This window comes from Primulina eburnea, chromosome 17 (genome assembly GCF_022965805.1).
Source record: "Primulina eburnea isolate SZY01 chromosome 17, ASM2296580v1, whole genome shotgun sequence".
Classification (NCBI taxonomy): domain Eukaryota; kingdom Viridiplantae; phylum Streptophyta; class Magnoliopsida; order Lamiales; family Gesneriaceae; genus Primulina; species Primulina eburnea.
In genome coordinates, this window is record NC_133117.1 from 26,753,560 (window position 1) to 26,825,648 (window position 72,089).

The 72,089-nt window shown below is 37.1% G+C and overlaps 2 protein-coding genes and 1 long non-coding RNA gene across 3 annotated transcripts; 2 read left to right on the forward strand and 1 right to left on the reverse strand.

Moving 5' to 3' along the window:
• The first annotated feature begins 10,180 nt into the window (after positions 1-10,180).
• Positions 10,181-39,868, forward strand: LOC140818821 (uncharacterized). The gene is made up of 2 exons (XR_012115068.1): positions 10,181-10,777; positions 39,592-39,868. It is a non-coding gene; the product is annotated as an uncharacterized lncRNA (long non-coding RNA).
• A 1,626-nt stretch (positions 39,869-41,494) lies between these two features.
• Positions 41,495-42,208, reverse strand: LOC140817999 (secreted RxLR effector protein 161-like). Its single transcript, XM_073177795.1, has one exon. It carries the CDS (start codon positions 42,206-42,208, stop codon positions 41,495-41,497), a length of 714 nt encoding a protein of 237 aa, XP_073033896.1.
• A 15,129-nt stretch (positions 42,209-57,337) lies between these two features.
• On the forward strand, positions 57,338-59,037 carry LOC140818000 (uncharacterized). Its single transcript, XM_073177797.1, has 3 exons — positions 57,338-58,246; positions 58,336-58,482; positions 58,608-59,037. The coding sequence occupies exons 1-3, from the start codon at positions 57,338-57,340 to the stop codon at positions 58,911-58,913; spliced, it is 1,362 nt and encodes a 453-aa protein (XP_073033898.1). The 3' UTR covers positions 58,914-59,037.
• The last annotated feature ends 13,052 nt before the right edge of the window (positions 59,038-72,089 follow it).

Here is a 72,089-nt window from a genome sequence, read left to right on the forward strand (position 1 = left end):
ATGGTTGAACTAGCTGGACTGATGGTGCAAATAACCCGATGACCTTTGCTAGTTTTTCCGCATTAGTATGATTTTAAAGCTTTTATGACTTTTATGCTTATGAGTGGTTTTGAGAGGATTTAAGAACTTATGCTTTATTTTGAAAAATGTTAGTTTAGATTTGATTTGACGGTTTACGACTTTACGATTTGCAATGTGTTATGTTGTATTTTCAAATAATAGGTTGGTTGGTTTATTTCAAATGACAAAATTATATATAGGTATATGTATGTATATTTCGGCCGAGTGGTATAAAATAAATCTAGTATATATTTTAAAAAAAGAATAGTAAACTTTTCATGCCTGACTAAAACTCTTAGTAAAACTCTGATTTAAAAAAATTTGAGAAGTAAGAATTCTTAACTTCAATTACAAAATTGCACTGAAAATTTCTAAGCACAAATATAATCTTTAAACTGATATGATAATGATTTATAGAAGTGTGTTGATTCTTCAGTTGGGTTTGGAAATCTTTATAGTGAAACTATCAATTTTCTTGTACGATTGAAGAGATGATGTATTTGCATACCCTTTAGATTTAAATCAAAGATCTATTTATATATTCAATTTGCAACAATAACTTGTTCCAAATATATCAGTTCAGTCCTTGTTGCCAAGTCATTGTCATTTCATATATATGCATAACTCTGTCAATCTGTTTAAGGTTCAGAGAATGTAACTTTGATCCTTAATCATTGATCGGTAAGTACGAAAAGCTTTATCAGTTGACTCTGATCTTTAATCACTGATTAGACTGATTCATGAGAAAGTGTGAAGAATTTACTCTTATTGATAGACTATCGGTGGAGCTCAATCAGTCGACCTAGAATCACTGTGGATAATAGGACCCTTCACACTTGATTTATTCATCAATTAGATTTTTAGCCGGTTAGGTTCCTGAGTTCAGTTTACCTCTTGAATTCAGTTTGGTAAGGTTCTTTTTCCAATCAGCAAAAAATTAATGTTCCAACATATTTTAAAAACGTTTTAAATCTTTTACAAGGGAAAATATTTAAAGTACATGTTTGGCCAATACTTTTGTGAAAATTTTATGAAAATGGTTTTCAAAGAATACTTTAGAGATATTTTTAACTCGAACAACGTTTGTATGAAATAATTGTCCAAATACATATTTAATGTTGAAACAAATTTTAAATTCTTTTATAAAACTTATGTGAAAACGTTTTATTAGCACTTATTTAAAAAAATTGATTTTTCTTTCTTTCTTTCACAAAATCTAAGCAATAAAATTATACAAGGACGGGATCACGGGAGACAAAATATAAAATCCTCTTCACATGGTGAATAATAAAAAAATAGGGTATTAATTAATAATTCTAATATTTTTATCCAAAGAGTATGATTAATATTCATTAGAATATAAATTTAATATTTTTTAAAATCTTAATCAATAAAATAATCTTTAAAATAAAATGTCATGACATAACATATGGGATTCATGTTATACATCAGGTTTATAACATGACATAACAGATGGGATTCATGTTATATTTATGTATTGATTGGTAAATCATGCAGATGTTATTTTTTAGAGTATTCTTGTTTATTGTTACGCGTGAATGGAGCTAAATACATACAGCAACAAATTGTTATTAAAATATTATATAAACTTCTGATTAATTATTTCCAGATTTAATGTAAATAACTTTTATAATTTTTCTCAGAAAAAAAAAACTTCAGATAATATGAAAATAAATCTACCTAATTTTCAAATTAAATGAATGCTTATCATCACATTTACTTCCGACAAAAACTTGTGTGAGACGGTCTTACGGGTCATATTTGTGAGACAGATCTCTTATTTGGGTCATCCATGAAAAAGTATTATTTTTTATGCTAAGAGCATTACTTTTTATTGTGAATATGGATAGGGTTGACCCGTCTCACAGATTAAGAATCGTAAAACTGTACGATCTCACATGAAACACACTATTTACTTCCCTACTCGCCACTTGGCTCGTGAGTATATATATATATGGGACATGAGCCCACTATTTTTCGTTGAGGGAGTCTACAAAAAAACACACAACTAAAAACATTTTGCAGGCATCTCTCACCTTTTAACTCAATTCAATGGTAGTAAATCCGTCTCTCTCTCTCTCTCTCTCTCTGTATATATATGTATCTCAACTCAATAGTAGTATATTATAGATATTGCCTGCAAGATCAGTCCACTAGTTAGCTTTAAATTTTCTTAATTATTATGTAGTGATAAAGATTATATTTAAGTATATATGGTGTTGCAGGGGGGCAAAGACCGTATAAAAAGCTCAATTCACGGTGGCTGGATCAATAAGATAATGTCTTTAGAAGCTGAAAACGCAAAACTGGAAAATATAATCGAAAAGAAAGAGCAGGAACTCGCCATTCTCGTGGAGAAGCAGGCACAAAAGGGGTTGATCGAAGTCACCCAAATGGATGAGGTGAAATCTGTGGGCATCTTCTTGGGTAGGGTTGACTCGTCTCACATATTCGGATCCGTGAGACGGTCTCACATGAGACATACTCTAAAATAATCGCACGTACAAAACTTCTATCAAACTCGAATCAAAGACCAAAAAAAAAAATCCCAAACCTCGTCTCCCCAAATTAAAGATGAAATTACCCTACCTTTTTATCTTTGAAATTTAAATACTAGGAGTTTTTTTTTCTTTATAAACTTTTCCTTTAAACATCAGAACCATCATATTTATAAAATATTTTAACATCCAAAAAATCTGGAATGCATAAAAACTCCATGAATCGTTAATTGTAAAAATATATGATAGTTCGAAAAGGATCCAACGTCAAAACATCAAAACAAGCATAAAATCGTTATAAAATAATTCTCAAACTTTTTCTTAAAAATTTAAATATAAATCTAGTAGTGCGGAAAGTAAAAGTCCCTCAGGAGTTACTGTCGGGCCTGATCCACTCAAACATCAACATCTCCCTCAATAACATCATCACCTACAACCATTCAAATATAGTGAATCTAACGACTCAATATGCTCAAACCTAATATAGCAAGTACGTAAATATACAATCACATGTATAAAAATCACGTTTACTAAAAATATATTTTTCAAGCCAACATGAAACCTTCAAAATATGCAACTTTTGAAATCATGCTTAAATTTGAACTTTTCCATAAAAATATCATTTTAAGTGAGGTCTGATCCTCGATGGTGACAACATTCAGTCGAATGATCAATCTATAAACCATAGTACTAGTCCGCTGAGTTCAACGTCCACTTCTTCGATGATCCCTCTGACTATCATAAAATAACTTCACTATTCACTTCTTGAACGGATCAATTATTATTGAGATTCCCGCCCCCGTTTTCGACGGTTCACCCCCATTTCATTGCAAGTTCATCGTTCCCGTTTACATCGTATCCCTTACTACATTTACGTCACAATCACATTTCTCAAAAATATTTTTCCTTTACTTAATCATTTCATAAAAACATAAATAACTTTCCATATTCTTTAAAACTTCCAAAAATGACTTATATCATTCGTATACATCGAGGCTGTTAAAAATATAAACTATCATATATATCCTTTAAAACTTTTAAAAATAACATTTAACATGATATGGAATTGTTTTAGGAAATTGCAAAGCTCCCTCGATTTTCCTCAAAACGACCGTCCACGTTTCAACTCTATACTTACCCGGACAACCCTAGACTTTGAATTAATGGTAACGATTCGATTCCACAATTATAAAAAAACCGATAAATATCCACTAGCTTGCTGAGAATTCCATCTTAGGACCTAAGTTTCAAAAACGACTCTATTCGCTCACTGAACGACTCTTTTACCCCTGTTTTCACCTTTTCATGCAAACAAATGACCAAACTACCCTTCCGACTCGAACCAACCCAAGACCAGACCTATATTAACATCATAAGGCCCAATTTATATTACTTGAAGTTCCCAAACACAAGCCAAAACCGAAAGTTGAATCAAAATTTTAACATAGGCCAATTTCGTCTCTATTTTGGCACGTTCGGGCAAATTAGGACCCCGAACTGCCTACGACTCGAAACGAACCCAAACCAGGCCCTAAACCTCCTCCTTAGATCCTAAATAAGACCACGATAATGCCCTTTTGAACATATACCAGATGCCCTAAGCCCTAGACTTTACGCAACAGCAAGGCACCGTGCGCACCTCTTGCGTAGCAGCAGCCACCTCGGGTTCCTATGGCCTCTGTAGCCCTTGGATCGGCCCATGAATCACACAAGCCCCTCATCAGGACTCTAAGTCATGTCCCTAGCCCCTGGTCCTGCCCTTTCCACCATCCCCTAGCCCCTAGGACCACATACAACCAAAACCAGCCCACGGCGGCAGCTTGTAGACTCACAGCCGCAAGGATGCTCCCTGCCCGTCCAAGCCTTGATTGACCCCAAACAAGACCTTTATAGGACCATAAACCAACCCTCCAGACCATGGCTAAGACCCCATGCAGCCTCCTTAGCTATAGGGACGCAAGGCCACCCGATTTCCCCTTCTCGACCTCCACGCATGGTGCGTGCAGGCTGGTCCAGCCACTCTAGCCTTCCTTTTAGCTTTTGTTCCTTCAAAACCTACTCTTAAACATCTAGAACGTCGCTGAAATCCCTTGGTTTTCTTCCCTCCTTCAAAAATTCTCAAAAACGTCAAGAATACTTTATGAAAACATGAGATTCACATGTTATAACCATCATCCTCATGAAATTTCACTCAAAATCGAACAAGTGTAGTAATATGGATTGAATGGTGCACAAATAAAGGTTTAAAAACATGTCTTTGTGTTTAAAACGCTCGAAATACGAATAACGAAGCAGTGGAACGTCGATGAAGAACAAAGAACGATTTCTACCATTTTTTTTACCTTTTTTTCTCATAAAAAACCTACCAAAAACCTACCTTATGATGCAAGGGAGTTGGGTGATCGTCGTTGAGAGGAAGAACGAGAAAGAAAATCGAAGAACGAAGGAGAAAAAAATCAAAATCTTCCCTTGCCAAAGCACCCTTGTTTCGGCCGTATTTTGCAACATTTTCACATAAAAAAATTTGTGTGTTTTGGGTATGTGTAGGTGTGTGTGTGTGTTTAGGGTTTAAGATTAATTATATTAAAAAAACAAAAACAAAAAGGTTTTTTAAATCACTTAATTGATGGGCTTAATTAACCCTAGTATTAAACTAATAAAATAGGCTCATTAAGATTAATAAAATCATTAGGTCTCAAATTAAAAGATTTAAAAATACATATTTCCAAAAATCTCTTATAAAATTACACAAAATTCCTTGCTCTTATTAAAATTAATTTAAAGTTGACCTTAAATGCTAAAATTCTTAAAATATTTAAAATAAAAATTTTCTTAACTAAAATTAAAATTTTAGCTTTTAAATCATTAATACCTTAATCGTCTCCAGTCCCCCGTCCTTGACCAACCACTGATACTCTTCCGAAAATCTTTAAATTATGAAATCAAGCAAAATTATGCAATAAATCATTTAGTCAATCAAACTATATCATTCATGCATCTAAAATCATTTAATTAAGATATTTTATCAATTTAATAATTTTCATGCATGGACTGATTTTCGGGTGTTACAAATATGCATGGGATACATCACAATCATTATGAGAAGATCAATCAACTCATCATCATGGATATGTGCTCCGAAGCTAGCTTGTTGTTTACAATATCTAACTGTTAAACGACGTCGGTGTCGATACGTATCGGTCAAGAGGCACTGACACTTTTTGCCATAGGCAACTGCACCTTGAACTTTGGGCGTCTAGCCTTTAAGACTGTTATGCAGTATGTAGATGGAGGGTTGAAGTCATCCAAGCTCCGATTTCCCTCTCTCATTTACTGTATTTTGGAGTCACAGGGGTTTATTAAGGACACCACAAAACATTCCACTGATGCCTGTGAACTGTTGAAGATCGTTCCTGCCCTTTTGAAAGGCACAAGGAAGATCGATCTTCCTTGGTGTGCTTCTTCTCCCGCCCCTGCTCAGGATAACGCTTATAAAAACAAGACCGACACCCCCATGTCCTCTGGTTTTATACTACTCACCACTGCTGAGGTCCAAGCTCAACTCCAGCATGCTCTGACAAAAGATAGAGCAAGCCAAGGCCGATTTAGTGTATTATGAAGAGTTGGATGCGAACTATCGACTACTCTTGGTGGTAGGAGTCCATTCAGGACAAAAAGAGGGAGATGATGATCAAACCATTGGGACTAATGAGGCCGGTCCATCTGGGACTAAAGAATCTGATGAAGAAGAAGCTGAAGATACAGATGAGGGGGATGGAAATTAAAACCTTTTTTTTGGCTCTGTTTGGTTTTGTTGTTGTTGTTATGTTTTTTTGTAGCTATCGTTGTTTAGTTTAGGTCTGTCTATTTTTGTTTTGCTATGATGTAGTTTCTCCAATTGTTCTGGTAATAATATAGTGCAAGTGTTACCTCAAGTGCTGCCAAAAAATCTAACAACACCCGTGCTAACTTTGTTCTATTCAGGGGGAGAAAAATTCTCTAACTCAGGGAGAGTTAACTGGAATATAAAGAATTGAGTTTGATCTCATTTTGTCCAGAAAGGTAAAAAAGGAGAGATTGAAGGGAAATAATATTTTCATAGTTTAAATGATTTCCCTAATATTATCTTTTCCTTGTTGATTTGTTTGAGTACAATATTTAATATGATTTTGCCTTTCCTAGATAATGAGATAATGATGCAAATATATTTTAGATATGATATTTATGATTATGATTTAATAAGATATGGTATTAATGTTTAAAATGATTTTTCTATTCTAATTAAGTTCTTACTTTCCTTATGAAATATGTTTCCTTGTGGAGATAAAGTCCATATCCTTAAATAAGAGATCAAGGACATGTGTGCGATCTCTTATCTCTGAAACATACATACTTACACGCACTTGTGCACGCCGTGGAAAGTCAGAGAAATAATACTTCAAGAGACGTGCTCTTGTGAAGAGTGCAAATACCGCTTGTTCTTTGAATGTTGGAAACATCTACAGACAACATCCGTGACAATGTTGGCTGGAGATCGTTTTGTTGCTTTAGTTTTTGGCTCACGATTTTGTTGCTTTCTTGAATAAATTTTATTTTGGTTATCTGTTATAGAAAGCGTTTATTTTCCCAACTTGTTGAGGAAATTGATTTTTGTGAAAATCAATAGTGATTGGTTTTTGTGTAAACGTGTTGGTTTTCTAGTGATTAATTTTTGCCCTGAGGAACCTTGTGCAAATTTAATCTTGGCTGTCTGTTTATGTTTAGTGAATTTGTGTTACAAACTTTAATATTCCGCTGCATGTTATCTTAAATGTTGTAACATTTGACACAACACTTAATTCTGATAAAACACAAATTTACAATTTTGCATTACTGTTATAATATTAACTTTCATCTATCGAACAATACTCCTTACAATAAGTATCATATGTCTACAAAGAATCCAGTTTAATATTCTCATACAAAGCATATTTATATTCAACATCATTTTACAAAAACACGATAACTACAATATTATAGATTCATATGCATTTTATTAACTAAATATCGTGGCTCAACATTAATGAAATATTTATAATAGTCTAAATGTTTGGTTATATGAATGTGATCTAGGGTATCTCATTTCCAAGTCTGTCTGATTCGAATCCAGCGAACAGGGTTCGGAAATTACGATCGTACCTTAAATTTTATACCCCCTTCGAATTTAAAATCTCAATATCTTTTCTTTGGAACTCAGTTTGGAACTTCTGAAGTCTTTTAGGAGCATCCGAGAGAAATTTGATGATCTTAACTGCCCTATTAAATACTTGCCTAGTTTTGGGTCATTCCGTCAGAGATCGGATCCTCCAAACTTGTTCAGAAATTTGATCATGCCCATTCACTTCCAGTTCTAAAAACCTACCTGTTTGTTCATGTTCGAATTATCCTGATGCAAACTTGTATGGGAATCATGTGCCCAATTTTGGAATGGATCTAAAGAAACTTTGTTCTCGAAATGGTACAAGCTTGATTGTAATTGGGAAAGAACTATCGAGCATATTCAAGAAATTAAAGAAGTCAAAGGAAGCACTGCATGGAATCATAGCCAAATACCAAGAAGTGCCTACAAGTGTTACATCAAGATTGGAAAAGTTCATGATGTATGGAAATACCATTGGAGATCTCAACATAATCCAAGTGCAATGTGGAAGTGAAATAGGCGCTCTAGCATTGAGCTTGCAGTGCCTCAGCTCCGATTTAATGCAAAAACAAGAGCCAAAGACGTAGAACCGACGCCTCAACTCCTGTTCAGCAACGCTCAAGCGCCAGCATCAGCAACCCAGCGCCGAAGAAAATGGTTTGGGTCTAATGCCATTATCATTTTGTTTATGCACCTAATTCACCACAAGGTGTTAACAAAGACATGTATAAAAATGCAAGTTCTAGAAAAATCAACCCATATACAACCTTTTTTGATTGTGCATTTTAATCAATTCATTCAAGGGAATGATGTGATATATTTGCAAGATTATGGTAAAAAATTTCAGTGTGTTGATAAGAGAGCTCTTTGATACATACCCTAGATACTTATGAGTGTAATGAGTGAAACACGTGAGTAATTGTTAGAATCCATGCATTTTAATTTCTATACATTTTGATGAAAGTGATTTTCATGATGTTGGTATGTGAGAAGCACAACATTCAACTTATTTTCCACTATAGTAGGTCGCACTCTTGTGGCAGAAGATGATCGCCCAGTTCTTAAGGAACTTGAGCCTGAATTTCAGATAAATAAATAAATAAAAATGATCACTTCCTCTATTGTTCCTTGCAGTGGTGACCTCTCCAATTGCAAATACTTGGATTTATATGTCCTTTTTCATGTTGTCTTTGTGCGTCTTTTCAATATCCCTAGGTTTATTGTGCAAGTCATGCATAACTCTGCCAAGATCTAGACTTCAAAGCGAGCGAGTCTTCCTTTAAAACTTTAATCAATACAAGTAGTTTGACGGTAAGAAAACTTGCTCATACATTACTAATGTTTGAATAGAGTTTTATGCAGAGTGAAAAAAATTTGGTCAATTGCGGTTGGATATACCAAATTCATTTCAGTAGTCCAAACCATCTCAACATAGATTAGTGAAGATCTAGTTTGAATGCAGCGAAGTCATGCCAGAAGAACATGTTCAGATGCTCTGAAAGGTGTTTGGATGATCCGATCTTGAGAATATTAGTTCAAAGATTTCTTAAAATTCTAATTTTCAAGGCGGGAACGGCTCTGAAGATCCAAATCCAATCTGGATGTTCCGATCACAAATAATTTGGAAATGACTTTTGATTGAAGATCCGGATACTGGCCGGAAAACAAAGTTTGAATTAAGTTCGGTCCGAAGCCATCTGGAATCAACTCAATTTCGGAGCACTTACCATTTCAGTTGAGGCTCTCAACCTTGTAGAAAGGACGTGCATCTGTAATTTGAATACACACCAACAAGCATTCAAGGCTCTCTTATCTCGTTTCTTTTGTCTACAATTGAGTCTTTTGTATTTTTTCATTAAGTGGTGTTCTTGTAATCCTTACTTTGAAGTTGTACTGAGTTTTTGTTGTGATTTCGATTATATTAAAAACACAAATCAGTTGAAAAAAAATGTTATAATTGAATTTTGAATTCGAGACTATAAAACACAAATCATATGTGATTTGGCTATCCTTGGAACCCTCAAGCCAAAAAGATGTGGAGAGCGTGATTGTAAAGAGACTAAATTTGAGTCATCAAGTCCGAGAAGATATAGTGTGTACCTTGATTACAACGATAAATGACTATTATGACACTTTTTTGTAGACACTTTTAATTAAATGTTTTTACAAATACTTAATAATAACACTTGTAAAAAATTAATAATGTGTAAAATAAAAAAACATATTAGATTAGTTATCTTGAAATTTTTAATTGATGTCATTTTTAGATGGAGGGAGTTTCCCTCTTCCAATATTTATCCGACCCAAATATTCTCATATCTATTTTATCTATTTTAGACACATTGTAAAAAATCATTAAAAACCTAAAAAAAACTTAATTAAAAGGGACAAAAAAAGAAAATCAGCAAATTCATCCCCCCCAATTCATTCCCGCCCGTCACGTGAAAGAAAGAAGAAACCCAACCCTACTCTCGTTGCTTTCTCCCTCACCACGACGTTTTCCAACGAGCACCGCCAAAGCACTGGACAAGAAGCGTAGAGCTGAGGAAGTTCTTCCCCAAGCCCCTGCACCTCTTTTCTGTACTGAATCGAGAAGAAATTGAAGTTGTCTGTGCGAGATTAATTTGTCGATTCAGGTGAGATTTGTATTCGATTCTTGGTTGTTTGTGTTGTATTGAGTAAGGGGATTTGAAGCCTATGTATTTAACCTATTTTCCAGCCACTTTAGTTCGCTTCGCATGCGATTCTTGGTGAAGATTGACGAAAGAAAATCTATTTTCCATCTCAATTATAATAAAAAAAATTGTGGCTATTAAATACACACAATAATAAAGGAAGAAAATCTATTTCCCATCTCAAATCAATTCCCATAAGAAAGAAAGCCCCAATCCCAAACCCACATCCCCGTGGCCATTCTCTCCCTCTCTCCAAATTGCGACAGATTGCAGCACCAGAAATGGGTCGGTCGAGCACCCTACACCTAGCCCAGGACCAACGCCGGCTCCCAGTTCAAATGATGGTATGTTTGATGTTCCCATTTGTCTTACAAATTTAATTTATTTGGGATTTTTCGAAAACTTTATAAAATCATTGGTTTTTTGCTCTTATTTTTTGGTGGGTTTTGATTGATTTGGTTGTTCGTGGTTTCTTCTGTAGGGGTGTCAACTGATCAAGGAGTGGCTTATGTGTTGATGCTGGTTGCTTTGGCTATAACCTACTGTTAGGGTAGATGCTCTGCAAGTCAACTGTTGACTAGGGATTTTATTGAATCAGTTAAAAAGAACAATATTTATTTTAATATAATTCATTATTTCATGGTTTGTTATTTCTTTATCTGTATACTCATGTTATCAAACATAGATAAAGACATTGATTATAATTTAATACAACTGAATTGTAATTCGATGTTGAAACTCCTTTGTAAACACTGTATGATTTAAATTCATTCCTAGTTGATTTAGCCGCCTAAAACATGGATAAACGTCGCTTGAGCTCGAGATTAGCATCTGTGATGTTGTGTACTGCGTTTCTTGGTAAGGATATAGAGATGTCTAAACATGCAGATGGGTAGTCATATGATGATTATACCGGACAACCCTCCCTCGTACTTTCCAAGTGGTTATCATTCATTGAGAGGAATAAGTCCGTGGTTATGATTGTACACCATTAGTCCTTACGACCCGGGACAACACTGAGGCTCTATATGCTAGGGCTGTGCTTTGATTCGTTTACCGGCTCCAGGAGAGTCATCAGGTGGCGAGGTTGGGTATAGTACGACACATATAGGAGCCAGTGCATTGTAGTCGGGGATTCACCGCTCACCTGCGGGTGTGGATATCATATGTGATCTTATGAAATAATAGTGCATAGAATCTCTGCCAGAGTATTTGATGTACGTTAGAGAAAGAGTTATCCAATAGTACACGCGATGCCACTATTATAGTTATCACATTATGATCGAATTAATATGCAACCCTCGATGAACCAATGGTTGCAGATTCGATCGGGATATATGAGATGAAGGGATCGTATTGTACGTTAATCATAATCGACTGGTTCTTGCAGGCACTATCAATCATACCTAGGAGATCATGGGGTGATGCTACTAGACGCTCTTACAATGATCCGATGGTGCAATTAGAAATGAGTTCTGACATTCTTGATCAAGGTGTTGATGAAAAGAATGGGGCTAACTAGCGTAAGCCCGAATAAAGGATTATGTCCTGAATCACAAAGAGTTGTGAACCCACAGCTAGCTGTATCCCTGAACCATTGAGGGTCACACAAGCACTGGATCGTTTGTTCCTGTTGAGAGAATAAATTCAAGAAGTTGAATTTATATTATATAGTAAATTCAAGGAGTTGAATTTATGATAATTAAATTTTGAGAGAAAATAAATTCAAGGAGTTGAATTTATAAAATTTGATAATTTAATATATTAAACTCAAATTTTGGGTTTATTAAATATTAAATTTTGGAGGTGATGAAAATTCAAGTAGTTGAATTTATAATTATTTAATTTATTAAACTCAAAAGTAGAGCTTATTGATTAATAAATTAAATATGATGTATAATATGTTTAATGGCTTGTAAGAGTACAAGTCCAACATATTAAATAATTAAAGTATTAATGGACCTTGATTAATTGAATAAATTAGTTGGACTAATCCAATTAATTAATAAAAACCCATTAATGTTAATTAAAGGGCCTAATTATTATACTATGATAATTAGGTCAAGGGTTAATTATACAAGGGATTGAGAAGTCAAAACCCTAAACTTCAAGATCACAAATTTTCGAGAACCTCTCCTCCAAAGAAGAAAAAAATCGGCCACCTCCTTTTGAGAAATGTTTTGAGCTGTCTCTCAAATAATTTTCTCCTACGTTAAATATCTTCCAATATTTCTAGTACAATTTGTAAGATGATCAAACAATCCAGTCGTGGACCTAATTAGAAGAAAAGAAAAGAATCTCTTGAAGAAAGTTCGTAGGAATTCACCAAGAGTTAATCTGTTTATACCGGATTAGTTGGAGCCACGTGATTAATTCACAAAGGTATAATTTTCTGACATCCTATGAATGTTTTTGTAAAATCATACGAGCGCTCAAAGAAAAACATATTTTGATTGTCAAAATAAATAAAATTTTAAAACTTCCGTTGTGTTTAAGCGTGTAGAAAACCAAGATCCAACTGTGGTATCAGAGCCAGGCTTTTTCTGAGTCGTATGATTTTAAATTATATTGAATAATTTTTTTCTAACCACACAAGAAAATTTTCAGAAATTTATAGCACCATAAAAATTATTTTTTCCAGAAAACAAAAAAAAATATTTTTCGGATTTGCCCGGAACTTTTCCAGGCAGACCGCGCGCAGAGCGGCGCAGTGTGCAGAACGTCCGCGCGCTGTGTGCCGCCCTGCGCGGCACAGCATGCGGAGCGTCCGCACGCGCGCGCACCTGTGCGCAGATTGCGCACACAGGAAGCCTGCCACTGCCCGAAACGTTCGGACAACGGGCGGGCAGCGAGGGCGGCTGCCCGGGATCGTCTCGAGAATCGTGCTGATTGGTGGGCTTGAATTGTTTGGGTCCATGGTACAACTTTCTGATTTTTCAAAATTTTGGATAAAATTGATATTTTTGAAATTGATTCAATTTTTATTTTGGAAAATTAATAATTTTCTTGTAAAATAAAGAATTAGAATATGATTTTAATTATTTATGGTAAAAATGAGTTTTATAATAAATCAATTATTACTGATTTAATTGAAAATTAAATAAAGGAGTTTATTTAATTTATTAAATTCTTTAATAATTGTGGTGGTTAATGATAAAAGTATTAGATATATGATTTATCAATTAATTAAATTGTTTAATTAAATTGATGTTAATATTCGATATTAATTGTATGAAGGATGATCGAGAGCCTTGACAATGTGTTAGGTGTATGTTAGGATATTTTACTGTTTATTCGTTTTTAATATTTGATATTATTAAAGTGAGCCTGGTTTATGGCATGTTCCCACCCCATGAGATGTATCCCTTATGTGCCATGGCTATTTAAATGTAATTATTAGAAATAGTGGGAGATCAAGACTTGAAGATGGTGGGCCCGATGAACGAGATGAAGACATGTAAAATATTGGAAGCTCTTGTAATAGTTGCATTTGCATCCCTGCATTCACCTAACTTTGGGACCTAGATCCATGTATGGCTCACATGGATCTAATAGTGTTCGCGATCGATCATCCTTATTTATTGTTGAATGTCATATTATGATATATATGATATATCGTGGTATGCATGTATGTATATTATATAATATAGTTGCATACGCCGGAAAGCTGTGACTTCCACCAGACATATGATGTGAATTGAGTGGAATTTCCATGACTTCGTGTAGTGCCCAAATTCAGTACACGTATAACCCATGCATTCATTTAATTATTAAATCATTTAATTAGTTTAAATGAGTTTTATCCATGCATAATTTATGAAAGCTCATTATTTTAAATTATTCATGTCTATGTTGATGCACGTTAAAATGTTTTTCGAGTTTATGTTTCAGGCGATTATTCGAGGCGGGATTGAGGAAAAGACCCGGTGACGATTTTCAGCAATTTAAAAATGTGGTATTTTATTTTAAGTTATGGATGGGGGTATTTTTTTTTACTAATTATTATGTTTTTAGAATTTTAAAGTCCAAATTTAATTATTAGGTGAATTTTGGGGAATGGAAAACTTTTAAAGTCTAGACCATGTGTCTTTTTAAATTTTATTAGAGGTGGTATTAGAGTAAGAGAGTGTTAGTATTTTTTTTAATTAGTGCTAATTATCAATTAAGCTAAATTATCTCCTAATTAAACACAAAACACACGCACACACACACTCCACACACACTAGAAACGTGAAAGCACATACACACACATTTTTATTTCAAATTTTTTTGAAGAAAAACCTAGGGTTCTCCATTAGAAAGCAGCCGCCCCCTTCCATCGATTTTTCCAGTCATTTTCGGTGGGTTTTATTGCAAGAAAGTCGAGCCGCAAGTCATCCCGGGTCAACCTCGCTTCTTTCCCGCGTCGGTGTCGTCGTTACGGTACTTTTAAACGTCAAAAGGCACGTATATTCTGTTCTTGCTGTGTCGATCAAGTCATATTATGCGTTGCGTTGATTTTTTTTTTATGCGTAAAAGTTATGTATCGTGATAGTAGATTGAGCGGATCATGAATCGGATCAATTGCGAAGGAAAATTTTTAGATCTAAAACTCGTTTTTACTGTTCATGTCAAAACTGCAATTTTTCTGTTCATATTTTGGGAAAACTTTCAACGGCAAAAACGTGTAACTTTTCGATACCTTCGATTTGATATATGATTCGAAATTTTTGGATGAAAAATGAGTGAGTTATGATATTTTCCGTGCGACTGCGCAAACTGAAATTTTCAGAAAATTATGTTATTGATACGTTTCTTGAAGTTTCATGTTGCAGGCTTCGTTGGGGGCTCGACCGGTGATTGTTGCTGCGTGTAGGTACTTGCTTATGTTGTTGGGGCGATCACTAATGGTTCGCTTCGGATCATTGGGCATCTAGTTGAATCAAATGTCGTAGGAATCAAGTTGATGTCAAAGACCGCATTTTGGTTCGTATGAGTTGTAGGGTGAACGTCGTCACGTTGGGGCAATTACACGAGTTTAGTTCACTGCTATGGTGTCCTAGGATAGTCTCGAGTTGTGGAATCTTGTGCCATTATGTGTTAATTAGGAGACTAAGTATTGTGTAAGTTTTTCCTCGCAGGTTCAGAAATACGTAGGCACACGGACCCTTACCCGGACCCCCGCACGGGGTCCGTGCCTTTGTTCCCTCAGCAATGTCTAGGACCCGAGTGTACACGGACCCTCACACGGACCCAAGCACGGGGTCCGTGCCTCTCCCCTTTCCGAGTACTCCTTTTACAGTATCTACACGGACCCTGATCCGGACCTTTAGACGGGGTCCGTGCCCTTGCTTTTCTACACACACCCCATACAGTGTCTACACGGACCCAAGCCAGGACCCAGACATGGGGTCCGTGTCCTCCTATTTTTGGGATACATTCTTTCATTCACTTAGGAATTGGGTTGAGGTTTTAAGTTAAGGTTTAATATGATGTTTTCATGATCGAGTCATGGGAAATTTTAGAACGTCCTAAGAAATGATCGAACTCGAGAGTAAGTATGATTTCTACGTTAAGTTATGTGAGTTGAGCATACAAGTTTATGTTAGTATGTTGCAGCAACGGCCCCGATCGAAGTCCAACGAATCCCTCAACGCCAAGTAAGTATGTAGGACGTGCAATAAAATATTTTAAGTTTTCGAGGTATGCTAAATGTCTTGTGACCAAATTATGTTAGGATTGGAAAGCGTTAAATTATGAACGGGGACCAATCCGCCCGTTAAATTATGAACGGGTTAGATCGTGGTTGTGAAGCGTTAAATTATGAACGTGGATCAACTGGCCTGTTAAATTATGAACAGGGATCTTATGTATGCGGCAGTGGATACGTCCCTGTCAGCCCAGTACTGTGGTACAGTCTGATCAGGCTCATTTATGTTACGGGTCACTTGCTTTGAAATATCCTCTACGCAAAATGATGAATTTATGTATGTTTACGTATGCAGTATGTTTATGAAAGTTTAAGTTATGGCACGTCGAAGTATGTATGTACGTATTTCCAAGTTTTAATGCGTAAGTTCAAGTTTCAAATTATGTATGTCTTATTTTAAAGTTGCATGCGATCTTATTATGTAGTACTCGTTATTCCAGTTTATACGTGTTGAGTCTTTAGACTCACTAGACTTGATCGATGCAGGTGACTATGTTGAGGAGGCAGGAGGTGATGACCAAGGGGCAGGCTTGGGCTGAGTGGCAGGCTAAACCCGAGGACCGCAAGTTTATGTTTAAGCAAATTTTTAAAATACTCTGATGTTTTGATTTGAACGTGAGACGTTTTGAGACAGTTTCTTTTAGCAAAATTTTATTGGTGACGGTTGATTGTGAGATTTATTTTTATGAATGTTGAGTGACGACCGTATGAATGTTTTTATTTAAGAAAATTTTTAATTTTTCCGCAAATTTTAAATAGTGTAGAATACGGTTCGTTACAGTTGGTATCAGAGCGGTGTTCTTGTAAAAGGGTTACGCCTACTGCCAGTCGCAATAAGCTCTCGAAGTCACACCTCAAGTCTGTAAGTTTTAAAGTTTTGAGTTACGCTATGTACTATGCATTAGATCATGATTTCAGCATGTTTATGTTTTAAAGTTCAAATTTTGTGCATCTTATGATATTGGTATTATATTCATGCATGTTGGGTTTACGTGTTGGGTAATTGTTGGAACAGTATGCCTCCTAGACGTATGTTTAACCAGGAAGATAGGACTGAGGACAGGGAGCACCGAGAGGAGGAAAGAGCCAATCCTCCACCTCCACCACCACCTCCAGATATGCAGGCGCAGATGCTTGCAGGCATGACGCAGTTCTTCGCGCAGTTTGCGAGGAACCAGACTGCTGTAGGCCCCGAGGAGAGGCCTAGACCTGAGGCGGTATATGAGAGATTCCGGAGGATGAGTCCGAAGGAGTTTTCGGGTACCACTGACCTGATGGTAGCTGAGGGATGGATCAAGTCCATCGAAGTAATTTTCGACTTTATGGAGCTGGCAGATGCTGATAGGGTTCGTTGTGCCATCTTCTTATTGACTGGAGATGCCAGGTTATGGTGGGAGAGCGCGTCCGTGGCGGTTAATCTGCAAGTACTGCCATGGAAGGGTTTCAAGGAAGTCTTCTACTCCAAGTACTTCACTGAGGAAGTACGAACCCGACTCACCAACGAGTTCATGAAGCTGCGGCAAGGAGATAGTAGCGTAGCAGAGTTTGTGAGAAGGTTTGAGAGGGGGTGTCACTTCGTGCCCCTCATTGCGAACGATGCCCAAGCAAAGTTGAGGCATTTTCTGAATGGACTGCGGCCGATCCTGCGCCGCGATGTGAGAGTAGCTGGTCCCACTTCTTATGCAGTCGCCGTATCTAGGGCCTTGGCGGCAGAGCAGGACCAACGAGATATTGAGGCTGACAGGCAGGGCAAGAGGCCCTATCAAGCACCACCGTAGCACCAACAGCAGCAGAATCAACGAACCCAGTTTAAGAAACCGTATCAGGGGCCGCCAGCGAAGAAGCCTTATCAGGGACCACCAAAGGGCAAGGGTCCAGTTCAGCAGCAAGGGGCGCCTCAGAAGCCCGTTGCCTTTCCCGTGTGTCCTAAATGCAATCGTCAACACCCGGGACAGTGCTTGTATGGATCAGGCAGGTGCTTCAAGTGTGGAGCTACAGATCATATGCTGAAGGAGTGCCCGCAGTGGAAGCAGCCAACCCAGGGCAGGGTATTCGCCATGCATGCACAGGAGGCGGACCCAGACACTACTTTACTTACCGGTAAACTTTTCTACCTAAGTTCAGTACTATTTGATTTGCATGTGGAATTTTACTTGGGATAAGTAGGATGCTAGTATTGTTTGAGTATATTTGGGTTACTACCTTGTTAGTGTCTTGGGGATATAAGTTGTGTTGTGCTAACGCATCTCAGGGAATATTTTCATAAAGAGATTAGCTACAACTGCACTGCTAGATTCAGGAGCCACCCACTCCTTTATATCAGAGACGTTTGCCAATCATTTAGACCTCAAGTCCATCGGTCTGGACTTGAACTTCTCAGTGACAGTCCCATCAGGGGAAGAGTTGTTAGCTACCAGTGTGATCAGGGACATCGATCTAGAACTGCAGGGCCACCTAGTATATGCAGATTTGATCGTATTGCCGATGCCAGAGTTCGATATTATATTGGGAATTGACTGGCTGACTAAGAACAGAGTTCTGATTGACTTTCAGAAAAGGTCAGTATTAGTCAGGCCGCTGGGCATGGAGCAGTTTCTATTCGAGCCAGCTAGATGGAGGAGTTTTCCTCGCATGATTTCATGCATGCAGGCGAGGGGTTTGATCTCCAAGGGATGTCAGGCCTTTTTAGCTAGTATTATTTCAGCGCCTGACGTGTCCACTCCATCCTTATCAGAGGTGCCAGTAGTCAAAGAATTTCCAGACGTCTTTCCTGATGACGTCACCGGTCTTCCACCAGAGAGAGAGGTTGAGTTTGCAATCGATCTCGTGCCAGGCACAGCGCCAATCTCCAAGGCGCCATACAGATTAGCTCCAGCTGAGATGTTAGAGCTCAAACAGCAGATTCAGGAGCTCCTCGACAAAGGATTTATTCGCCCTAGTTTCTCACCGTGGGGCGCACCAGTGCTCTTTGTAAAGAAGAAGGATGGGAGCATGAGGCTGTGCATCGATTACCGTGAGCTGAACAAGGTAACGATCAAGAATAAATACCCGTTGCCTAGAATCGAAGACTTGTTCGATCAGTTGCAGGGAGCTACCGTGTTCTCTAAGATAGATCTTCGATCAGGGTATCATCAGCTGAAAGTGAAGGATGCAGATGTTCATAAGACAGCTTTCAGGACCAGATACGGGCATTACGAGTTCTTAGTAATGCCGTTTGGATTGACCAATGCTCCAGCTATTTTCATGGACCTCATGAACCGAGTATTCCAGCCGTTCCTCGATCAATTCGTCATAGTATTCATTGACGATATTCTTATATACTCGAAGAGCCATGAGGAGCACAGCCAGCATTTGAGTACAGTTCTACAGACCTTGCAGAGCCGTAAATTGTTTGCGAAGTTTAGTAAGTGTGAATTTTGGCTAGAGAAGGTAGCGTTTTTGGGGCATATTGTATCTAGCAGTGGTATTGAAGTGGATCCGTCTAAGGTAGCAGCGGTTAGAGATTGGGTGGAACCCAAGAACGCATCAGAAATCCGCAGCTTTCTGGGTTTAGCCGGTTACTACCGTAAGTTCATTCGAGGATTTTCATCTATAGCAGTACCACTCACTTCACTCACCAAGAAGAATGCCAAGTTTGTGTGGAGTGAAGAATGCCAGAAGAGCTTCGACACGTTGAAGCAAGCTCTTATTTCGGCGCCAGTGCTAGCCATGCCAACAGGACAAGGTGAGTTTGTGCTTTATACCGATGCATCTAAGCTCGGATTAGGCGCAGTGTTGATGCAGCAGGGTCGAGTCATAGCATATGCTTCCAGGCAATTGAAGGTGCACGAGAAGAATTATCCGACTCACGACCTTGAGTTAGCCGCCGTGGTCTTTGCATTGAAAATTTGGAGACACTATCTATACGGCGAGAAATGTCAGATTTTCACCGATCACAAGAGTCTCAAATACTTCTTCACGCAGAGAGAGCTGAATATGAGGCAGAGACGGTGGTTGGAACTTGTGAAAGATTATGATTGCGAGATTAGCTATCATCCGGGAAAAGCTAATGTTGTCGCAGACGCCTTGAGCAGAAAAGTGGCAGTCATAGCACATTTGTCAGTTCAGAGACCGCTTCAGTCTGAGATTCAGAGGTTTGGTCTAGAGATTTATCGTAAGGGCAGAGCTCCTAGACTGTCTAATCTGACAGTCAAATCCGATTTACTAGACCGAATCCGAGCAGGTCAGTCTTCAGATGAGCAGTTACAGAAATGGAGACTGAAGGATGAAGCTAAAGGCAGTGTTTTGTACACAGTGTCTGACGGCATTGTGCGATACAGAGGTAGAATGTGGGTGCCTAGCGTTGGTTCGACCAGACAGGATATTCTGACAGAGGCACACACATCTCCGTATTCCATTCACCCAGGAGGCACCAAGATGTACAAAGACCTTCAGTTATTGTATTGGTGGCCAGGGATGAAGCGAGACATCCGTAGGTTCGTATCAGAATGTCTCACTTGTCAGCAAGTAAAAGCTGAACATCAGAGACCAGCAGGATTGGTTAAGCCACTACCCATTCCCGAGTGGAAGTGGGAGAACATTACTATGGATTTTGTGGTTGGATTACCGAGATCAGTCAGAGGATCGAACTCCATTTGGGTTATAGTGGACCGACTCACTAAGTCAGCGCATTTTCTGCCAGTGAAGACGACTTTCTCCATGACGCAGTATGCGGATCTTTATATCCAGGAGATCGTCCGGTTGCATGGTTTCCCAGTCTCTATTGTGTCCGACAGGGACCCGAGGTTTACATCGTCCTTCTGGAAGAGCTTGCATGCAGCTATGGGGACGAAGTTGCTTTTTAGTACAGCTTTTCACCCGCAGACAGATGGCCAGTCTGAGCGAGTGATTCAGATTTTAGAGGATTTGCTAAGGGCGTGCATGATTGATTTTCAAGGAGCTTGGGAGTCGAGACTACCTCTAGTGGAGTTCACATACAACAACAGCTTCCAAGCATCTATTGGTATGGCTCCCTATGAGGCGTTGTACGGGAGGAAGTGCAGATCACCAGTTCATTGGGATGAAGTTGGTGAGAGGACAGAACTTGGCCCAGAAATAGTTCAGCAGACTGCAGACGTGGTGGTCAAGATTCGTGACAGAATGAAGACCGCCCAGAGCCGTCAGAAGAGCTATGCAGATAAAAGGAGGAGAGATCTCGAGTTTGCCGTAGGAGATCACGTTTTTATCAAGATAGCACCTATGAAGGGTGTTATGAGATTTGGAAAGAGAGGCAAGTTGAGTCCGAGGTTTATTGGACCGTTTGAGATCTTGGACAGAGTTGGGACGCTAGCGTATCGTGTAGCCCTTCCGCCGAATCTGGCCGGGGTGCACAATGTGTTCCATGTCTCGATGCTGAGAAAATATTTGGCTAATCCTTCTTATGTTCTAAGTTTTGAGCCGCTGCAGTTGACTCCAGACCTGTCTTACGAGGAGAAACCAGTCCAAATCCTAGACAGACAGGAGCGCAAACTTCGGAACAAGACGACTAAGTTGGTCAAAGTTCAATGGCTGAATCAATCGGTGGAAGAAGCCACTTGGGAATCAGAGGCCGACATGAGACTTCGCTACCCGGAGTTGTTCGGTAAGACTTAATTTCGAGGACGAAGTTTTTTTTTAGTGGGGGAGGAACTGTAGTGCCCAAATTCAGTACACGTATAACCCATGCATTCATTTAATTATTAAATCATTTAATTAGTTTAAATGAGTTTTATCCATTCATAATTTATGAAAGCTCATTATTTTAAATTATTCATGTCTATGTTGATGCACGTTAAAATGTTTTTCGAGTTTATGTTTCAGGCGATTATTCGAGGCGGGATTGAGGAAAAGACCCGGTGACGATTTTCGGCAATTTAAAAATGTGGTATTTTATTTTAAGTTATGGATGGGGGTATTTTTTTTTACTAATTATTATGTTTTTAGAATTTTAAAGTCCAAATTTAATTATTAGGTGAATTTTGGGGAATGGAAAACTTTTAAAGTCTAGACCATGTGCCTTTTTAAATTTTATTAGAGGTGGTATTAGAGTAAGAGAGTGTTAGTATTTTTTTTAATTAGTGCTAATTATCAATTAAGCTAAATTATCTCCTAATTAAACACAAAACACACGCACACACACACTCCACACACACTAGAAACGTGAAAGCACATACACACACATTTTTATTTCAAATCTTTTTGAAGAAAAACCTAGGGTTCTCCATTAGAAAGCAGCCGCCCCCTTCCATCGATTTTTCCAGTCATTTTCGGTGGGTTTTATTGCAAGAAAGTCGAGCCGCAAGTCATCCCGGGTCAACCTCGCTTCTTTCCCGCGTCGGTGTCGTCGTTACGGTACTTTTAAACGTCAAAAGGCACGTATATTCTGTTCTTGCTGTGTCGATCAAGTCATATTATGCGTTGCGTTGATTTTTTTTTATGCGTAAAAGTTATGTATCGTGATAGTAGATTGAGCGGATCATGAATCGGATCAATTGCGAAGGAAAATTTTTAGATCTAAAACTCGTTTTTACTGTTCATGTCAAAACTGCAATTTTTCTGTTCATATTTTGGGAAAACTTTCAACAGCAAAAACGTGTAACTTTTCGATACCTTCGATTTGATATATGATTCGAAATTTTTGGATGAAAAATGAGTGAGTTATGATATTTTCCGTGCGACTGCGCAAACTGAAATTTTCAGAAAATTATGTTATTGATACGTTTCTTGAAGTTTCATGTTGCAGGCTTCGTTGGGGGCTCGACCGGTGATTGTTGCTGCGTGTAGGTACTTGCTTATGTTGTTGGGGCGATCACTAATGGTTCGCTTCGGATCATTGGGCATCTAGTTGAATCAAATGTCGTAGGAATCAAGTTGATGTCAAAGACCGCATTTTGGTTCGTATGAGTTGTAGGGTGAACGTCGTCACGTTGGGGCAATTACACGAGTTTAGTTCACTGCTATGGTGTCCTAGGATAGTCTCGAGTTGTGGAATCTTGTGCCATTATGTGTTAATTAGGAGACTAAGTATTGTGTAAGTTTTTCCTCGCAGGTTCAGAAATACGTAGGCACACGGACCCTTACCCGGACCCCCGCACGGGGTCCGTGCCTTTGTTCCCTCAGCAATGTCTAGGACCCGAGTGTACACGGACCCTCACACGGACCCAAGCACGGGGTCCGTGCCTCTCCCCTTTCCGAGTACTCCTTTTACAGTATCTACACGGACCCTGATCCGGACCTTTAGACGGGGTCCGTGCCCTTGCTTTTCTACACACACCCCATACAGTGTCTACACGGACCCAAGCCAGGACCCAGACATGGGGTCCGTGTCCTCCTATTTTTGGGATACATTCTTTCATTCACTTAGGAATTGGGTTGAGGTTTTAAGTTAAGGTTTAATATGATGTTTTCATGATCGAGTCATGGGAAATTTTAGAACGTCCTAAGAAATGATCGAACTCGAGAGTAAGTATGATTTCTACGTTAAGTTATGTGAGTTGAGCATACAAGTTTATGTTAGTATGTTGCAGCAACGGCCCCGATCGAAGTCCAACGAATCCCTCAACGCCAAGTAAGTATGTAGGACGTGCAATAAAATATTTTAAGTTTTCGAGGTATGCTAAATGTCTTGTGACCAAATTATGTTAGGATTGGAAAGCGTTAAATTATGAACGGGGACCAATCCGCCCGTTAAATTATGAACGGGTTAGATCGTGGTTGTGAAGCGTTAAATTATGAACGTGGATCAACTGGCCTGTTAAATTATGAACAGGGATCTTATGTATGCGGCAGTGGATACGTCCCTGTCAGCCCAGTACTGTGGTACAGTCTGATCAGGCTCATTTATGTTACGGGTCACTTGCTTTGAAACATCATCTACGCAAAATGATGAATTTATGTATGTTTACGTATGCAGTATGTTTATGAAAGTTTAAGTTATGGCACGTCGAAGTATGTATGTACGTATTTCCAAGTTTTAATGCGTAAGTTCAAGTTTCAAATTATGTATGTCTTATTTTAAAGTTGCATGCGATCTTATTATGTAGTACTCGTTATTCCAGTTTATACGTGTTGAGTCTTTAGACTTACTAGACTTGATCGATGCAGGTGACTATGTTGAGGAGGCAGGAGGTGATGACCAAGGGGCAGGCTTGGGCTGAGTGGCAGGCTAAACCCGAGGACCGCAAGTTTATGTTTAAGCAAATTTTTAAAATACTCTGATGTTTTGATTTGAACGTGAGACGTTTTGAGACAGTTTCTTTTAGCAAAATTTTATTGGTGACGGTTGATTGTGAGATTTATTTTTATGAATGTTGAGTGACGACCGTATGAATGTTTTTATTTAAGAAAATTTTTAATTTTTCCGCAAATTTTAAATAGTGTAGAATACGGTTCGTTACACTTCGGCTCATATTATTTGGGGAACTCATGACGACCGTCTACTACAATTCAATATTGATGGGTTGGTTTGACACGTCGTAATGCCTGAAGTAAATATCACAAGTTATGGATTTAGTAATGTGAGATTACTAAATAATTAATGATTTTTAACGATAGAAATATGCGATATCTTGACCATATGAAGTCCAAATGATTTAAAATTTGGATATGACGTAGAAAACTCAAAGATATAGAAGTTTCATGTTTTGAGTTTTGACAAATTTGATTGTTTGACTGGTCCAAAGGTATATACCGATATTAAAAATGTTAAATATATTACATTATATTTATTAATATAATATAATATAATAATAAAAAAATTATAAAAAAAATGAGATAAATTTGAAACTCACGTTCACGTGAGTTTCATTCACTTTGCACTGAAGAGTTAACAGAGAGGAAACGGAGAGGTGAGAGAAAGAGTTTGCAGATTTTATTTTTGATCGTGCGACTTATTGGTTTATCCAATCGACGAACCGACTTCATTTCTGAAATCGTTGACACGAGGTCTTCGATTTGAGGTATAAATTTTATAGTTTGGTGATGTTTGAAATTTGTCGATTTCTGAAATAAATCCGATAAATTGTTAAATCATACAGAAATTGAAGATTGTTGAATAGTGTATGATTTTAACGAAGTAGAGAAGATTATAGTGATGTTATTTTGAATTATTCCTAATTTATTATAATTAGGGATTTTTAATCGTTGGATTGAGATTGGAGAGTTGTTTGTCAGTTGCTATTAATTCTGATTATATATTTGGAGCCTATGAAGTATAGGCTACACGTTGATATAAAGTTTTCTTAATTTGACGGATGTTGTAAAATAGCCTATTATTTGAAGTTAATTTATTAGGGTGTATTTGATGTTAGTATTGTGAATTAAATACACCAGAATATTAAATTGTTGAACGATAAGAATTTATAATCGAGTTTTATAGTTTGTTGAATTAATTGTTGTTTGGCTATTTGATGTTTTATATTGAGGCTATTATGATTGTGTTGATACGATGACAACGATCTGATAATTATTGTTGAATTATTTAGATACATCACAAGCCTCGGGATCAAAGAAATAGCCAAATTATATATATACTCGATTATCAGGTACGTGTTGACGTACGAGCATATGTTGTTATTGTTTAGTATTGATGAATACTATTGCGTTGAACGATGATAAATCGCCGGATTTGGGTGATTTGATATTATATTTGTTGTTGTTTATTATTGTTGATATTGTTGACTATCGTTGTTGGGAGACGTCTCGTTGATGTTGTCACGTTGATGTTGTTCGTTCAACGATATTGCTGTCGCCGGTGTTGGGGTGCGACGTATCGTTGATGTTGTTATTCGTTCGACGATAATGCTGTCGTCGGTGTTGGGGTGCGACGTATCGTCTATGTTGTTGTTCGTTCGACTATATTGTTGTCGTCGGTGTTGGGGTGCGACGTATCGTCGATGTTGTTGCATTGTGATGTTGTTGATGTTTTTGTTGGCTGATTGTCCAGAAACGGCAAAGGAGGTATTTCTATTATGATTTCAGTTATATTTTATGTTGTTAATATAACTGTTATGTATTACGATGATGATTGTTGTATATGCTCACTCTTTGAGGGTTGTTTCTGTTGGGCAGATTACAGGACTATGCGTGAGACAGGATAGTGGTGAAGGACTAGATGTGTCTAGTCAAACAGTCCTGTAGTTGATAGTAGATAGAGACAGTATAGTTTATTGTCTTACTTGAGTTGTATGTGTGTATTTATTATACTGTTTCTGCTGCATTGACGTAGATAGTGTGGTGATTGCACTATTTTGTCGTATATGAATTATATTATTACGTCGTCGAAAAGAATTTTTTTTTTATGCATATGACATCACATGTTGTATGATTACGTGGCGAGGTTTGGGGCGCCACATTTGGTGGTATCAGAGCATATGTTAGATATCTGGGATGGTTAGGAGTTGGGTTTGTGATGAGGGAGTTGGATGACGATATTATTTGCGTGTGTCTGTGCATTTGAGTTGGTCTTGATATGATTGATTGTTCTTTAGTTGCGTGTGCTTTCGTGCGAAAAGTGTGATGATGATTACTGGATTGTAATTGTTAAATGTTATTATTAACAATTTGATTTCCAGTGATGGCAGCTAGAGAACAGGTACATCCACACGAGGAAACGGAAGAGGTTGACAGTGGGTTTGGTCAGATGAATCCATTGCCACCTCCTCCTATGGGACATGCACCTGCAGATCAGCCTTTATTACCTGGTGAGTTGACTTTGGCACAGTTCAGCAGTTATTTTCCGCCGAGAGTTGATAGTTCTGAGACTGGTGAGCGAGCAGAGGAGTGGATTGAGAGGATAGAGCAGATATTTGTGACCGCTCCGTGTGCTAGGTCTGCTTGGTTACGATTTGCTACATTTCAGCTTTCGAGGAATGTACTGTTGTGGTGGCAGACGACTGATGCCGGATTGAGAGCTCAGGGCCGTACTGTTGATTGGGATGTGTTTCGATCTCGTTTTCTTGATAAATATTTTTCTATAGCAGCCAAACAGAAGAAAGAGAAAGAATTCGAGGATTTGAGACAGGGTAGTATGTCTGTTGCTGAGTATGAGTCTCGGTATTCTGCATTGCTGAAATATGTACCACATATTGCTACAAATGTTCATGCTAAGATGAGGCACTTCTTGAAAGGGTTGAAGTTAGAGTTATTTGATCGTGTGCAATCAAATAACCCGATATCATTTGAGGATGCAGTGACGAGGGCTGAGATGGCTGAGTTGGTGATGCAGGAGTATGGGGCTCAGGGACGATTATCAGAGCCGACTAGGGAGTCATTGCGACCACAAGGACAGTCTTTTAAATATCAGAAGGGTTCATCTTCTTCATCCTCATCTAGGAAGCGCCGATTTGATTCACGACGTGTTGAGAGTCGTGGGGGCAGTTCTCAGTCTGTTCAGGGGCCAAGAGGGGAGTCCAGAGCAGTGAGATGTTTTCGTTGTGGGGGACCTCATCTGATCAGAGAGTGTACGCAGACCGAGATCACCTGTTTTGAGTGTGGCGGTGTTGGTCATTTGGCGAGACAATGTCCTAGTCGTGAGGGACAGCGAGAGCCTAGGAGTGCTAGAGGTAGATCCTCAGAGAGAGGAGGACGACAGCCTCAGCAGTTTATACCACGACCTTTTGGAGGACAGCCACGTATGCAGGGAGCTGGTCCGTCTCAGGCACATGTGTATTCTTTGACACGAGAGCAGGCAGAGGAGGCACGAGAGGAGATGATAGTGGGTAAGTGTTATTTATGTTCTTATCCTGCTTATATTCTTATTGATACTGGTGCCTCGCATACATTTATATCGAAGAGGTTTGTGGTTGAGCATCATATGCTCTCGTCTCCATTGTCTATGCATATTTCTGTTTCGACACCTTCTGGAGTTGATATATCAGTTGTATCGATGATATCAGATGGTATTATTTCTTATGAGGGCTATGAGCTGAGATCTGATATGATTATTCTAGATATGACTGATTTTGATTGTATTGTGGGAATTAATGTGCTGAGGAGATATTGTGCGACTGTTGATTGTTATCAGCGGGTAGTATATTTTATACAGATGAGAAAGAGCGTTGGATATTTTATGGGAAGGGTTCTTGTCCCCGTGTTCCGTTGGTATCTGCCATCCGGATGTCTCGGTTATTGGAGCATGGGCATGAGGGTTATCTTATTTATACTATAGATGTGACAGAGAAGAAGAAGGAGGTGGGAATAGAGGGCATACCTATAGTTGCTGAGTTTGCCGATGTATTTCCTGATGAGATTCCAGGCTTCTCACCAGCTCGTGAGGTGGAGTTTGGGATTGAGTTGATGCCAGGTACTTCCCTTATTTCTCGTGCTCCTTACAGAATGGCATCAGCAGAGTTGAGAGAGTTGAAAGCCCAGTTGCAGGACTTGCTGGACAAGGGATACATTCGCCTTAGTGTATCACCTTAGGGTGCACCAGTCTTATTTGTGAAAAATAAAGATGGAACGATGCGACTTTGTATTGACTATCGACAGCTGAATAAGGTAACGATTAAGAATAAATATCCCCTCCCTCGTATTGATGATTTGTTTGATCAGTTACAGGGAATCTCAGTATATTCGAAGATTGATTTGAGGTCAGGATATCATCAGATACGAGTTAGAGAGGAGGATATTCAGAAGACAGCATTCAGGACCAGATATGGGCATTATGAGTTTTAAGTTATGCCGTTTGGGTCGACGAATGCTCCAGCTATGTTCATGAGTTTGATGAATAGGGTATTTCAGCCTTATCTCGACCGGTTTGTTATTGTGTTCATTGATGATATATTGATATATTCCAGGAGTGAGGCTGAGCATGCAGAGCACTTGCGTTCAGTGTTACAGGTGTTGAGAGATAGACAGTTGTATGCCAAACTCAGTAAGTGTGAGTTTTGGTTGGATCGAGTGGTCTTCTTGGGTCATGTTATATCGAGAGATGAGATTTCTGTTGATCCAAAGAAGGTCGAAGCAGTGTTACAGTGGTCTGCACCTACATCTGTACCAGAGATCCGTAGTTTCTTGGGTTTAGCAGGTTATTATCGTCGATTTATCGAGGGATTTTCAAAGATTGCCAGACCTTTGACACAGTTGACTCAGAAAGGTGTGCGATTTCAGTGGTCTGAAGCATGTGAGAGGAGTTTTCAGGAATTGAAGCACCGACTGACGACTACACCGGTGTTATCAATCCCTACAGAAAACGAGAGGTTTGTTGTTTATACTGATGCATCATTACATGGTTTGGGATGTGTTTTGATGCAGGATCGACATGTTGTGGCATATGCCTCGAGACAGCTGAAACCACACGAAACAAGGTACCCCGTGCATGACTTGGAGTTGGCAGCCATTATCTTTGCCTGGAAGATATGGCGACACTATTTATATGGTACCTCGTTTACGATTTATACTGATAATAAGAGCTTGAGATTTCTATTTACATAGACAGAGTTAAATATGAGACAGAGACGATGGCTAGATTTGCTGAAGGATTATGATTAGAAGATTGAATATCATCCTGGTCGAGCCAATCTTACAGCTGATACATTGAGCCGTAAAGTGAGTTGTACTGCAGAGGATGTGAGTCGTTTATCAGCTATGATGATTTCTTGTTGTTCATTGGGATATGATTTTGATATCTCGACGACTCCTATCCAGGTATCTACCTTATTAGCTGAACCTAATATATATGGTTGTATTCGTGATGCACAGATGACAGACGAGAGAGTTCAGCAATGGAAGGAGTTAGTTTCTCAGAAACAAGATACTCGTTTTAGAGTCGCTGATGATGGCAGTTTGAGGATGAATGATAGATGGGTAGTTCCTGATATATCTGAGTTGCGCCCGGGCCTGTTGCGGCGTGCACATTGTAGTCGATATTCTATCCACCCTGGTGGCAAGAAGATGTATAAGGATCTACGTTCTCAGTTTTGGTGGAAGGGAATGAAACGTGATGTGATTGATTTTGTACGTCGATGTCTCAATTGTCAACAGATCAAAGCTGAGAGGAGAAGGCCAGGAGGTGAATTGAGGAGTTTAGAAGTACCGACTTGGAAATGGGAGCACATATCGATGGATTTTGTTACTCATTTGCCAAGAAGTACTGGAACTATTGATGCTATTTGGGTGATTGTTGATCGATTGACGAAAGTTGCACATTTTATACCCTATAACATGAGTAGTACGTACTTGACGATGGCACAGTTGTATATACGAGAGATCGTACGGTTGCATGGGATTCCAGTGTCTAATATTTCTGATAGAGATCCTCGGTTTACTTCTCATTTTTGGGAAGGATTGCAGACTGCGATGGGGACAGAGTTTAGATTGAGTACAGCTTATCATCCCCAGACGGATGGTCAGACTGAGCGTATTATTCAGACGCTGGAGGATATGTTGCGTGCTTATGTTATGTATTTTAAATCTGCTTGGCAGTCATCTATTCCATTGGTGGAGTTTGCGTATAACAATAGTTATCAGAGTAGTATTCAGATGGCTCCATTTGAGGCATTGTATGGGAGGCGTTGTAGATTTCCTTTATACTGGGATAATGTGGATCGAGTTGCAGTCACGGGTCCTGATATGATTCATGAGATGGAACAGAAAGTAAAGTTGATAGAGCAGCGATTGAAAGCAGCTCAAGATAGACAGGCCGCCTATGCAAATAAAAGACGAAGACCATTAGAATTTCAGCAGGGCGATCGAGTATTTTTGAAAGTTTCTCCTTTTCGTGGCACAGTGCGATTTGGTATGAAAGGAAATTTGGCACCGAGGTATGTTGGCCCGTATGAGATATTACATCGGATAGGCACTTTGGCTTATCGATTGGCTCTACCTCCATCTTTATCTGGTATTCATGATGTCTTTCATGTGTCGATGTTGCGGAAGTATGAGCCAGACCCTTCACATGTGTTGGATATTTTTGAGGTTCAGTTAGATCCTGATGTGTCTTATGTTGAGAGACCAGTTTGTATTTTGGATCGATCTGAACGGAAGCTTCGTAGTAAGCTTATACCGATGGTGAAGGTTCAGTGGGAACATAGAGGTGTCGAAGAGGCCACTTGGGAGACAGAGCAGCATATGAGAGAGCTCTACCCCTACTTATTCTGATGGTATGACGTATCTGTTATTTATGCATTTTATTACTGTTGTTTATTAATTTCGGGGTCGAAATTCATTTAAGGGGGTAGTAATGTAATGTCTGAAGTAAATATCACAAGTTATGGATTTAGTAATGTGAGATTACTAAATAATTATTGATTTTTAACTATAGAAATATGCGATATCTTGATAATATGAAGTCCAAATGATTTGAAATTTGGATATGACGTAGAAAACTCAAAGATATAGAAGTTTCATGTTTTGAGTTTTGACAAATTTGATTGTTTGACTGGTCCAAAGGTATATACCGATATTAAAAATGTTAAATATATTATATTATATTATATTATAATTAATATAATATAATATAATAATAATAATAATAATAATAATAAAATTAAAAAAATGAGATAAATTTGAAACTCACGTTCACGTGAGTTTCATTCACTTTGCACAGTAGAGTTAACAGAGAGGAAACGGAGAGGTGAGAGAGAAAGAGTTTTCAGATTTTCTTTTTGATCGTGCGACTTTTTGGTTTATCCAATCGAAGAACCGACTTCATTTTTGAAATCGTTAACACGAGGTCTTCGATTTGAAGTATAAATTTTATATTTTTTGTGATGTTTGAAATTTGTCGATTTCTGAAATAAATCCGATAAATTGTTAAATTATACAGAAATTGAAGATTGTTGAATAATATATGATTTTAACGAAGTAGAGAAGATTATAGTGATGTTATTTTGAATTATTCCTAATTTATTATAATTAGGGATTTTTAATCGTTGGATTGAGATTGGAGAGTTGTTTGTCAGTTGCTATTAATTCTGATCATATATTTGGAGTCTACGAAGTATAGGCTACACGTTGATATAAAGTTTTCGTAATTTGACGGATGTTGTAAAATAGCCTATTATTTGAAGTTAATTTATTAGGGTGTATTTGATGTTAGTATTGTGAATTAAATACACCAGAATGTTAAATTGTTGAACGATAAGAATTTATAATCGAGTTTTATAGTTTGTTGAATTAATTGTTGTTGGGCTATTTGATGTTTTATATTGAGGCTATTATGATTGTGTTGATACGATGACAATGATCTGATAATTATTGTTTAATTATTTAGATACATCACAAGCCTCGAGATCGAAGAAATAGCCAAATTATATATATACTCGATTATCAGGTACGTGTTGACGTACGAGCATATGTTGTTATTGTTTAGTATTGATGAATACTATTGCGTTGAACGATGATAAATCGCCGGATTTGGGTGAAATTGATATTATATTTGTTGTTGTTTATTATTGTTGATATTGTTGACTATCATTGTTGGGAGACGTCTCGTTGACGTTGTTCGTTCAACGATATTGCTGTCGCCGGTTTTGGGGTGCGACGTATCGTTGATGTTGTTATTCGTTCGACGATATTGCTGTCGCCGGTGTTGGGGTGCGACGTATCGTCGATGTTGTTGTTCGTTCGACGTTATTGCTGTCGCCGGTGTTGGGGTGCGACGTATCGTCAATGTTGTTTCATTGTGATGTTGTTGAGGTTGTTGTTGGTTGATTGTCCAGAAACGTCAAAGGGGGTATTTCTATTATGATTTCAGTTATATTTTATGTTGTTAATATAACTGTTATGTATTACGATGATGATTGTTGTATATGCTCACTCTTTTAGGGTTGTTTCTGTTGGGCAGGTTACAGGACTATGCGTGAGACATGATAGTGGTGAAGGACTAGGTGTGTCTAGTCAAACAGTCCTGTCGTTGATAGTAGATAGAGACAATATAGTTTATTGTCTTACTTGAGTTGTATGTGTGTATTTATTATACTGTTTCTGGTGCATTGACGTAGATAGTGTGGTGATTGCACTATTTTGTCGTATATGCATTATATTATTACGTCGTCGAAAAGAATTTTTTTTATGCATATGACGTCACATGTTGTATGATTACGTGGCGAGGTTTGGGACGCCACACACGTGAAAATAAACGGCGTCATACTATTGGGTCCTTATTAAACGTAAGGCAAAACACGCGGAGGTAGCATAGGGATGCAATTGGATTCCACCTTTTAGAAATTATAATTGACTAGTTTCGAAATTTAAAAATTGTTCTGAGCTAAGAAAAGATTCTGTATGTACTTGATAAGAAGCCACCGAAGGAAGAAGCTTCGGTCATCAGTGAGACTGAACTAGCTAATCTTGAGAAATGGTGGGACCATGATCTCCAAGCTAAAAGCTATATGTTGGTTTCTATGTCGAATGAACTGTAGAGGCGATTCGAGGAGGCTGTGAATGCTGCTGACATTCACCTTCATCTGAAAGAGTTGTATGGAGTACAGACTCGCTCAGAGAGACATGCTACTGTGAAAGAACTAATGACTACACGTCTGCGAGATGTGACTTCTGTCCATGAGCATGGTGTTAGGATGATTGGGCTCATTGAGAAATTGGTGGGGCTCGACGTGGTTATACCTGGTGAGCTTGCGACTGATATTCTCCTGCTGTCACTACCCCCCTCGTTCGATGGATTTGTGGTTAATTTCAATATGAACAAGCTTGAGGCCACCCTTGAAGAGTTGGTTAATATGGTTACTACTTATGAGGCCACAATCAAAAAGAAAAAGCATGTTCTTCTAGTGGGTTCTTTGTATGGTACGAAAAAGGGAGCCCCAAATAAAGGCAAGAAGCGTTCTGCCCCTCCAAAGAAGAACAAGCCCAACAAGAAGCCATACAAGAAACCTAAACCGGGGCCCACAAAGCCTGACAAATCAGAACAAGTCTGTTTCCACTGCAACAAGCCTGGACATTGGAGGCGTAATTGCGAGGAGTATCTAGCCCAGAAGCGTTCTGGCCATGATATGTTTTATATTAAAGTTAATGTTTATATTAATTCCTCTTCTTGGGTATTGGATACCGGATGTGGTTCTCATCTATGCAATGATTTGCAGATGATGGGAAGAAGCAAGAGGCTTAGAGATGGTGAGACCTTTCTAAGACTAGGAAATGGAGCAACAGTTGTTGTCACTGCAATTGGAGACGTTACTTTAATTTTGGACACTAATATTAAGTTGTTTTTTAGAGACGTTTTATTTGTTTTGGAATTGGTTAAAAATATTATTTCTATTTCTATACTTGATAGGGATGGTTATTTTTGTGTTTTTGCTAAAAGTGTTTGCAATTTATACAAGAATGAATGTTTGATTGGAATTGGAGGATTAACAAACGATCTCTATAACTTAAAATTAAAAGATATTCCGTTAAACAATGTCCAAACGCATACAAAAAAAACAATGAACAAAAGAAAAATAGAAGATCCAAATCCGCACAAATATGGCACGCTAGACTAGGTCATATTTCCCAAAGAAGGATGCACAAGCTAGTGGGAGAAGCCATGTTTGACTTGCCAGACATAAATTCTCTACCAACTTGTGAATCTTGTCCAAAAGCAAAAATGACTAAAACTCCATTCAATGGAAACGTGGAACGTGCGCATGGTCTACTGGATTTGATCCACACGGAAGTTTGTGGCCCGCTAAGTGTTAGCACAAAATTTGGGCATTCCTACTTCATTACCTTTACTGATGACCATTCGAGGTATGGGTACAGTTTATTTGATGAAACACAAATCTGAATCATTTGAAAAGTTCAAAGAATTCAGATCTGAAGTAGAAAATCAGCTAGAAAGAAGTATCAAGACACTTCGATCTGATCGAGGTGGAGAATACGTAAGTGCTGAATTTTTGGGTTATCTAAAAGAGAATGAGATTCTCTCACAGTGGACTCCACTAGCAACACCACAATTGAATGGTGTCTCTGAACGTCGAAATCGAACCTTGATGGACATGGTTCGATCTATGATGAGATTCACTGAATTGCCTATATCGTTTTGGGGTTTTGCGCTTGAAACTGCGGCAATGTTGTGGAATAATGTCCATACTAAAGCAGTGGATAAAACACCATATGAGATATGGATGGGAAAATATCCCAAATATTCTTACATGAGAATATGGGGACGTCCTGCTTACGTGAAGCAGACAGTGGAGACAAATTGGATAGTAGATCCACTTTGTGCTACTTCGTAGGATATCCAAATAATTCTGTTGGATATTATTTCTATCATCCCAATGAAGCAAAAGTGTTTGTTTCAAGAAATGCCACCTTTTTGGAAAGGGAATTTCTATTAGATAGAAAAGGCAGGATGATAGAAGTTGAAGAAATCAAGATACTCCCTCAACTATAGAAGTTGAACCCATTTCCCAAGAACCAGTAGTCAAAGTACCAGCTTCTAGAAGGTCTGATAGGGTTATTAAACCACCTGCAAGATATACTCATATACGCTTCTTCATGAACAAGGCCATGATGAGTCTTGTGTTGGATGTGATCCAATGAATTTCAAATAAGCAATATCTGATACTGATTCAACCAAATGGCTTGAAGCCATGCAGTCAGAAATTGACTCTATGTATTCAAACCAAGTCTGGACATTAGTGGATCTACCTGAGGGAATCATTCCCATAGGATGCAAATGGATCTACAAAAAAAGCTTGGGGCGGATGGGAAGCTAGTGACCTTCAAAGCAAGACTGGTTGCAAAAGGTTATACTCAAAGGCAAGGAATTGACTATGAGGAAACTTTTTCACCAGTTGCTATGTTTAAGTCCAATTATAATACTACTCGCCATAGCAGCATGGTATGACTATGAGATGGCAAATGGATGTAAAGACAGAATTCCTCAATGGAGACATCAAAGAAGAAATTTATATATCTCAACCTGAGGGATACACATCAGTGGGAAGTGAGCATAAGGTATGCAAACTTCAGATATCAATATATGTTCTCAAGCAGACATCAATGAGTTGGAACCTCAAATTTGATATCACTATCAAAGAGTTTGGTTTTGTTAAAAATCCTGAGGAACCGTGTGTGTACAAGAAAGTTAGTGGGAGTGTAGTGACATCCCTAATACTTTATGTTGATGATATCATGCTCATTGGGAATGATGTAGGATTATTGCAATCAACTAAAGTATGGTTGGCCAGTAAATTCTCCATGAAGGATATGGGTGAAGCATCCTATATATTAGGAATACAAATCTATAGAGATAGATCCAAAAAGATGTTGGGGCTCACCCAAGCCACATATATCGATACCATTATAAAACGATTCTCTATGGAAGAGTCCAAGAGAGGATACTTACCAATGTGTCATGGTGTTACTCTATCTAAGGCAATGTGTCCCAAAACTAATAAAGAGATAGAGATGATGACACGAATTCCATATGCGTCAGTCATTGGTAGTATCATGTATGGTATGATATCGACATGTCCTGATGTTGCTTATGCTTTGAGTGTTTAAGCAGATATCAGGAGAACCCTGGTCCAATGCATTGGAAGGCCATGAAAGACATTCCTAAATACTTGAGAAGGACTAAGAACTTGTTCATGATCTATGGGAGTGGAGATTTAAAATTGGAATGCTACACTGATTCTAGCTTCCAATGTGATGTAGATGATTCGAAATCGACATCTGGTTTTGTATTCATGCTTAATGGTGCTGCTGTATCTTGGAAAAGTTCCGAACAAGACACCGTTGCGGATTCCACCACTGAAGCTGAGTACATTGCTGGATCTGCTGCAGCCAAAGAGGAAGTTTGGATGAGGATTTTTGTCCAAGAGTTGGGCGTTATTCCTAATGGAGTTGATCCAGTCCCGGTGTACTGCGACAACACTGGTGCCATTGCGCAAGCAAAGGAACCAAGGTCTCATCAGCGATCCAAACATATACTGAGAAAATTCCATATCATCCGGGAGATTGTGGGAAGGGGAGACATATTAGTCGAAAGAATCCCCTATGCAGATAATGTTGCTGATCCACTTACAAAGCCCTTACCAAGACCATTGTTTGAGAAGCATCGTGAAGCAATGTGATTAAATTTTATGGGTAGTTGGCTCTAGGGAAAGTGGGAGATTGTTAGAGTAGATACCCTGAAAGTCAACTGTTGACTAGTGATTTTATCGACTCAGTTGTAAAGAACAATCTTTATTTTAATATAATTCATTATTTCATGGTTTGTTATTTCTTTATCTGTATACCCATGCTATCAAGCATAGATAAAGACCTTGATTATACTTTAATACAAATGAATCGTAATTCGATGTTGAAACTCGTTTGTGAACACTGTATGATCTAAATTTGTTCCTAGTCGATTCAGCCGCCTAAAACATGGATAAAGGTCGCTTGAGTTCGAGACTAGCATCTGTGATGTTGTGTACTGCATTTCTTGGTAAGGGCATAGAGATGTCCAAACATGCAGATGGGTAGTCATATGATGATTATACCGAACAACCCTCCCTCGGACTTTCCAAGTGGTTATCATTCATCGAGAGGATAAGTCAATGGTTATGATTGTACTTCATTAGTCCTTACGACTTGGGACAACACTGAGGCTCTATATGCTAGGGTTGTGCTTTGACTCGTTTACTGGCTCCAGGAGAGTCATCAGGTGGCAAGGTTGGGTATATTTAGGACACATATGAGCCAGTGCATTGTAGTCGGGGATTCGCCGCTCACCTGCGGGTGTGGATATCATATGTTATCTTATGAAATAATAGTGCATAGAATCTCTGGTCAGAGTATTTGATGTACATTAGAGAAAGAGTTATCCAATAGTACACGCGATGCCACTATTATAGTTATCACATTATGATCGAATTAATATGCAACCCTCGATGAACCAATGGTTGCAAATTCGATCGAGATATATGAGAGGAATGGACCATATTGTACGTTAATCATAATCGACTGGTTCTTGCAGGCACTATCGGTGATACCTAGGGGATCATGGGGCGATGCTACTAGAAGCTCTTACAATGATCCGATGGGTGCAATCAGAAATGAGTTCTGACATTCTTGATCAAGGTGTTGACGAAAAGAATGGGGCTAACTAGAGTAAGCCCGAATAAAAGATTATGTCTTGAATCACAAAGAGTTGTGAACCTACGGCTAGTTGTATCCATGAATCATTGAGGGTCAAACAAGCACTAGATCGTTTGTTCCCGTTGAGAGAATAAATTCAAGAAGTTGAATTTATATTATATAGTAAATTCAAATAGTTGAATTTATGATAATTAAATTTTGAGAGAATAAATTCAAGGAGTTGAATTTATAAAATTTGAGAATTTAATTTATTAAACTTGAATGTTGGGTTTATTAAATATTTAATTTTGGAGGTGATGAAAATTCAACTAGTTGAATTTATAATTTAAATAATAAATTCAAATGTTGAATTTATAATGATTTAATTTATTAAACTCAAAAGTAGAGCTTCTTGATTAGAAAATTAAATATGATGGATAATATGTTTAATGGGCTTATAAGAGTATAAGCCCAACATATTAAATAATTAAAGTATTAACGGACCTTGATTAATTGATTAGATTAGTTGGACTAATCCAATTAATTAATCAAAACCCATTATCGTTAATTAAAGGGCCCAATTATTATACTATGATAAATAGGTCAAGGGTTACTTTTAAAAGGGGTTGAGAAGTCAAAAACATAGCCTCCAAGATCACAAATTTTCGAGAACCTCTCCTCCTCCGAAGAAAAAAATCGGCCACCTCCTTTTGAGAAAAGTTTTTGAGCCGTCTCTAAATAATTTTCTCCTACGTTAAATATCTTCCAATATTTCTAGTGCAATTTGGAAGATGATCAAACAATCCAGTCGTGGACCTAATTAGAAGAAAAGAAATTATTCTCTTGAAGAAAGTTCGTAGGGATTCACCAAGAGCTAATCCGTTTATACCGGATTAGTTGGAGCCACGTGATTAATTCACAAATGTATAATTTTCTAACATCCTATGAATGTTTTTGTTAAAATTATACGAACGCCCAAAGCAAAACATATTTTTATTGTCAAAATAAATAAAATTTTAAAACTTCCGCTGCGTTTGGGCGTGTAGAAAACCAAGATTCAACACCTACATGATTCATTGATTTAACACAAATTTTATTAAAAAAAGGCTCTGTTTTTCTAATGATTGATAGTATTCTTTGAGGATTGTATCATTTTTTGTGTGTCATCCCAATTTTTTTTATAAAGTTCGATTGTTTTCTTTGTTCATATCGATGGGCTATTAATTTCTTTGTTTATCACCTACACACCTACCTTGTAATGTTAGTAGCACATTCACGTATAAGTGTTATTGGCACATTCATGATATGTAATCGGTGATTTTATTTGATGTTTTATGTTCTAAAATAATGATCTTGTATGATGTCCTTATCATATTATTTTAATTTTTTTTGACAATGATGCATTTGGCTGCATATTTGCGTTTTCCGGTGACTTGTACTTTATAGATATGCTCGGTGGTCTTCTTATTCTATATATGCTATCAAGGCTGTCGTGTTTACAAATATAAGCTTCTTGAGAAGGAGTTGGTTATTTTGGATAAATTCAAGAAGTTTACTTGCTTTTAAATCCTCCCAAGATTGCGGAAAATTTTTGCTCTTGTGAAATTTATAAAGACGGGGTTTGAGATTAACACAAGCAATAGCAATTGGGAGCAAGATTGTCAACTTGTGTATCGAGGTGGCAATTGAGAACCGCGTAAAGCCTCTGCTATGGATGAACGAGGTCTTGCCACTATTGATGGAGCTGACCACCTAGGCCGGATTCACTTAATCATATAGTCTCAGTCTTAGCAAGAACTGTTGTTTGTGGTATTCAAATATGAGAGGATAAACAAGAAGAAAACAAAGGAATGGCTTTGTAGAGGCAAGTGTTGAACACTTTCTTCTTAAGAAGAATTTGTCCCTTACAATGTGCTAAAGGTTTATGGCAATCTTCTCCCAAGATACAACTACAACTCTTGAATAATGAGCACTCAAATATTCAAGTTCTTTCACAAATAAATGAAGAAACTCTCTCTTTTTGAAGAAGGAAGAAGACAATAAGCATATGATATGTTATGTATGTTTGATTTTCAAAATATCAAACATTTAATATTTTTCATGTGAAAAGACACAATCTTTCATTCATAGGGATGTCCCTTGGCCATTGTAACTGATCACAAGCATCAAACAATGCCAAAGGAATGAAAAAATGTCAGAAAAACTCGAAAAATCTGAAGGGACGAGTCTGTGCGCACGTCTGCTCGCGCTGCCGAGTAGCTCTCGGCAGCGCCTGTCGAGAGCGCTCGGCAGGCGCGCGCACCCGCGCGCAAAATGCGAACGGGGGCGCGCCTGCCACTGGCATCCGCGCGCACCTGCGCGCAGATCCGCGCACAGGTGCGCGCCTGCTACTGTTCATGCGCAATTTTTTTTTCTCCGATTTTCGTCCCTTACATGTTCCGACTACTCGTTTTAAGTTCGTTCAACATTTGATGAACTTGTTTCGAGTTTAATTCAGAACCACCGAACTTAATATTCGTTCTTCGTTTCGAATTTTTTCAATCAAACATATTGATTTACTTACTTAATTTTCATTCATTAAGCATCAAATTTTCCAACAATCCCCCACATGAATGAAATTAATGCATGAATGCTCGTGATGCATAAGAGAGAGTATATACATAAATTATCACATCAGGAGAGGTAGCTTTTGGCTTTGAACCTGCCCTAGTGGAATACAATCGGATTTACTAAGCCACGAAGTGAACGTGATGTCTTGAACTTCTTGGCGGTTCATGTAAAACCAGACAACTGTACCCACATGATAACCTTCCTTCCATTTCCATTTTGTTTTATCGATTGTGCCAGTTTTGGCCATGGAACACATCTTCGCTTCATACGTGTTTCATTGAGGCGGCCCGTCCTCACACGTACATAGGTGATCTCCTTGTAAAAGGGTATTCTACTTACCCCGCTTTTGCAAGATACGGAATCATTAAAAGTACAATACTTAACCTCACTACCTTTGTAGGCAACTTCACTCATCGTCTTATGAATGAGGAGTGATTCCTCAAGTTCTCATAACTTAGTTGTCCCATTGAACCAAGATCTTGGGATCTCCAATCTACAAGGTTGGGTTGCCACTATGAAAACTTTATTTGGTAGGTTTTAAGCCCATTCCTCTTGACAGACAGTACATTTGATCTCTATCTAATGTTTTTGTAAGCGGATCCGCTAAGTTATCTTTTGATTTAATATAATCAACAGATATAACTCCATTAGAGATCAACTGTCGTACAGTATTATGTCTTCGACGAATATGTCTAGACTTGCCATTGTACCTACTGTTTTGTGCCCTTGCAATTTCCGACTAACTGTCGCAATGTATCAAGATTGCTGGCACTGGACTTGTCCCACATGGAATGTCCTCTAGAAAGTTTCGAAGCCATTCAGCTTCTTCTGCAGCTTTATCAAGGGCTGTGAACTCCGATTCCATAGTAGATCTTGCAATACAAGTTTGTTTCGATGACCTCCAAGAGACAGCTCCTCCACGAATGCTAAATACATAGCCGCTGGTGGATTTGGAGTCATTGGTTTCAGAAATCCAATTTGCATCACAGTATCCTTCAAGAACTGTAGGATACCTTGTATAATTTAGTCCATATTCTGAGGTGTGCTTTAAATATCTAAGCACCCTTGTCAACTCCTTCCAATGTGCATCACTAGGATTACTTGTAAACCGACTTAACTTGTTAACCGCACAAGCGATGTCCGATCTAGTACAGTTAGTGATGTACATAAGGCTTCCAATAATTCTGGAGTATTCCAGTTGGGAAACTGGTTCTCCACGATTCTTCGCCAAATGGACATTTACGTATAAATGCGTTTTTACTGGGGTAGAGTCATAAGCGTTAAACTTCTTTAACACTGTTTCTACATAATGAGACTGAGATAGGACTATTGCTTCTGGAGTTCTAAAGATTTTAATCCCTATAATTACATCAGCAATACCCATATCTCTCATATCAAAATGTTTTGTCAACATATTCTTTGTACCCTCAATCAACTCTTGGCTATTCCCCATTATTAGCATGTAATCCACATATAGACATACTATCACGTAAGATTCTCGAGTGCCTTTAATGTAAACACATTTGTCATACTCATTAATCTTAAATCCATTTGACAATACTACTTTGTCAAATTTTTCGTGTCACTGCTTGGGCGCTTGTTTAAGTCCGTATAGTGACTTAATTAAACGACAGACTTTGATTTCTTGTCCTTTAACAATAAAGCCTTCAGGTTGCTCCATATATATTTTTTCTTCAAGTTCACCATTTAAGAATGCCGTTTTGACATCCATTTGATGTATCTCAAGGTTATGCAAATCTGCAATAGCAATGAGCACACGAATGGATGTTATTCTTGAAACTGGTGAATACATGTCGAAGAAATCATGACCTTTGCTTTGTCTATAGCCTTTGGCCACAAGCCTGGCTTTGTATTTTTCAATACTTCCATCAACTCTCATTTTCTTTTTCAATATTCATTTGCATCCCAATGGCTTGGTACCTAGTGGAAGATCCACTAGTTCCAAAGTATTGTTTTGCAAAATAGAGTTCATTTCTGAGTTGATGTCTTCTTTCCAATAAGGAGCTTCAGGGTTAGCCAGAGCATCTTGTATGTTCTTTGGTTCCTTCTCCAACATAAAAGTATGAAAGTCTGGACCAAAAGACTTTGAGATTCTAGCTTTTTTGCTTCTTCTCGGCTCTTGCTATTTTGAAGAGCCTTCCAATGGTATAGCATTTTCATTTAGAGTTGGATCATGTGTAGGTACTTGACCTTCATGCTCCATCTCAAGTTTTCGTTTGCTAGAACTATTTTCTTTCCTCTCTTTACAAGGAAATATATTTTCAAAAAATACTGCATTTCTTGACTCAAGTGTCATGCCCGTATTCATTTCTACATTTTCAGATTTGTGCACTATAAACCTATAGGCACTACTATTATGTGCATATCCGATAAATATGCAGTCGACCGTCTTTGGTCAAATTTTTTTAGGCTTTGGTATTTCAACCTTTGCTAGACACCCCCACACTTTGAGATACTTGTAGGAAGGTTTGTGACCTTTCCACAATTCATAAGGTAACTTGTCATTTTTCTTGTGGGGTATCTTGTTCAGGATGTGATTATCCGATAGTATTGCTTCTCCCCACAAGTTTTGGGGTAGTCCTGAACTTGTTAACATAGCATTCATCATTTTTTCAGAGTTCGATTCTTTTTTTCGGCAATGCCATTTGATTGTGGTGAATAAGGAGCAATCGTTTCATGAATTATACCCACAGATGTGCAGAATTCATCAAACGGTGCTCCGTATTCGCCCCCTCTATCGCTTTGAACCCTCTTTATTTGTTTGCCTAGTTGATTCTCAACTTCGATCTTATAACATTTGAATGCTTCAAGAGCTTCATCTTTTGACCTCAAAAGATATACGTAACAGTACCTTGTATTATCATCAATGAATGTCACGTAGTATCTTTTCCTCCTCTAGTTTGTACAAACTTTAAATCACCAAGATCGGTGTGTATTAGTTCTAGAGGAGTTGTACATCTTTCAATCGAGTGGTAAGGTGCTTTGGTCATTTTTTCTTCAACACATATATCGCATTTGTGTGTTGGATCGACGTTGTGTTTAGGCAATAATTCAAGTTTCATTAAACATTGCAAGGTATTAAAATTTACGTGTCCTAAACGAACATGCCATAAATGAGAACACTCAAGTAAGTAAATAAAACTTTTGTCTTTATTACTTTCAACAACACTTTGGCGTATAGCCATTACATTCAACTTGAAAAGGTTCTCATCGAGATATCCTTTTCCAATAAAATGACCATTCTTTGTTAATACAACCTTGTTTTACTCAAATACTAGTCTAAACCCATGTTTGACCAACAAAGACCCCGACACGAGGTTCTTTCTTATGTCCGGTACATGACGTGCATCAATAATTTCTTATGTTCGGTACATGAAGTGCATCAATAAGGGTTACTTCCAAACCCGATGTCATCTTCAGTATCACATTTCCGGTGCTCACCTGTAACGTCCGAAAAATCAGTCCACGTAAACCGCATGCATGCAAAAGTATTTTAATTGCTTAATTGTTTTATTTAATTGCTTTTAAATGCTAGCATGATGTTTACTATATGATTAAATGTAAAATTGCATGATTAAATGATTATATGACATGATTTCATGAAAATAAGGATTTTATACGAAATTCGATAATAGGCAGGGAAAAGGAGACCGGGGACGACTAAGACAATAATATGTATTTTTTCATTAAATAATGGCAAGGCTTCCTAATATGATTAAAAATGATTTACATTTTCTAAAAATGGTGGAATTCGAATTATTTTACGAATCGAGCTCGATTTTTCCCGGAAAGCCGGGTTTGGGCAAATAAAGAGTTTTAAAATATCAAAAATATTATTTTTGGGAAACTTATTTTATAAACTTTTATGTTTTATTTAATTAAGTATTATTGGGTCCAATTTAATTAATTTAAGTAGGCCCAATTACCCTTAATCATGCAAGCCCAAAACCAAAGCCCATTAATATGTTAATTAAATTATAAATAAGTGTTTTAGGTTTTAAAAACTTGAGATTTCAGCCTCCAAATAAGCCGAGAAACACCTTTGCACACACCATTCAGATTTTCAAAATTTAGGAAGAAAGAAAAGCTTGTGTTCTTCGTCGTCCGGTCGTCCGGTCGTCCAACGTCACACCCTCGCCGAAGATCGAATAATCGAGCGTTATAAACGCAAAGGCACGTTTTCTAAACACTTTTAACATAATACAAATCATAATATGCTTGATTTAATTGTTTATGCATGAAAAAAATGTTGGTGTTCGATTATTTTATGGCGGGATGCATATTTTCAAAATTTCAACGATTTTATGTTTGTTTGAAAAACGTTTTTGATTCCGACGGACACGCTGCAAATGCATGATAAAATATGAATGATTATAGCCAAAACATGATAATTAATTGAGAAATTAGAGGCTGGAAATCGTTGGCTAAAAATCAGAAAGTAAGAACCGTAAGTTTTCTTTGAGGTTTGTGTGCTAGGTGAGGTTCAAGGGTACGATCACTATGCATGGGTTCATGGGGCTCGACCAGGTCAGGGGGTTGGGTCCTAAGGGTCGTACTCTAGGGCTGGGTCGGGTCCTAGGGCGGCTAGGTGCGTGGGAGTGGCTAGGGAAGAGTCCTAGTGAACTAGGACTCTCCCCTATGTGTTGATCGCGGCTGCTGTGATTCGGGAGAGAGGGCAGCACGGCAGGGGCAATTCAGGAGGGTCCTATAGGGTCCTAGGGTGATGGGCAAGGGCTGGGCCAGGGGCTGGAGTGGCTGGGCTGGGCGCTGGCTCGAGAGAACGTGAAGGAAGCAAGACAGCAAGTTCTATGCGTAAGTTGGTTGTCACGGTTCAGAAGCTTCGCCTCTTGGGTTCAGGTTTTGGGATGGTCTGGGTAGGGGCTGGTCGTGGTCCAGGGATGTTTAGGTACAGGTGGGTTCGGTGGTGGCTCGTTTGGGAGAGTCCTAGACTAGTTAGGAGTCCTAACACCCAAGGAAACACACCCCACACACATGCAGAAATTGGTGCTTCTGTCCAGGGGAGTTTGAGCGACTTAGGGGCTTGTTATTTGGGCTGGGCTTGGTCAGTAGGGTGCCTAGTTGGGTTGGCTCGGGTTTGGCTCGAGGCGGCTCGGGCGTGGCTCGAGTAAATTGAGAGATGGCTCGGTGGGTTCACTATTGTGTCAATTTCGAAAATTAAGGAACTAAAATTGAATACATGGGTCCACGGGTGTGACTCATGACTTGGAAGGGTAGAATAAATCCTAGAAAGGTTAATTTTAAAATTTGGGATCAAAATAACGAGTTTTGGAATTTTTCCGGGATTTAATCGCCGCACAAAACGTTAATTAACGAATTAATTGAAACGCCTAGTTTTAAGCTTTATAAAATCATGAAAAATTAGGTTTAAGCTTAAATAACTATTATAAGTCTAAGTTTTTAATTTGAGAATTTTATATTAAGGTTTGGTTTAATTCAAGAATTTTTACGTCCAGGGGCAAAACGGTCTTTTTACACTTAGGAAAATACGAAAACGCTTGGCAGCGCCCCGAAGGATCATAATGCTTGTAAAATGATATTTTATGATTTATTATGATGATTTTGATGATAATATGTATTTTTATGATTTATGGTAAAGCTGTGCAATTTATAGTGTTTAAAATACTATTTTTGGAAAGCTGTCTTATTTTATGATTTTTAAAGAAAAAGAAAAATATTTTGAAGAATGTGAGTTGACTGTGACAAAAAATATGATATATGATTTTGTGGGGATAACGTGAGGGGAAAAGGCCCCAGAGGAAACCTGTCTATGGGGAAAGGCCCCCGAGGGAACCCCAACAATCATATTTCCACGGTGGAGCCTAGTGCATACCCTCATGGGCCATGTGGAGCTAAGACTGCAGTCGACCAAAGGATAAAAGCTAGTCACTTTCAAGGATCAAACTTCACCCAAAATGATATATGATTGAAATCTTTACGATTTTAATGATTTTATGATATATGATAATGATTAAAGCTATTTTTAAATGATTTTTTTAAAGGATTTATTTATGTTTAAAGTTATTTTAAAATGATTTTTACTATTTATGATTTATTTATGCTCAAATAATTTTTAATGGTTTATTTATGTTCAAAAGATTATTTTAAATAAAAATATGATTTTTAAATGTATGTGGATGTATTTGTATTATTTGTTATCTATGTTTAAAACGTGTTGAGTCTTTAGTCTCACTAGGTTTTTATGATGCAGGATTTGGTGATATTTGGAGGTGGTGACGATTGAGTCGATCGAGTGCAATACTACACACCCGAGGACCTTTATGTTTCCGCACTAGCTAGATAGATTTATGATTTAAAGATATTGCTAATGATTTTTATTAGAGATATTTTTATGCTTTATTTTTATTGTTAGCCGATCTTTTCGAAGGTCTATTTAGGAATTTTGGTTAGCCGATGATTTATGATTTTATTTTATGCACTTGAGATTTAAATTGTTAAATTATTTTATTTAGCTTAATATTTAGAATTTATGATTTATGATAAAAAAAAATCGAGGTCGTTTCACCACCACCTCAGATGTAGCGGAGTTTCCCATGTATAATTTTCTCCCGGTCGATGGAGTGTATGTGGAGAACATCCCCTTGTTTGAGCATATGTGTCGAGTTGGTCCAGTATCAACCCACCACTCGTTTGGGTTTTCCACCAAGTTTGCTTCTAAAACAACTGCAGACAAATCGGGTTGAGAAAAATCAAATGGTACCGACCTTTCTTGAACTACATTGGCTTGAGGATTTCCCTTCTTTGGCTTCCTACAATCTTTAGCCATGTGATTTGGTTTTCCGCAGTTATAACAAGTGCCTTTGAACTTCGTCTTATTTGGTGGTTGTTGGCCTTGTTGTGGTTGCTTCTCAAACTTCCTATTTTTCCCTTGGAAACTCGATTCAACAATATTCACCTGTGCCGTCATTTTACTTGCTTTGGCCTCGGTGCTCTTGTTGTCCTCTTCTATCCTCAATCTCACAATGAAATCCTCCAATCTCATCTCCTTTCTTTTGTGCTTCAAATAATCTTGAAATCCTTCCACAATGGAGTGAGTTTCTCGATCAACGCAGCAACTTGGAAGGACTCGCTTAGACTCATTCCTTCCGCATGAATCTCGTGCAAGAGAAGTTGTAGTTCTTGCACTTGACTCATCACAGATTTTGAGTCCGCCATCTTGTAGTCCAGAAATCTCCCAACAATGAACTTCTTCAAGCCCACATCCTCCGCCCTATATTTCTTATCAAGCATATCCCAAAGTTCCTTGGCAGTCTTGACTTGACAGTACAAATTATACAATGCATTGTCAAGTCCATTGAGGATGTAGTTCTTGCACAAGAAATCACTTTGGTTCCATGAATCCAAAGCGGCCCTCATGTTGGTATCTGTCTCGTTTTCAGCAACGGTGGGAGGATCCTCCTTTAAGAACCTTGACAAACTCAAGGTTGTGAGATAGAATAGCATCTTTTGTTGCCATCTTTTGAAATATACACCAGAAAAATTCTCCGATTTCTCTCCTTGTGCAATGGTTGCATGTGGTGTTGTAGATGTTGATGCCATTGAGACTCTTCTTGCAAATGATAAAAAAACAAAATTCTTCTTAAGATTGTTGTTTGTGGTATTCAAATATGAGAGGATAAGCAAGAAGAAAACAAAGGAATGACTTTGTAGAGGCAAGTGTTGAACACTTTCTCCTTAAGAAGAATTTTCCCCTTACAATGTGCTAAAGGTTTGTGGCAATCTTCTCCCAATATACAACTACAACTCTTGAATAATGAGCACTCAAATATTCAAGTTCTTTCACAAAGAAATGAAGAAACTCTCTCTTGTTGAAGAAGGAAGAAGACAATATGCATATGATATGTTATGTATGTTTGATTTTCAAAATATCAAACATTTAATGTTTTTCACGTGAAAAACATGATCTTTCATTCATAGGGATGTCCTTTGGCCATTGTAACTGATCACAAGCATCAAACAATGCCAAATGAATGAAAAAATGTCAGAAAAGCTCGAAAAATCTGATTGGACGCGTCTGTGCACACCTCTGCTCGCGCGCTGTCGAGAGCGCTCGGCAGGCGTGCGCACCCGCGCGCACCTGCGCGCAGATCCGCGTGCAGGTGCGCGCCTGCTACTGTTCATGCGCAACTTTTTTTTTTCTCCGATTTTCGTCCCTTACATGTTCCGACTACTCGTTTTAAGTTTGTTCAACATTTTATGAACTTGTTTCGAGTTTATTTCAGAACCAACGAACTTAATATTCGTTCATTAAGTTTCGTTCTTCGTTTCGAATTTTTCCAATCAAACATATTGATTTACTTGATTAATTTTCATTCATTAAACATCAAATTTTCCAACAAGAACTACAAAGGATCTGTGCTACCGCTCTTCGCCAACCGGTTTCACAAATTTCGCATAAAGAATCACTAGACGCATTAAATAAAGATAAGTATTGATTCTTTAATGCTTGATCATATAAAATGTTGTGTAAATATTTGTTTATGAGGTTAGCAAATGCATCCTTCTTATACTTTTGTGCTTGATTTATCCAATAATCTCTTAATGCTAGAATCACATGGTTAATGTTGCTCCCAAGATGTCACGTATGTGTATTAGGTGAATAAATGAATGACACCCAAGTTCATTGATGAAGGTCTTATGAAATCTCGTGAATTAAGTAGTCCACTTCTGTTTCTTGTCAAATTTGAATTTGACAAAGTTTTTGAATTGATCATCACTTTCAAAGATATTAGCTTGTTTCTCGGGTTACAAAAAAGAGAGATGAGGATTACTAAACTTCTCTACAAATATCTATAATGAATGCGTATTCTTTTTCCAGGCAATGTCTAAAATCCTATCACCCTTCTTGTCTTGCGAAGGATGATGATTCATTTCTGGAAAGTGATGGCAGATGGACTTGTGGTTAGTCAATCTTCTATACTCATTCTATTAGGATATATTTTTCAATTATGTGGTTGAGAACTAAAATTCTTGATATTCTGGAATTTCTACACTCCCCTGTTTCCCGGGTCCATACTTGCTGCTCTCTCCATTGTTAGGATTCATTTCGACACTCTCGACTTGATCTCTACAAGAATATTGGATTTTGATTAAGATGAGATGGTTGAAGGATGAAGATGCGTCACAAGTTTGCTTATATTTTGCTTTACAAGACTTAATTATTTGCTAGTTGTTAAACTAAATACATTTGGTGCATTTGTTGGGGTATAGATGTTTTTCGAGGTAACAAATTTGTCAGTCTTATACATTAATGATTGCAAAATCAATGACAATTATTGATTAACAATTTAATTTCTATTTTAAAATTTGTATTTATGTTAATTTGTTATATCTTTGAATATTATATCATGAAAATATTGAAAATCGATGACATTTCATAAAATATGACATTTTTTGTCAAAATAGAACATGAAATCATGTACATAAAAAATGTCATTATAAAACTCATATGAAGACATTCAAAAAAGTGATTTTAAACAACTATTAATGACAATTTTCAATGTCCTTATATACTAGTATATAAGACATTTGTAAGTGTCGCTACAGATTACATAATGAGACATTATAATTAACTTATAACCTATCATTAATGGCATTTTTTATTGTCACTATAAATAGCATAAACGACACTTGTAGTTGTCATTATAAATGAGTTTAACTGACATATAAATTTGTCATTATTACTATAATAACAAGGCATGTATAAATGTTTTTAAAACATGAGTTTTCCTGATATTTAAAAGTGTCATTATATAAATAATTAGTAACACGTATGAAGTTGTTAATATCTTATAACGACATTAAAAAATGTCAAGGAATTTAAGACGACATTGAAATAGATGACATTTGTTGGAGGTGTCACTAAAACTTAAATGTCACTAAATATTGAATATGATGACATTTATGAATGTCACCATAAGCATTTATTCTAGTAGTGACGTTCAATCGTTCTTGATCGAGAAATGGAGACGTAGACGAATCATTCGTCAAGATTCTATAACAAAACCATTTTTCATTTACTGTTATACATGGTTGTCTGCATTTATTTATTACTGGTACTATTTTGTTTGATGTCCAAGTCTTCCAACTCGTGTGCATTTTGAAAATCTGTGTACGGGGCGGGGCACCTAAGCCACTTGCAAAGTGGAAGACCTTATCAAGATCTTAAACTGGTTTCAGAATGGCTGCAAGATTATGACATATGAATTTAAATTCTTCAAGGTATTCTCCAAGTGGACTAGAATCCTTCTTAATTATCATCAGCTGATGTTTCAGATGTCCTTTTTCGACGGTGATGGGAAGTAGTTGTTGTTCTAGTGATGTCCATAGATCAAAAGCATTTCCTGCTTCTCCGAAAATCATGCTAAGGCCATCCTTTGTCATGGTTCCGAAGAGCCACGAGGTTAGGAGTCCATCATTTGATATTGGGAGTTCATTTTTCTTCTCCTTTTTCATTCGTAATTTCTTCTGGTGGTTTTTCATTCACTGAGATGTGATGGTAAATCCCAAAGGTTTGTAGAAATGAGTCAATATGACATCCATATGTTCTTACATAAAATAACACATTTTCTAGATTTATTAAAATGAGTCACGAAATAAATGGACCGATAAAAATAAACTATATATGAGAAATAATACAACGGATTGTAAAGTCATTCTCTGAATTTTCTCTTAAAAATTATAGTAAATTTATAACACGCAGCACGATCGCTTTTTGAACACATCTATTAATAGTAGGTCTCTTGTGAGAGGGGTCAACTTTCTCAATATTTACAATAAAAAAAATAATATTTTGACATAAAAAATAATAATTTTTCATTAGTAACCCAAATAGAATACTTGTATCACAAATACATATGAGACAACCTTACACAAATTATCTATGCTATGTTATTAAATTTGAGACATAGAATAACTAAATTTGATGTAATGACAAATTTTTTAAAATACCAAAAATAACCCTATAAAATTATAAAAATACTATATTTCTATTCAGCAAAAAATATTATAAAAATATATTTTAATAAATTTGTGTATCATCTTATCACTATCATATCCATTTTCCAAAAAATTTAAACCAAATAAAAAATATTTGTAATATTTATCCAAATTTTAAAAATTTTAAACGATAATTTACTTATATAAAAAATCATTATAAGGAAGCATTAAAATTAAAATAAAAAAATCACCATAAAAAATAACATATACGAAAAGTTATTAGTATTAATAATATATAAGCAACTAATTATACTAATCTAATGTGGTCATGAGATAATTTTGAGTTTTCCGAAGATATTCTATCTTCCTATTGTTTTTGAATTTTAAAAAATTAGCATAATCAGTTTCGTATATAAAAGAAATTATTAAGAAAATTAGATTTAAAATTTTTTTTTTAATCGAATTTATATATAGAGGGCTTACAATTTCACCAACAGACACGGAAACCACCCCTTCACTTTCATCCTTGCTTCTCAATTCTCTCCACCGCTGCCATAACTCTTTAACTTTTGAATCTGCAGACGTCGATAAACCTATAATTCTCTCTTTAATTTTTGATTTTAGGTGGATTTAAACTGGTCTAAGTTAACAGATTCTCTAAAAACTTCGGTTTTGCTTTGCTAATTTTGTTTCAGTCGGTTGATTAATCTTTTCTTGACATAACAAAGAATTCTCCTTAATCATTAGTAATAATCAAAAGAGTAAACCCGTCGGAGTTCTTCCATTCAACATCTTTGCTGTACAGACAGGAATCGAGGTTTGTTTTATCTCCCAAAACTCGTTTGGTGATATTTCTTTTCTTTTTATAATTGTTTAGTTTACTACATATTTCTAGAGTCCAAATATATTCTATTTGTAAAAGGGTTTTTAACTTGGATATTTACGTACAGTTCCTTTCTTTTCTTTGGGTTGTTCAGAATGAGTGAGAACCGGGAGGTGGACAAGATCAGCCAGTTACCGGACGATGTTCTTGTGTGCATAATCTCTCGATTGACATGGCGAGAAGCTATCGCTGTTGAAGACTGATTCAAAGAAGTAATGAGACTTGGTCTTTGATATTTTTAGATTTATTATTTAGTCAATAAGTAGTGCCAATAAAATCTCTAGTTGTTGAGATAATTCAGTTGTGCAAACGTTGGGTTGTAAGCCTATATAAAGGCATTCTCTTTTCTGAAATAAAGTGTGGAAATAGTTTGGTTCTCAAGATAAATATTCTTCACTATTTTTGCCATTGTTCCTCTGTAATTCATTTTCAAATCCTTTTGTTTTCTTTATTTCCACAACATTTGTGGTATCAGAGCCAGGTTCTTTCATAACTGGGTTTCAAACTCATGGCAACTAATGGCAATGTTGTAAGCATCTCTCAACCAGTCATACCAGTATTCAAAGGAGAAAATTATGAATTCTGGAGCATTAAAATGAAAACTCTTTTCAAGTCTCAAGAGTTGTGGGAATTGGTCGAAAATGGATACCAAGATCCAGATGATGAAACAAGACTGAAAGAAAACAAAAAGAAAGATGCAAAGGCATTATTCTTTATCCAACAAGCTGTCCATGAATCAATTTTTTCTAAAATTGCTGGTGCAAATACATCAAAAGAAGCTTGGACAACATTAAAGAGTGCGTTTCAAGGTACATCGAAGGTGATTATTGTAAAACTTCAAACGGTTCGTCGGGATTTCGAAACCTTACTTATGAAAGGAGGAGAATCCGTGCAAGATTTCTTGACCAGAGTTGCTGAAATCGTCAATCAATTTAGGTCCTATGGAGAAGAAATCTCTGATCAAACAATTGTGGAGAAAGTGCTTAGAAGTCTGACTCCAAAATTTGATCATGTTGTAGCTGCAATTGAGGAATCTAAGGACTTATCAACATATTCATTTGATGAGCTAATGGGATCACTACTATCTCATGAGGTAAGAATAAATAAATCGGTTGAAAAAATTGAAGAAAAAGCCTTTCATGTACAGGGGGGTAACTCAAACCAGAAATATGAGCAAAGAAATGCAACTGGTAGAGGATGTGGAAGAGGAGGATCACGCAGCAGAGATGATTATGGCAGAGGAAGAGGTGACAAAAACATTCAATGTTACTATTGCAAAAGATTTGGGCATATAAAGGCTGATTGTTGGAAACTAGATAAGCAAAGTAACCTCAAACAACAAGAAGAAACTAATGTCCCATATTGTAACTACTGTAACAAATATGGGCATGTGCAGGATCAGTGTTGGCATAAAAATAGGCAAGCAAATTATGCAGAGGAGCAGGAACAAGAGGCAAATTTGTTCATGGCTTATCAAGAAGATGCAAAGTCTACTAACAATATTTGGTTTTTGGATAGTGGATGCTCTAATCATATGACAGGATCAAAGGCATTGTTTAAGGAGCTTGATGAGTCATACAAGATAAAAGTGAGGCTTGGAGATGACAAACAAATGCAAGTGGAAGGAAAAGGTACTATAGCAGTAAATGATGGCCATGGTAATATTAAGCTCCTTTGTAATGTCTATCTCATTCCGGATTTAACTCAAAATCTCTTGAGTGTTGGGCAACTCATGGGTAATGGGTATTCTGTTCTTTTTGACAATGGCTCATGTGTGATTAGAAATAAAGAATCTAATCAAGTCATTGTTAATGTTAAAATGATGCCAAATAAATTGTTTCCTCTTGAAGTTTCTAGTGTTGAAAATCATGTCCTTGTTGTCAAAGAAAACACCGAGTCCAGACTGTGGCACTTGCGTTATGGACACTTGAATATTAAAGGTTTGAAATTGCTGAGTCAGAAAGAAATGGTTTCCGGGCTGCCTAACATCGAGTCTTTAGATTTATGTGAAGGGTGTGTGTATGGGAAGCAATACAAGAGATCGTTTCCTATTGGAAAATCTAGAAGAGCAACAAATCGTTTGGAGCTTGTTCATGCTGATTTGTGTGGTCCTATTCAAACTGAGTCATTTGGAGGAAGCAAATATTTTTTGTTATTCACCGATGATTACAGTCGCATGAGTTGGGTTTATTTTCTGAAACTCAAGTCAGAAACATTTGAATCATTTAAAAAATTCAAGGCACTTGTTGAGAAGCAAAGTGATGGAAACATAAAGACACTTCGCACTGATAGAGGAGGTGAATTCTTATCTAACAATTTTATTCAGTTTTGTGAAGAGCAGGGGCTGCACAGAGAGTTGACTGCTCCATATACACCCGAGCAAAATGGCATAGCTGAACGGAAAAATAGAACGGTGGTTGAAATGGCAAGGAGCATGCTTAAAGCAAAAGAACTTCCAAATAAATATTGGGCCGAAGCTGTTGCTACATCAGTTTATTTACTAAATTTATCACCGACCAAGGCTGTTTTAAATCAAACACCATATGAAGCTTGGAGTGGTAAGAAACCTTCAGTAAGTCATTTAAAAATATTTGGTTGTATTGCGTATACTTTGATTGATTCACATAATCGTAGCAAACTTGATGATAAATCAACAAAATGCATTTTTGTTGGTTATTGTACACAATCTAAAGCATATAGGCTGTATGAACCTGTCATTGGCAAAGTGATTATTAGCAGAAATGTCATATTCAATGAAGATGAAAAGTGGAAATGGCAAGAAGAATCTGGAGGTGCTCATATTGATGTTCCATCATTAATTGAAACTCCACAAGTTGAAGAATTTCCTTTGCAGCAGAATTCTTCAAGTTCAATTCCTTCAAATTCAACCACTTCAAGTCCTGTATGCAGTAGCTCATCTTCAGATGAAACACCACCATTGAAATTTCGATCATTAAGGGAAATTTATAATTCAACTCAAGCTTTGTTTGTTGCTGATCCTGTTAAGTTTGAGGAAGCTGTAGGAAAAGAAGAATGGCGTGTTGCAATGGAAGAAGAGCTAAAATCAATTCAGAAAAATGAAACTTGGGAATTGATGAACTTATCGGAAGGAAAAAATGCTATTGGAGTCAAATGGGTGTTTAGAACAAAGTATCATTCGGATGGTTCCATTGATAAACATAAAGCTCGTCTCGTTGTAAAAGGGTATGCCCAACAACAAGGAATTGATTATGAAGACACATTTGCTCCGGTTGCACGCTTCGAAACAGTAAGAATTTTACTTGCACTAGCTGCCTATTTAAGTTTGCCTATTTACCAATTTGATGTCAAGTCGGCATTCTTGAATGGGGAATTGCAAGAAGATGTTTATGTCACCCAACCTGAAGGTTTTATTATTCATGGTAAAGAAGACAAGGTGTATAAGCTCAAAAAGGCTCTTTACGGGTTGAAACAAGCGCCACGTGCATGGTATAGCAAAATCGACTCATATTTTCTTGAGAATGGTTTTGAAAGAAGTAAAAATGAGCCCACACTATACTTGAAGAGACAAGGTAATGATGATATTTTGATCATATGTATTTATGTAGATGATATGATCTATATGGGGTCATCTTCTGCTCTTGTCAATGAATTCAAAGTTTGCATGAAAAAGAAATTTGAAATGTCAGATTTGGGTCGATTACCTTACTTTCTTGGCCTTGAAGTGAATCAAGTTGAGGATGGGATTTTTGTTTCACAAAAAAAATATGCTACTGATCTGCTCAAAAGATTCAGTATGATCAATTGTAAAGTTGCAGATACCCCAATGAATTTAAATGAGAAACTACAATTTGATGATGGCACTGGAGCAGCAAACTCAAAGTATTTCAGAAGTATGGTTGGAGGCTTGATTTATTTGACTCATACTCGGCCTGATATAGCATTTTCAGTTGGGGTGATATCAAGGTTTATGCATTCTCCTTCAAAACATCATCTAGGTGCTGCAAAAAGAGTGCTACGCTATATTGCAGGGACAACTGATTTTGGGTTATGGTATGATCATGATTCAGACTTTAAATTGCTTGGATTTACAGACAGTGATTGGGCTGGGTGCTTGGAAGATAGAAAGAGTACATCTGGTTATGTGTTTAGGCTTGGTTCAGCTGTTATCTCATGGTGTTCAAAGAAGCAAGCAACAACAGCATTGTCATCTTCCGAAGCAGAGTATGTAGCTGCTACTTCAGCAGCATGTCAAGCTGTATGGTTGCAAAGAATTCTAGAAGATCTAAGGCATAAGCAAATTGAAGCAACTAAGATTTATTGTGACAACAAATCTGCAATAGCTATGTCCAAGAATCCAACATACCATGGAAGAACAAAGCATATTGATCTTCGAATTCATTTCATCAGAGAGTTGGTTGCAAAAGAGTTGATTACCTTGGAGTTTTGCAATACAAATGAACAAGTCGCTGACATATTTACGAAATCCCTTCCATGCAAGAAACATATGTATTTCAGAAATCAACTAGGTGTCTGTAGCTTTGAATCAAGGGAGAGTGTTGAAGACTGATTCAAAGAAGTAATGGGACTTGGTCTTTGATATTTTTAGATTTATTATTTAGTCAATAAGTAGTGCCAATAAAATCTCTAGTTGTTGAGATAATTCAGTTGTGCAAACGTTGGGTTGTAAGCCTATATAATGGCATTCTCTTTTCTGAAATAATGTGTGGAAATAGTTTGGTTCTCAAGATAAATATTCTTCACTATTTTTGCCATTGTTCCTCTGTAATTCATTTTCAAATCCTTTTGTTTTCTTTATTTCCACAACAATCGCCACCTAGCATCCTATCTACTCATTGGCGCCACCTCTACACTTACATCACTCGGCTCTCCTACAGCACTCGACATCCCTCCGAAGAATCAAAAGACAAATATTTTCGACAATCACAGGAAAAGGAATTCCCGAACCACATGAAGGAGGCTTATGATTTCCTATCTTCAAACAAAGACTGTCGGTTTTTGAAAGAATTCAAATTTCATACACCCTATCTGAAGGGAGGCAATATTAAGACGTGGTTGCCATTGTTGCTGGAAAAAGAAGTAGAAAGCATCGACATACGAATAATTTATCAAAACAAAGCTATGCCTGGCTATTACACTTTTCCCCGTAGGACTTTGATTAAGAGAAAAGGTGGAGACTTAGGGTTGTTTCCGGGCCTCAAGTCACTCAGAAAATTGTCTCTATGCTCTCTTCATGTAGATGATCGAGATGTTGAGTTTTTCATTTCGAACTGTACTGTTCTTGAACACTTGTCCATCGTGGGTTCTCACAGGTTGAAAAAAGTGTCGTTGGTTGGACATTCGAAGTTGAAGAGCTTGGAAGTTTCTTCCTCTAGGAACCTCATATCGATCGAGGTTCGCGACATGATCAACCTTGTTTCTTTGACATGTTATAAATTGCATCATATGTATTCACAGCCGAAGTATTCAATTCTCCTCCAAAATGTCCCAAAGCTTGTTGAGTTCAACTCGTCCGACCAACTTCACTTACTTGGCCTCATCTTCCCGAGCATTTCGTCTCCCATTCTTGATCAACTACTGCACATTAATGTCATCTCGGTGGAACGCTCTGTACGTGGTATTATAATCAATTAGTATCAGTGTTACTTTTATCTTTTAATTATTTGTATTGATGATATTATTATTTCTACCATTGGCAGCGTCACGTAATATATCCACCCATTCCCGTATTAAAGAATTTAAAGCATCTCAAGCTTCAAGTTAATTGTTTGAATGGTAGCAAGAGTATTCTTCTCGATTTTCCTGCGTATTGGGAATGTCCTAGCTTGGAGAAAATTGAGATAAAGGTAAGTTTGGTTTCACCTTTGACATATACATACATATATAATATATATATATATATATATATATATATATATATATATATATATGGATGGCATGCAAAATCTTGATTAATGTGTTTTATTTGCAGCTTCTGTGGAGGAGTTGTGAAGTTTTTGATGATGGGTATCATAATTCTATAATGGAGGAACTTAAAAGAGGATATTTGATAGTTGAACCACATAGCCATCTCAAAGAGGTGAGACTCTCAGGATGTATAGGGTCTCCAGTTGAATTAAGCTTATTATTTCTTCTGGTCAAGCAAGCCGTGGCACTAGAACAACTCATTGTCGAACCTTGTCAAGAAACTCCGGAGATCCGACAGAGGGTCGTGGTTCTTGTACGAGAGCATCTTCGGCGAATTACGCCGGTCCCGATTAATCTAATCATTATCTAGCCGATTATATATCTATATAAAATGCGAAATATTTGGAATTTTGTTTATAGATTTTTAAAGGGCAAACAGAAATTTAGCAACAAAAGTATGTATGTAGCTTGAGATAATAAGTTGGTGAGGCTGATCGCACCATGTTGAAGTTGTCATGATTTTGGTTTCTAACATTGAGAAATGTCTATGGGTAGAACAAGATCCGTTCGTTCGTTTTAAATCATTAACGATGGCATTAATGAATTTTATACATATTACTTGAATATATATGCTTCGTTTGGCTTTTCTTTTTTTTTTCATTTATGTATCATTCCATTGAATCACCATGGATAGCATAATAAAATTAAAAAAAAAATCTATTTTATTTGATTTCTATTATAAAGCGTGTAGTTTGGTAAATTTTGAGAGTTTGAGATTTTTACTTATTACCATAAATTTTTATTTTTTCACAACACGTTATCAGCACGAAGCTCTAAAAGTCTTCCATACATTTTCAAGCTCCAAACAGAAGAAAAAGGTAACAAAAGTAATAATATTTATTTTACTGTTATTTATTTATTATGTATATATTTAATATATAATATAATGTTATTATTAGAAATAATAAAAATAAATTTTTCAAAAACTTGTTATAAATCCTGGGAGGATGTTAAGACGACATCCCACACTCCCGGTAAGGGATACGACAAGTATAAAAGTTTATAAGGTTTTTAAACAAAATAACTTATGACACCTCATTATAATAATTTGATATGATATACATAATTATTTAAACATGTCTAATATTATATACACCATATTATTACCATAAAATTATACAAATACATACATTTATTTTTTTGTACACCAACGGTAACAAAACAGCTAGTTTTTGCCTTATAAATATTATCTCACAAACTCTTTCAATCACTCCAACTTTCTCTTCTTCTCTAAAAATTATTCTTCACTAAAATTTTCGAAGGAAAAAGAAGATGGCTTTCCTAAGGTTATTTTTAATTATTTTAGTTATCATACTCACAAGTCTTTTATTTATCGGAGAATATCCTCCTCGTGTGTTTTCTTTATTTTTACAAATGCTTGTACTTGTTGTTTATCCATTACTTTGTATTGCAATATTCATTAACTAATAAAATGCATCGTAATTTTTTTAGTACCACCATGTCCAATTTTGCTAGATATTCTGAACTCATCGCCTGTCTTCTTGTGGCGGAAAAGAACAACGAGCTATTAATGAGAAATCATCAGTCCCGACCCACTGGATCAACATCATTTCCAGAAGTAAATGCTGTAAGTAAAAATGAATTTAAACCTGGAAACTAAAATCAAATTCAAAGACAAGGTTTTGGTCGAGGTCGAGGTCGTGGACGTGGACGTGGATGTGGAATTGGCTGTGGTCGTGGTCGAGGCCGTGGTTTTGAAAACAATAGAGATAGTTATTTTTATAACTCATCTCAAAAGAGCGTCCCAAACCATCCACTGAAAAGGCATCATGAGAATACAAGTGTTAATGAGAATCACTCAAAAAGATATGAAAGTTCTTGTTTCAGATGTGGTACTCCAGGACATTGGTCCCGTATTTGTCGAGCCCTTGAGCATCTTTGTAAACTTTATAAAGAATCATTAAAGAGGAAAGAAAAGGAGAACAACTTCACTGAACGCAGTGACCGTTTGAGTGAGTCAACTCATTTTGATGCTGGTGATTTTATGAATGATTTCTCTGGAAATGATCAATATGTTGGTGGGATAGAAATGAACAATATTGATGCTGCATATTTTCTCAATGATTTCTCTGAAAATGAACAATATAGAGGTAGAATATAAATGTACAATAATTTATTTTTCATGTATTCATATAATAATGTTTTATTGTATAATTATGATATGTGTTATATTTAAATATATATTGTCAGTAATTTTATTTCATTGCATATTTTTTTAAGTTCAAAAATGGAAAATGCTATGAGCAAAGCTGAAGTTTGCATACCCGATAGTGGTACAACGCACACTATCCTCCGAGATAAAAGATATTTCTTGGAACTAAAACCAACAAAAACAACAGTGAATACAATATCAGGTCCTGTAGACTTGATTAAAGGATGTGGTAAAGCACAATTTTTGTTACCTAATGGTACAAAATTTTTGATCAATGATGCATTATATTCACCATAATCGAAAAGAAATTCGTTGAGTTTTAATGATATATATTCCCATGGGTATGATACTCAAACAATGAATGAAGGGAATGAGAAATATATGTGTCTTATCACATATAAATCAAGAAAGAAATATGTGATTGAAAAACTACCAATGCTCTCCGTTGGATTGCATTATACACATATAAGTCTCATTGAATCTAACATGGTAGTTGATAATTCTTCAATATTAACAAATTGGCATTGTGACATCCTGGTTCAACAATGATGCGAAGAATCAAAGAAAATACACATGGTCATCCACTGAAAGACCAGAAGATCTTTCAGAATAATAAGTTTCAATGTAAATCATGTTCTCTTGGAAAACTTATTATAAGACCATCACCAGTCAAAATCCAAACTGAATCACCAATGTTTCTTGAACGTATTCAGGGTGATATTTGTGGACCAATCCATCCATCATGTGGACCATTCAGATACTTTATGGTATTGATTGATGCCTCCAGCAGATGGTCATATGTATGTTTATTGTCAACTCGAAATGTTGCATTTGTAAGATTACTTGCTCAAATAATAAAATTGAGGAATCAATTACCCGATTATACAATCAAGAAAATTAGACTTGATAATGCTGGTGAATTTACTTCCAAGATTTTCAGTGATTATTGTATGTCTATAGGAATCATTGTTGAGCATCCTGTTGTTCATGTACATACACAGAATGGATTGGCTGAATCATTGATTAAACGTCTGCAAATGATTGCTAGACCAATGATTATGAAAACAAAGCTCCCTATTTTTATATGGGGACATGAAATTTTACACGCTGCTTCATTAATTCGCATCAGATCAAGTGCATATCATAAATACTCCCCATTGCAGCTTGCATTTGGTAAAGAACCAAACATTTCTCATTTGAGAAATTTTGGATGTATGGTGTATGTGCCTATTGCACCACCGCAACAAAAGAAAATGGGACCTCAAAGAAAGGTTGGAATTTATATCGGTTATGATAGTCCATCAATCATTCGATATCTTGAACCTCAGACAGGCGACGTGTTCACAGCACGTTTTGCTGATTGTCATTTTAATGAGGAAATCTTCCCAATGTTAGGGGGAGAACAGAAACATACCGAAAAGGAAATTACATGGTATGTATCATCATTGTTACATCTGGATCCAAGAACAAAAAAATGTGAAAAAGATGTAAAGCAAATTGTACACTTGCAAAGAATAGCAAATCAAATACCAGATACATTTGCAGACACAAAAAGGGTAACTAAATCATATATACATGCTGCAAATGCCCCTGCTCGAATTGAAATTCCTCATGATGTCATTAAACGCCTGAAGCGTGGAAGGCCAGTAGGTTCCAAGGATAAAAATCCTCGAAAAAGAAAATTCATAGAGAAACACGATGATCACAAAATAAAGAATGATGTTCCTGAAGAAACGCATGATGATCACAAAATAGAGAATGATGTTCCTGAAGAAACACATGATGATGAAAATGTTCTGTCAGAAACACAAACAGACGAGAATCATGAAATCTCTATCAATTACATTAATACTGGAAAAATATGGAACCGAAAATATATAGAAGAAATTGATGATATATTTTCTTATAATGTGGCAATCGACATCATAAATGATAATGAAGATCATGAACCAAAATCTTTTGGTAAATGTAAAAATCGGCAGGATTGAATAAAATAGAAAGAACTCATCCAGGTTGAATTGGATTCGCTAAATAAACGTAATGTTTTTGGACCTATAGTCCTTAAACCTGAAGGTGTAAAACCTGTTGGATACAAATGGGTTTTTATTCGAAAGCGAAATGAGAAAAATGAAATAGTAAGATATAAAACTCGACTTGTTGCACAAGATTTTTCTCAAAGACCTGGAATTGATTATGAAGAAACGTATTCTCCCGTGATGGATGCAATTACGTTTCGGTATTTGATTAGCTTGGCAGTATCTGAAAATTTAGAAATGCGTCTTATGGACGTTGTTACAGCTTACTTATATGGATCACTTGATAGTAATATATATATATATATGAAAATCTCTGAAGGATTTAAGATGCCTGAAGCACAAAGTTCAAAACCCAGCGAATGTTATTCTGTGAAATTACAAAGATCATTATATGGGTTGAAGCAATCCGGTCAAATGTGATATAATTGACTAAGTGATCGCTTGATGAAAAAGGGATATGTAAATAATTCAATATGTCCTTGTGTTTTCATTAAGAAAACAATATCCGGATGCGTAATTATTGCTGTATATGTTGATGCTTTAAACATCATTGAAACGAATAAAGAAATTCAAGAAGTTGTGTCATACTTGAAGGAAGAATTTGAAATGAAGGATCATGGAAAAACCAAGTATTGTCTGGGTCTACAAATTGAACAAAAAGAATGCGGAATGTTTGTTCGCCAGACAAATTTTACAGAAAAGATCCTTAAACATTTTAATATAGATAAATCATGTCCTTTAAGTACTCCAATGGTTGTTAGATCATTAAATATAGAAAAAGATCCATTCCGTCCATGTGAAGATAATGAAGATATTCTTGGTCCAGAAGTACCATATCTAAGTGCTATCGGTGCCCTTATGTATCTTAAAAATTGTACAAGGCCTGATATATCTTTTGCCGTAAATTTGTTGGCAAGATTTAGCACATATCCAACAAAGAGACACTGGAACGAAATTAAACATATATTCTGTTATCTACGAGGAACGACAGACTTGGGACTTTTGTATTCAAAAGATGCTAATCCAAGTATAATTGGTTATGCCGATGCTGGATATTTATCTGATCCACACAAGGCACGTTTCCAAACTGAATATGTATTTACTCGTGGAGGCACTGCAATTTCTTGGCGTTCACAGAAACAAACGCTCGTAACAATTTCATCAAATCATGCCGAGATTATTGCACTACATGAAGCAAGTCGTGAATGTGTGTGGTTAAAATCAATGACCCAACATATCCAAATCTCATGCGGATTATCATTCGATGAGAAGCCTGTGATACTATATTAAGATAATGTTGCATGTGTTGCTCAAATGAAACAAAGATACATAAAAAGCGACAGAACTAAACATATTCCTCCTAAGTTCTTCGCATTCACCAAGAAGCTTGGGAAGAATAAATGTATTGATGTTCGTCACATTCAATCAAGTGAAAACTCATCAGATCTCTTCACAAAGGCACTTCCTACGACAATATTCAGAAAGCACATATATAATATTAGGATGTGCAATCTACGAAATTTTTGAAGAATTGTTCGTGTCAACATGAGGGGGAGTTTGCATGACTGCACTCTTTTTCCCTTACTATGGTTTTTATCTCAATGAGTTTTTCTTAGTAAGGTTTTTAACGAGGCAGTATAAAAACACGTAATGAAGACAATCATTATGATCATCATCACAAGGAGGAGTGTTGAAAATTAATATTTAAAATGTGTATATTGAATATTTGAATGTTGAATAATTGAATGTTGAAAATAAGAGTTGTAAATATTGAAAATTAGTGTGTGATGATGTAAGTAATGATGTATTTTATTTTTTGATTATTTGTAAAGAAACTCTATAAATAGGCTCACCATTTGTGAAGAAATTCACAATTGAGTAGAGAGAAAAATATTATAAAGTGTGCAGTTTGGCAAATTTTGAGAGTTTGAGATTTTTACTTTTTACCATATATTTTTACTTTTCACAACAATCAAATTAATTTTGTAAATCTAATAATTGTACACTTAAAAAATCATATTTTAACAAATTAAAATAAGTTGGACAAGACAAAACTGGAGTCGCTAGTCAAGTGGCCAGATGGCCCATTAATTGAAAAAGGCATGGCCAATTTAAATATTGGGCCAATGTTTTTAAAAAAATTGTTTTAAAAAAAATTTCGGTTTAAAACCGAAACCGTAGACTGCGGCCCAATTTCGGAGAGACCCGCACAAGCGGCTTTCTTCTTCTTCAAGCAGACTGCTGCCATGGAAATCTGAAACAGCTGGCGACGACCACCATCTTCCCCACGTCGCCGGAGCGTAGCTCGTCCGACGAGCCAGTCTGCTCGCGAACACATCAACATCCAAATAACATCCAGTACTCAAACTAAACTAGAACAACAACTCTTGTTTTAACCAACAATAATTAACAAAACATCTCAAGCGATTACAGAAGATCGATAATCATGGACAGAAAAAAAAATACAAGCTAATTATTGACAGAATTCATTCGATTAATTTCTACAAGTATATATAACAGATTTAAAACCTCGAATCGCAAGGAATAAATTGATTTTAAGAAGCATCTGATACTGTCGTGGAGACACGCAAAATTCCTAGGAATCCAAGTGAAGGCAACCTTGCCGCAAACCTCATCTCCTTGGTGTGTTTACAAGCACAGAAGTATGAGCTAACAGTAGCTATTGGAACCGATGAATCTCAGCAACATTTGTCTTCATCTTGTCACTGCATCAGAGATCTCAGCATGGAGGGAGATTATGCGTTTAACTGGGATCATGGTTTGGAAAAGAAATTTTGGCGGGACTGAAGGGTATATTTATGTTTGAAAAGGGCTGGGCCGGTTTGGATATTCGGTCGGGTCGGGCTGGGTCTTATTTAAATAATATATTTATTAATTATTTTTATTATTATTTCTTTTATTTTCTGGGACAGATAGGCGGCGGCGGAACCTCGCTCGATCGATTTTATGCCATCAAACCATCATCATCTTTCGATTAAAAAGCCTATCGTTAGTCAAATATGTAGGCTGGATCTCCATTTCATTCCTTTCTCATGTATCATATTCCATTTTGGAGAGCTGCTTCAAAATTCTTCTACTCTAATGAAGTAATGAGGAAATTCACGTCTTCACCCACTAATGCTTATTTGATTGCATACATTTCCTTCATTTGTATGTTTTTCTATATTTTTAGAAATATTAATGAATTTAGTTTGAAGATCACAATGAAAAGACCCGATCTGAACCCGTTCATAAGTTTAACGGGGCGGAGAGGTCCTCGGCCACGTTCACCGACTTCCAAACCCATTCATACATTTGGTCACAAAGCAATTAGCATACCTCAAAACTTTAAAATGTTTTCTTTTGCACGTCATCATACTTACTTGGCGTTGAGGGATTCGTTGGATCTCGTTTGGGTTCGTCGCTGCTGCGCATACTAACATGAAACTGCATACTAAACTTGCATAGCTTAGACGTATCAATCCTACTTACTTACAAGTTCATTCATTTCCTTAGGACGTTCTAAAATTCCCATGACTCGACCTTGTAACTCATTGTACTAGACCATGACATCAAACCTCAAGGTATACTATAGAATGTTTCCCAAAATATGAAGGACACGGACCCCGTGCCCAGGTCCGGCCCGGGTCCGTGTAGGCTCGGTAAAATGTGTGCGAAGGAAAAAGGGAGGCATTGACCCCGTGCTAAGGTTGGGTAAGGGTCCGTGTACTCACAGTAATGGCGCACCAAGGGAAAAGCGAAGACACGGACCCCGTGCCAGGGTCCGTGCTCGGGTCCGTGTACCTGCGGGACAAGCGAAGTTACGAAAAATTATGTACATGTTTTGTTTAACGCTCTCGACTTGATTGTATGGACCATGAATCAACACCACGAGACCATCTTAGACTACTATATTATTGACTCAAGCCTGTAAGATTGTCCCATCACAACCACATATCCCAAATTGCTCATCAAACTCTCGAACAAAACCTTTGACCGAAAAATGGTTTACACGGCTACTCGTTCTCCCAAGGACCCAACGACATGAAACGACACATCAATAGCCATCTCAACAACCTTCTAAACATACCTACACGCAGCAACGGTCACCCATCGATTCCCAACAAAGCCTGCAACAAATAAAATTCAAGAACGCATCAACATCATATTTTTCTGAAAAATTCAGTTTGAGCAGTCCCACAAAAAACGCCATAACTCACTCAATTGTTATCCAAATATTTCGAATTTTATATCAAATCGAAGGTATCAAAAAGTTCTACAATTTTCACGTTGAAAGTTTTCTCAAAATCACGACCGAAAAGTATCAGTTTTAAAAATGATAGCTAAAACGAGTTTTCAGATCTAAAATTATCTCAAAACTGATCCGAACCGTTTTTCGCTCAAACGACGAACGTCACACATATATTTTTACGTATAAACAACGCAACACATAATATGACATGATCGATGCAGCAAAATAAAGATTATACGTGCCTTTTGGATGATAAACTTTACCGACACGGCGATACCGAAGCGGAGAACGAAGCGAGGTTGATCCGGGACGATTGCGGCGCTAAAATTTGCGATAAAAACTCACGAAAATGGCTGGAATGGTGAAGGGGATGGGGCGGCTACTGATGGGAAAGAAGAACCCTAGGTTTTCTTTCTCTCAAAATTAATAGAAACTGAATTGTGATAGTGTGTGTGTTTTGCCGATATCAGTGTGTGAAAAAGTGTGTAAAATGTGTAAGTGTGTGTGTGGCGTGGGTTTAGATAGTAATTAGGGAATAAATTATTACTATAATGCGTAATTAACATGTAAATAAAATGCTAATCCTCCACTAATTAAATAAAATCTCTAACTTTAAAATAACTTGCACAAAGCCAACTTTAAAAGTCTTAAAATTCTAAAATTCACTAAATAAATAATTTTATGCATAAAGGTGCTAAGGCTAAATAAATTATTTAAAACGCCCCATCCTCGACTAAAATAAAATTACCACATTTAAAAATTTCCAAAAATCGTCATCGGTCTTTTCCTCAATTCCGTCTCGAATAATCGCCTGAAACATGAAACTCGAAAAACATTTTTTTGTAATGTCCCGCGTGCACGCTAATGTCCCGCGTGCGAGGATGTGGGTGGACTCTGTCTCTGTGCGGTGAAGCCCACCGCTTTTCCTCAATTCCTCACCCCTCTGCACGCTAATGTCCCGCGTGCGAGGATGTGGGTGGACTCTGTCTCTGTGCGGTGAAGCCCACCGCTTTTTTTAGTTTTTATAGGGTAGATTTATCTGGCAGTTGAGAAATCTGGCTATTATTAATTATGGAAAAAATATAAAAATAGAAAGGAAAAAAAGGATTGTTGGGATGATTTGGACGTTGATTCCGACCTTAAAAAATATTTTAAAATTGTTAAAAATCAGAAAAATGTGGGAAAAAAATGATTTTTTTTTTAAATATTCTGAAAATGTTGTAATATCCATATTTTGAAAATCCAAGCTTACTCTTATAAATTGACGTCATTTACACCTTCGAAAAATTCATGATTTCTTCCTCTTTTATTTCATTTTCAAACCAAATTCGAAAATAGATTCATGGACAAACGTTGATCTCAATACTCCTTCATCAAATCTTTCTCAAATCAGCGACAGCAAAAAGTAGGGTTTATATTCAACAAAATGAATTTGTACAAGTTATGTAAATGAAAGTCTTCAAAATGAATTTCTTTCAAATGAGAAAGAAAAGTAGATGCAGAATGATTGTCTTCCAACTTTTATAAACAACACTTACATCATTTTAAATTTCTAGTTCATTTATTTAGCACAACAGGTTCTTTCCGCACTTGAAACAATATTTTAACTAGTTTGATGTACCTAACTAATTGAGATCTTGGCTTTAGTTGCTAATCAAGATGAAATCTCTTGTGTTTTTGTAAAATCACAAATTTTGTAAGATGTACGATTAATCACCTTTTTAATTACATTCTTATATCTAACAAAATGGGTTAAGCTGAACAAATCAAGTTGAGTGAGTCTCATGTAAGACCGTAATACGGATCTTAATCTGTGAGACGGGTCAACCCTACGGATATTCACAATAAAAAGTAATACTCCTAGCATAAAAGGTAATAATTTTTCATGGATGACCCAAATAATAGATCTGTCTCACAAATACGACCCGTGAGACCACCTCACACAAGTTTTTGCCATGCTTTAATTTGTTTATATTAATTTTTATTAGATTCCCCCACCCTCCCCCTACAAAATAAAATGATATATTTTAATTTTGTTTTTTTTATTTTAATTTTTGAATTATACCAATTTTACATTTCTTCTTCTTTTTCTTAATGGCGTAGGAACTTGCATTTATTATCTTCGTTGAGTATTGATAAATCTTGTGGCTAACGTAATAATTTGTAAATCATGTTAGTTAGATAAATCATAATATTGTTGTTTGCACAATATTTGGTGTTGCGGGCGTGCCAGGTGCGAAAATGCACCGATTTGTGTAAAATGGTAAAAATCTAACTTCTAAAAATTCAAGCGAAAGTGAATTCTAAATTTGACCGTCGGTTCTAATCTCCTAAAACAACTATAATGCCAAAATGAAGAAAACTATTGGAATTTGAGGAATAAATCTCTGACATCGTTTATATTTTCAATAAACTGTAGAAATTTACAAGACAGAAATATAAAATATAAAGTTTCTGAAATCTAAAGCGATAAGATCTAGAATGCTAGAAAAAATTTAAACGCTTGAAAAATAGTGCATGAAAGACTGAAAATTTTGCAGAGAGTATTTGCAGATTTGTCTGTCGAGAGTTGTGTGTGTCCCGTGTTAGCTGATTCCTCCCTTTTCTTTGATGTGCAGTGCGGTTCCTTCCACTCCCCCATGACTCACGATCTTCTCCCGTTTTCTCCCACGATTTCCTTCTCTTTCCACGATCTCCTTCATTGGACGTTATCTGCTTATTTAAATACATTAATGGGCATCTTGTTTTTCTCTATTAGTTTAAACTTTTGGGCTTAGACAATTAATAAGGCCCAATTTAATTTTTGGTACAAACAAATGCCCCCGCAAGCATTGGCCAATTCGGCCAAAATGCTTGTATGTAAAAGTTCCAATTTGTTTACCTTGAGCGGCCCGCAAGCATTTATCCCCTGAAGTTAGCTCGTAGTATTGGGTTAAACACTCAAGCCCAATTCAAGCCCAATTAACTGCTAGACTTTGCGCTTCAGTCCCTTGGAATTCCCTCTTCTATGCGTAGGATTCAAACTCAGACTTTCCAGCTCCTTTTCTTCTTCTTCTTTTTCTTCCTCCCTTATCTGCTGCTTTTTGCTGCCATTGGAAGATAACTGTCCCTTAGAGCTTGCTCGCCTTTCCTTCCTCGTCGTTTCTTCTACTCCATCTTGCATAATCCCGCACCTCACTTTCTTCACTCAATTTCTTGATTTGAAAATCCGACCACAAACCTTCTTCCCTTGTTCTTTTTCCCAAACCACATCACGGCTACAGGTTCTTCTTCATCGCTCCTCCCTGGTTCGAACTCCGCGAGTGCATCTTCTGCGCAAAGTCACCATCTTAGCTCCACTTTCGTCCATTGTTTCTTCCACTACGTCGGTCGTGCCAACCCATGTTATTTTGATCACAATTGTGCCTTCATGGTGTTTGTGACTTTGCCTAAACCAGAATACATTAAATTTTTGTTGTTGTCATTCTTCGCTAGACCGACTCCTCAACTGTCGTGGTTCCCCGGTTCACCACTGCCCTTTGTTTCTCTGTTATTATCGTTTCGTGTGGGGTGTTGGGTGGTTTTGTGTACCTCACCGACAAACAACTGATTCAAGCCATGTGTTGGCATAACTCTCCGCTAGAGCACTGGCTCTTGTTCAATGAATGTGCATATGACCATGAATTGGCAGCCAAAAGGTAACTCTGATATTTTCTTCGTGTGTTTCACATCACTTGGGTCACATTCCCCCTACCCAAGCAGCCATTTGCATGCATTGCACTTCATTCGGACCCCTTTCCCGCATACACGTATATGCATTTGCACTTCAGTCTGATCACTTTCCCGCATACACGTTTACTTACTGTTCTTGCATGCGGAGGCTCCGCTTTATATTTGTTGACTGTTGGCTTGGTGTTGTGGTTTTTGGATGATGGATGTGGAGTGAAGATGGGTTTGTAACATGTGATGTTGTGTATTGGAGGTTGGGAAGGAATTTCTATTCGCTCTTAATCCACTTAACCCAATTCACTTCAATAGCTTCAAGCCATAGGTTGGCCTAAAACTCCCCGCTCGCGATTATTTCCTCATCTGATTCCCTATCGAAACAAAATGCATTCAATATGATAAAAGTGGCCTAATGGCCAACTTTAATTGATCTTTCTCGTTTTTTGAATCATAACCAACAAAATTTTTACATTAGTGGTCCTACGGCCTACTTAAAACAAAATCTTATAACATGAAGCTAAAAACCGTACAAAAATGGATGGATAGCCTATTTCTATACCAAAGTCCACTTCTGGGTCCTCTTGGAGTCCGCATAACGCCCTTGTTTTCTTCTGTTCTTCATTATTACTCGATGTTCCGTTCAGTGAGCCCAACGCCCTTGCTCTATTCTAAGTGGCCTCAAGGCCTACTTCATGAGTCTGTCACTGCACATGCAAGCAACCATTTATGCAATGGCTGTATAGTTGACCTTATCAATGATTTCTCATAACATAAGAATAATAAAAACATCAGCCAAATGTATGGACAAGTGGCCATAAGGCCGACTACCCACATACTTAATTTCCTTTAGCACGAAAGCTACAGTAGACTCGAATTATCACCGTTCAAACAAAATTTGGTCCCTGAAAGTGGCTATAGAGTCCACTTTGTTCTCCATATTTCACAATATGTAAGTAATAAAACAACAAAGGTATGCCAAAGTGGCCCCAAAGGCCAACTCCCCACTGGATATTAGCCTTTCTGTTCTCTTTACTCACTCCCTTAACAAGCTGATCAAATCTTGCTTAGTTCCTCTTTCCAGCAATGTGCTCACATATACCAGCTTAGAATCATCAAATTCTCCTAAGTTGATCTCTTCCAACGGGTCTTGCACTTCGTGTTGGCCATCTTCCATTTGAGATGGCGCCATCAACAATTCATCAACTTGGAGTTCATCCTCTTCGTATTCTTCTTCTTGGACAACCTCAGTTCCATAGGTATCCCACGCTTCCTCTTCCCCTAATTTGTCCAGTACTTGCTGCACATGCACCTTCCATATAG

What these genes read in the sequence shown, in the direction of transcription:
- LOC140818000 (XM_073177797.1), top strand. Translation starts at nt 57,338, where the DNA reads ATGTGTGGAAATAGTTTGGTTCTCAAGATAAATATTCTTCACTATTTT. An exon ending in TCATCTCGGTGGAACGCTCT is followed by an intron (nt 58,247 to 58,335) that starts GTACGTGGTATT and finishes TACCATTGGCAG; the next exon opens with CGTCACGTAATATATCCACC. An exon ending in TGGAGAAAATTGAGATAAAG is followed by an intron (nt 58,483 to 58,607) that starts GTAAGTTTGGTT and finishes TTTTATTTGCAG; the next exon opens with CTTCTGTGGAGGAGTTGTGA.
- LOC140817999 (XM_073177795.1), bottom strand. Translation starts at nt 42,208, where the DNA reads ATGGGGAATAGCCAAGAGTTGATTGAGGGTACAAAGAATATGTTGACA.